The following is a 72,089-nucleotide window of genomic DNA, read 5'->3' as shown; positions in this document are numbered from 1 at the left end:
CAATCATTCATCAAGACTATATAAAAAATTGTGCAAAACTGCATTAATTGCAAAGTTAAGGGTGGGGTTTTTTTTCTCTTTTTTCTTATAGATTTAAAATGGAATTTTTAATGGAAAATATAGGCTTGTTTTTAATGATAGAGTTCAGGTTTTTCCTAATTATGTATGCCTCAAAAATACTCTATATAGCATTAAAAATAAAGAAATAAAAGTAACTTTTACATCAGAATAAAAAGTAGGTGTCTTCAGAGAAGCATTCCTTCACATCCATCATCAGGATCTCATACTTTTCCTCACAGGCTATGCTGACAGTTCAGGCTTCAGACATCTGTTTAACTGCTAAGGTGGGTAGGATTTCCTGACTCATTACGCATTGTTTCATTCATTAAAACGTCCACGTGAACCTCACCACTTCTCCTTTGAAGGAAAGTGCCCATCAGGATGTATACTTTTTATCACCTAGAGCAGACTGCAGAACTTGGCTCCCTGCACTGCATCGTGCAGCTTTACCTTTTACTTATTTTCCAGCCTGAGATGCCTAACTTTACAGAAAGATTGAGCTGTTGGCATGAATTGCACCCATCCTAGCGAAGCAGCACAAGCTTCTCAAACTAAAATAGAACTAGAGTGGACTGAAGAGGCTGAACAAGGCATTCATCTACCCTTCGCTCTGAAGTAGAGACACCCAAATAATAACAGTGAAATCCGGGGGAATATCAACTATCTTGTGGAGAATGAGAAAGAAAGTGTCTGGAAAACCAGCCTGCAGATTGAACTCTCTTCCTGCTTCAGAACCATCCTCGGGTGCTTCAGTTCAACAGCTATAGACAGCGCTGAAGCACTCAGAGCAGTAGGGCAGGAAGCTGGGCACAGGCAATAGTGCAGGAAAAATGTTTTCATGATTATATATGTAATAATCCAAGCTCGATTTGCATAGTTTGATTTTGCTATTCAGTAAAGTTGGGTCCCTGAGGCACTTTGTAAGATCAGTTGGGGGGGGGGGCGCCGGGAAGTGGCGCGTGAGAGGCAATGGGGAGAGCTGGCCCTTGGCCAAGGAACCTGCCCAAAAGTGGAAATAAACTGTTCCTGTTTGGGGGGGGGAGGGGGGAGAAAAGAAAAAGAAAAAGAAAAAGAAAAAGAAAAAGAAAAAGAAAAAGAAAAAGAAAAAGAAAAAGAAAAAGAAAAAGAAAAAGAAAAAGAAAAAGAAAAAGAGAAAAGAAAAGAAAAGAAAAGAAAAGAAAAGAAAAGAAAAGAAAAGAAAAGAAAAGAAAAGAAAAGAAAAGAAAAGAAAAGAGGAAAAGAAAAGAAAAGAAAAGAAAAGAAAAGAAAAGAAAAGAAAAGAAAAGAAAAGAAAAGAAAAGAAAAAAGAAAAGAAAAGAAAAAAGAAAAGAAAAGAAAAGAAAAGAGAAAAGAAAAGAGAAAAGAAAAGAGAAAAGGAAAGGAAAGGAAAAGAAAAGAAAAGAAAAGAAAAGAAAAGAAAAGAAAAGAAAAGAAAAGAAAAGAGAAGAGAAGAAAAGAAAAGAAAAGAAAAGAAAAGAAAAGAAAAGAAAAGAAAAGAAAAGAAAAGAAAAGAAAAGAAAGCAGCTTTGGATGGGAAGACTGCTTCCACAGCCAGGAAGAATTATTTCAGTTGGCTAATATAACACGGCCAGTTGATCCTTTGCCTTTCATACTCCTACTTGCCTGCCTCCCTCCTCCTCGGGACTGTCTGAAGAAAGGGAAGGAGCAGACAGATGTTCCTGGCCCATGCTGGTGGGAGATCAGGGGCACATCCGAGCTTCTTGTCCCTCTTCAGAAGCACCCAGCTGGGAATCATGACTCACAGCTGGAGTCATGAGGGTCTTGCCATCAACCTGGGAAGATGATGAATTCTCAAAACATTTGCAACTGCAAAAGAAGGGAAAAGAAAAAAAAAAAGAGAGAGAAAATAAATTTAAATTAAGGAAAGGAAAATTTATTCATCCTCTCTGTCACTTCTGGTTTTTCATTGTCCTTGGAAAGACAGGCTGGTAAGGAGATGGTAAGGAGATGGTTACCTTGTCCCCTGAGCTCCTACAGCTCCCAGAAGTGGGCCAGCTTCCAGCCATTCCTTGTCCATGCCTACCTGAAAGTAACAGAAAAAAGCAGAGACAGAAGAAAATCCACTCAGTTGATGCTCAGCAGAGCGTAGCTCTTTCACCCAACAACTTCCACACAAGACCAGCATCCCATCCTGCAAACATGACCCCAAAAGCCTACACAGGGATGAGCAAGGAGGATCCTATGGGATCCTAGTGTTGCAATGGCCCAGGGTTACCGGAGTTTAGGTTAAGGAAGAGAGTAGGTGCTATGATGGCACCAGTCCCCGTTGGCCTGCTGGGTCCTGCTGCCTTCAGCAGCCCAAGAACTCAGGTCCACTTTACAATGATGAAGCAAAACCACTTAAGTGCAGATGCTGCTTATTCATCCAAACCATGCATACAGTGCAAGATGACGGTTGGACTTGGTGATCTTAGAGGTCTTTTCCAACCTTAAAGATTCTATGATTCTATAATGCCTAACAGTAGGTACTGGTGTTATTCAGCCTATCAATCATGGATTTGTCCTCGCAGTGAAATTGAAAGCTCAGAGCTTCCTGCTCCATAAGTGCCAGTACTTGCAGGTAAGAAAATTTGGTTTTTAGTTATGGTGCTATTAAAACTATAGGTCATTCATGAAGAGATGGCTTTCCAATTTATGGGGGACAATGCAAAGTAGAATGTCCGCAGCATCATGAGTAACCGGAAACCAGAAGGAAATATAATTAGCTACAAAACACCAATGGACTACAAACCAATAAACTCAAAGCTTTTCTCCAGCAGCAAGGACTGCACAGATTGGCTATATCAAGTATAATCTGAACCTACCACGGTATGAGAAAAAGAGATTGAAAGCAAAGAAATTATGATTGTAGGTTTCAGGAACTCTACAGGATTTGATGAAAAGTCTATATTGTGCAGTAGAACAATCAGTAATAAGAAAAATACGACAATTTGCAGTGTCATGTGGATCATAGAGAAGGAAGGGGAAAGTACAAAAGGGACTGGGCTGGAAAAGAGTTACCTGGAAAAGGAAGGAACTGATAAGCAAGAACAAGGACAAGAATGTTATCCCTCTGTGTCTAAAGAATACTTTTCATTCAATTCCTCACAGGTTAGTAAATGAATAGCACTATAGGTAAACTTACTACCTGACTGATGTAAATGACTATACAGCAGCTCCCTATTTTTCCTCCACGTCACCTCTCTAATCATGCCATGTGAAGCACCATCCCAGCCTGAACACATCACACCATTTCTCTTTGTCTCTCTCTCTCTGCAGCTCATATGTCCTTCATTCTCACTGTATTTAAAATCACGATTCCTTTTTTTGTAGGAACACTTTTACTCCGCATTAAGGCATCAAGCACCTCAACCTTTTCCTCATCTTTTGCCACTATGTTTCCCCTTGCATCTAATAAAGGATGGAGATTCTCTTTAGCCCTCCTTTTGTTGCTAATGTATTTATAGAAAATTTGTTTATTGTCTTTTACAGCAGTAGCCAGATTAAGTTCTAGCTGGGCTTCTAATTTTCTCCCTGCATAACCTCACGACATCCTTGCCATCCCCCTGAGTTGTCTGCCCTTTCTTCCAAATGCCATAAACTGTCTTTTATTTTTTTTACTGAGTTCCAGCCAAAAGTCTCTTTTCAGCCAGGCTGGTCTTCTTCCCTGCTGGCTTGTCTTTTGGCACATGGGGACAGCCTGCTCCTGCGCCTTTAAGATTTCCTTCTTGAAGAATGCCCAGCCTTCCTGGACTCCTTTGCCCGTCAGAACTGCCTCCCAGGGGACTCTGCCAACCAGGCTCCTAAGCCGGCCAAAGTCTGCCCTACAGAAGTCCAAGGTAGCAGTCCTGCTGACCCCTTTCTTTATCTCTCTGAGAATCAAAAACTATCATTTTGTGATCATTACATCCAAGATGGCCTCCAACCATCGCATCACCCGCAAGTCCTTTTCTGTTCGCAAACAACAGGTCCAGCAGGTGCCTTCCCTAGTTGGCTCCCTCACCAGCTGTGTCAAGAAGTTATCTTCACACACTTCAGGAACCTCCTGGTCTGCTTCCTCTCTGCTGTATTGTATTTCCAGCAGACATTTGGTAAGTTGAAGTCCCCCATGAGAACAAGGACTAGCAATTGTGAGACTTATAGAATATTTTGTCTGCCTCTTCATCCTGGCTGGATAGTCTATATCAGACTCCCACCATATCTGCCTTGTTGGCCTTCCCCCTGATTCTTACTCATAAATTCAACCCTATCATCACCATCATTAAGCACTAGACAATCAAAACACTTCCTAACATACAGGGCAACCCCATCACCTCTCCTTCCTTGCCTATCCCTTCTGAAGAGTTTACAGCCATCCGTTACAGCACTCCAGTTGTACAAGTCATCCCACCATGTTTCCGTGATGGCAACTATATCATAGTTCTCCTGCTGCACAATGGCTTCCAGGTCCTCTTGTTTGTTGACCACACTGTGTGCATTGGTGTAGATGCACTTCAGTTGGGCAATTGATCCCGCCACCTTTTTGGGCACCTCCCTGGTTTATAACACATCAATAACCCTTGTGTCTTTGCTGCCCCATGGATCTCCATCCCCTACCTCTAGTGAGACAGCAGACCAAAGGACCTCACTAGCACACCATCCCACAAACATTGGCATGCCACCTCCAGGCTTATCTCTATCAAGCCTGGTTTTATCCCTTTCCCCTTTCAAATCTAGTTTAAAGCTCTTTTGATGAGCCCTACTGACTCTTGTGCAAAGAGCCTTTTCCCTCTTTGAGACAGGTGTACCTCATCTGTCACCAGTAGGATTAGTGTCGTGTAGACTGACCCATGATCAAAAAACCCAAAATTCTGCTGGTGACACCAGGCCGGAGCCAGGTATTGATCTGATGTCCTACCTTAGAAACCCAAAACCCATCTGCAACCTCAAATTCCCAAAGCTGATGAGAAAAGTGTTACCTTCTTTGTTTGAAGGATTGAGATATTTTAGCTTAGTCGTTTATTTATTTTTATACATTTGAAGATGAGAGCTCTTCTTTGGATAACACTCAGTGCTGTAATTAATTACCTGCTTTGCTTTATGCAGAATTTTTCTTTTAATGGGTAGTAATAAGAAAGAATTGGAAGTAAGCTCAGAGATCTAACTCTGTGTCTTCTGGAAGTGATCTAACTGTTGGATCAGTGTGTCCCTGGCACATTTGTAGAACAAATTCATATGTCGGCTTCCACAAAGCATTGGTAGTGTCTAAGCTTGCCAGCTCTTCCGTTCTACTGCAAATGAAACAAAATTCAAACTTTAAATGCAGCCTCTGCAGCCTGTTCCAAGACTGAAATTTAAGCATGCAGATCAGAGGCCACCTCTCCAATGTTGCTTCTTGTTAATCAAAAGCTTGAATGGACTCCTTTTTTAGATGTGGATTGGATATTGCTGAAACCTTGCAAAAAAATATTCTTTTGAAAAAATCTTTTCAATGTGCCAGAGATGTTTTGAGAAGTATTGATCTCTTGTGGTTTCCATAATTTAAAACACCTTCTGGATCAGGTAGTCTCAACAGATTGGCACACCCACCTGGGCCAAAATTTCATGCTTTATGTATATATATATTGCATAAAGTGAAACAGTGAAAATGTTCACAACAGATTTTCTTAGCTGGGCCCACACTGATTGCTGCTGTGCCTTCAGAAACTTCACCAGAAATAGTCTTACCACTAGTTTTCTTTTAATCAAGCTCCTAATTTGCATCTTGTACAAGATTTCAGCTTATGAGTGATTTGAAAAGCCTACCCTGTCCCTAGAGGGTTGATACATGATATTTTACAGGGTATGATAAATAATATTTTTAAAACTCAAATAAACAAGGTCTCTGAGTGTTTTTTCCTGAAAAGTTTTACTACATTTATGACAATTTAAATATGCCTCTTGAGAGCCAAACCATAAAATAAATAAATAAAAGAATACAAAATAAAAGTAAAAGAATACAACAGGACCAGACAAGAGAACACTTGCATTCTGAACACAAAGACATTTCAAAAGAAGACAGAACCTGACATTTGCCCCATTTTTGGATGGCCAAAAATACATAAATAAATTACTAAATAGGCTTATTACAGACTCATTCCTCTTTTTTTGTATACCTACAGCAAAAAATGAATCATATTTTAATGCATGAAAAACAGGTGACAATATATTTGAATTCTGTATAAAATAATGAGCTGTATTTTCATTTGAGATGTGTCAAAATAAAATACCACTGGGAGAAAGTGTGTCTTACTGAATCCTTTATAATAGGCAACATAACTAGCAATGTGTGAAACCAGAGAAATTCAGAAGCGAACACTAAGAATTACCTTTAAAACGTGGCGAGAGTGGGTTATCTTTTAATTCTTTCCAGCTCTTCCTATTAGGATAGGTCAGGAAGAGGAGAACCCTCAAAAAGATTTTGGGATCCATTAGGGAAACAGTTGCTCTATGGCAGATATTGGTATTTTGGGTAATGTAATGCCCACCAGAGTCTACAAACCCAGCGTGGAGCTGCCTGGGGTTTGGGTAGAGCACAGGTAGGCATATCTTGAAACTCAGTCTGATACGACCAGCTGTGTTGTGTGGGGGTTTTTTACTTATTACAAACTCTACTGATTTTGCATGGGGAAAAAATGAGAGTTTCTTGCGCACCAACATGTAAACCAAGAATGAATGAAGCACAGCCATGGCTTACTTCTCTTCCCATGGCAGATGCATGACCACTGATTGCCCCACTGAAATGGGAAAAAAAAAAGAAAACAAAGTAAAAAAAAAGAAAGGCAATGGTTTGGTTTTTTCACAGTGAACAGAGTAAAGCAGAGGTGGATAGAAAAGTAAACCTCAGAAAGGAGCTGCATCTCTACCACCTTCCTGCAGGAGGCACGTCAGCAAATACACCCCATTCCTTAGGAGACCATCAATAAGAACTTCCTTCTCCACTTGATGCGAGTCTATATTTACAGCAAAAAATTCAGCCAATGTTTTGGATTTAGCCATGAGTATTCACACATCTGTAGCAAGCACGTTATCTTCAATTCACATCACACCTGTACTGTTGGTAATAACCGTACCTGCAAAGTATCTGAATATTTACAGTGTGCTCGTCCCTGCAATAGCTGTCAGATGAACTCACAGTAAGTCAACATTCATCCAAGCACAAAACAGGTTCACTCAGTGGGAGTGAGATTTATTTTATGCATTTTGCCCTTCCCATGCAAGCTATTTTAAAGGCTACCTGTATTCTAGCTCTGAGTCCTGACCTCCCACTTTAACCAGTTGCTTAACTTTAAGCACAGCAATGATCAAACTGACATCAGCAAAGAGATCAGAGGACAAATATGTTCCCTTCAGTGTACAGCATCCTTTCCTTTCCCATCTTGGCTCATTTTTCATCCCTGTTCCAGGCAGCCAGGTGTGCCCGTGCCTCACGGTAGGGTCTTGAGCAGACGCTCCTGAGCACCGCTGGGCTGCCGTGCCCCGGGTGCTGGCCTGCTGCCTTGCAGCTCTTCACGCACCATGCTTCGTCAGCGGCTCAGCACAACGTCGTAACTCATTAGCGACGTTCTTGCACTTCTCCATATAACGGTCTCTTTCTCCAAACTCAGATGGGTGACAGATGCTTTTTCTCCCCCACCCCATTTTGTCAGCAGGATAAAAATAAGTGATTTAAATGAGTCTCTCTTTAGTACCCGACTAGCTAGCCCTGCCTAATATTTGTAGTCTAAATAATCGCCATATGTGGCAGTGCAATACAAGTTTGTGGCCTTTTTTTTAAATAGAAGTTAATCCAGCTTTGAGCTGGATTATTTCCCAATGAGGCTTGGGGACAGACAGCTGTTTCTCTTCTTTTGCCTGGGAATATTGCCCTCAAAAATTCACCTCTACCGGTCAGCATCCCTGATGTACACAAGTTGTGCTCATTTTTGAACCCTTGGTCACATTCAAGGGCAGCATTGCACTAGTGTCTGCTTCTCACCAAAAAAAAAAAAAAAAAAAAAAAAAAAAAAAAAAAAAAAAAAAGTTATGACATTTGGAAATGTTTTGTTGACTATTTTGCCATGGAATAAGAAAGACTTCGAAGCTCCCATCTTCATTTGGAGAGTTAGGAAGGAAGAATATTTGCAAAGGAGACGTTTGACAGGAAAATCAGTATTAGCCCGTAGGGCAGTAGTGGAGCCAGATAAATCCTGTGCTGGCTCTTAAGGCTGAAACCTCCCAGAAACAGTTTTAAGGAAACAAGCCCTGAAGTGCTTATTTACCCTGTGCCACACGACAAGCAGTGGTGAAAAAAACCAACAGGAAAGAAGAAGAGAAAAAGACTAAATCAAATAGTATTCCCTACAAATAACTTGTGTTTTTCAACCTGCTTATCCTAAAAAAGAGATGACCTAGGTTACATATCCTTCCTTATTATTCCTTGGCCTGAGTACCCCAAAAACCTATACCCACAGCCAAGAAAGATACATAGAGCCCCTGTTTTGGCTGACAGTCACAGAAGGTGTTAAGCATCGTTCAGCAGAGTAGTAAGGGAATATTATTTCTAAACTAAGGTTAAAAACCATACCTGAGGATTGAAGGTAAAAGCAGTTGCTTGGCAAGATTTAAACATCTGTCTCTGCTGTTTTGTTGTCTCAAACAGATTATGTAAGCATGTCAACTCACACTTAAAATGTGTCTCAATTTGTGTTTGTTCTGCTTTTTTATTGCCACATTTGAAAATTAATAATTCAATGTTCTAATATTAGCTGTCATCTTAGCTGTGATAAAATTAATAATTCATCAAACTGATATCAAACAAATGGCACCTTTTTATGCTGGATGAGAAATATACTTTGCTACGTTTGCGGAGCTAAATTTGGTGAGATTCTCCACTTTATTTCAAATGAAATCATATTTTACCAATTAGTATATCATTTTATCATCTTCATTCACTTTAAAATTATCTGTAAAGAAGGCTTTTGCACAGCCGCATAGGTTTTATTTTTACCAACTTATTTTTTTCCAGATGAGCCACAAGACAAGAGCGGCGTTTTCTGAAAAGGCAAGAAACGTTCAATCATTTTTATGCCCTTTCCTTCTGATCATGCACTCCCAGCTTTTCCAGGGAAAGTATCCACCATACCTGCAGTGCTTTGGCCAAATTCCAGTTTGGGTAATTAGACTCAACCTGCCTAAACTCTTCCTGGAGTTTCATTTGGAGAAGGTATTCTCCTCTCCCTGCCCTGAGTCGTTGTGTAGTGTTGTGAGCGTTGTTAATCAGGTGCTGTGCTCCTCTCGGCAGGAGCTGGCTGGGCTCCAGCCGTAGGTGAAGCGATTGCCGAGCGCGGAGAGCAGCTTGTGCTAAATTTGCAAAGCGTTTGGAGATCCTTTGGGGTGAGAGGTGCTATGTAAATGTAAGGTCACCGCCGTTATCTGGGGTGCAAATGCATCCAGTGCCGTGCTTAGAAGCTTGGGGGGGGGGGGGGGGGATGAATAAAAAAAAAAAAGAAAAAAAAAAACAAGAAAAAAAAAAAAAAAAAAAAAAAGAAAAACAAGAAGATAAAAAAAAGGAAAAAAAAAGAAAAAAAAAGAGAAAAGTCTCTTGAAAATGTTTCACATATATCCTGACACACGTTTGAAATTCACTTTGCTAGAGCATGTATTTTCCCCAAAGGGTAGATTCATAGTTTAAAAGATGTTCAGGAAAACGTCCTCCAAAGAGGAAGCACATGGGGAGGATGGAGCGGGGACAGGTTGCAGCTGGCCCCGGGCAGGTGAGCGGAGCAACGTGTAGCGCAGATCCCACTCCCCTGCCATGCTGCCTGCCCCGGCGTGGGGCAGCCGTGGCCCTGTAGATGTGGGGACAAGGGGGACAGAGGAGAAACAAGTGCTCATACCACCACCCTGCAAAATGCAGTGCTAGATGTGTCCAGCTTCCTGGGTCTCCTTCAGAGATGAGCCCCTTCTCTGTCCTCGCTTCTGCTCTGCCCTGATACTATGCCTTCAAAACTGGCCCGAGCCTCTGCAGCTGAGCTGTAACATCCCAACAGGGCCAGACGATCCACTCGGCATTGGTCAGCCTAGCCGTGGGGCCACCAAGCACCACAAGACCATCCAGCAGCTCTTGATAGCCAGGCCATGGGCAGAAGGGCAGGTTTTACAGGACAGGCATGCATCCAAACAAGTGATACGGTGACCCATGGAAACTGCAGACAGTATTTTTCAGCTACAGGAATGCTGATGCCACACGCTGCCAGACTGCACCGGGAACTACTGCAAACCTGCTACAACGCTTGAGAACCAAGGCGTGATAACGCACGCCACCGCTGCATCCCACTCGCTGCAATTCAAAAACTCCTGAGCCCTCTGTTTAGAAGCTCCTACCATATCTTCCTGCAAGTCCACCTCCACATTCTTCCATCCTTTCTTCATATTCATATTACAATATTATATTACATATATCACATTACGTATTTGCTTCAGTCCCTGTACGACCTCCATAGCTGACCTGTTTCCATCCAATACCGTAACCAAACTCCCATGACCATCTTCTTCTGACTTCATTTTTCTTCCCTGTTTCTCTTGCTGCTACTTAGCTATCATATGAAAACCTGTCTGGGTGACGGGGGGATTGTGATCGGTGTCACTTAAGCACCCTTAAAGGTACAGTCTTTCTAATGGAAATTGAATCCGAAAGGTTGGATTCCATGGGGAAATTTCAAATTGACAAATTTTCTGAATGGATCTCTCCTAACCTTGCTGCATATAATATATGCATTTATTGAGCTTAATTTTTGGTTAGTATCAAAATGTATTGATCCGCAAGATAAATATTGACTTGACCTCGCTTTCTTTCAGTCTATATTTACTTCTTGAGTCAATAAGCCTAGAAACTGATCTGACAGGAGTCAATAATGGTTTAAAATTCTCAAAATAGCAGCTTTGCTCTAAGGTTGCAATTCTTTATTTTAAAGTTACTGCCTTAAATACATAAAATGCTCAGGAGAACTTAACACTTTACTGCACAAAGCCATTGGGGGAACACGCAAATGCCAGGAGACCTTGATGCGACTTCAGGCCAGCTGTGCCATTTCAGCACTGACCAAGCTATATTGTAAATATTTTAATAGTGACCTACTGCAGTCCATCTTTTGCCCCGTGCATCTAAAAAAAATTGAGCTTATCTCCGGAGGTTATGCCTGCATATCACTGATTGGATTTGTCAGGGCTAAATTGTCTTCAGCCTTGGGAAAAAGCAAAGCTTGCTACTGGGTAAAGGTTGTCATCATGAGAATGCCCTCCCTGCCTTAATTTCTCTGCTTAGTGAGGTTGTAATTAACCCAGCAAGATTTTTAATGTCAAATGTGATCATGTTCTTTCCCTTTCCTCCTGTGTGGTGGACAAGTCTCCATTGGACAGTAGAGTCTTCACCCCTGCTTTTCTCATGGTGACCTTACAGCAAAGGTCTTCACGATTCAGAAGGTCCGTTTCCGATTCTTCAGGTTCATTATGGAGAACTTTCATTAGGACATAGTTTAATCATAGTGTTGCTCTAATACCTGAGAAAATGCTGTAATGTGATGTAAAGAAAACACTGTCACTGACAAGTATTGCCCTGTCCCCTAAAGACTGGTCACCCTTTCATGAAATACAGGCAAACCAATGAAAATGAAAAGAAAAAAGACACTAAAGATTGCCCCAATATTGCTTTTTAAGATTAAATATTCATTTTCCCTCACCGCTAAAAGCAACCAAGAGATGTGTCAGATATTTTTAAATGTTGATGAAGGGGGAGAAAAAGAAAGTGATTTGTTTATTTTTTTAATTCTTTCCCCCCCCCCCCCAGGAAAGAGTTCAGAATTTGGTATGAGGAATTTTCTTTTAGGTTTTTGTTGTTTTGATGCTTTTTGGTTTGTTTTGAGTTTTGTTTGTGGTTGTTTTTTTGTTTGTTTTTTTTTACTTTTTGATATAGGTAGCTTTTAGAGAAGATGATGTGCAAGGCCATAGGTTTGTATTAAAATAGTCTTATGCTGATACTTCATTTACCTGCGTGTTTTAAAAGTGGGTGAAGCATGCAGCGAAGAATGTAATATACTTAAGAACACACAGGTACAATTAAATGGGAAGAAAAACAATTACTTTTCATTCTTGCTGTGTTATTATTACACAGGAAGGACTGCCAATGGCCGGAAAACAGTTTTCCAAACTGAAGGGGGAAAAAGCAAGATGAAGAACTCCCACATTCCCATTTCCACGGTTGCAAATAGCCATGTGAAAGTGGGCAAAGCAAAATTCCTAAAGCTAGAGAAAAACAGCCACTCCAGAATACTTAACAAGCCAGGAATCATTGCACGAATAGCGTGAGATATTGTTTCCAGTCCTCGGCTACAGGGAACTCGAATGAAGGTTTCTCTCGATCATCCATCCCGAAGCCGTTCCATCCTGCTCTTTGCTTTAATTAAACACAGAGATTCACAGCTCCGGTAAGTTCCCTCATCCTTGGGCAAAAGCTTCGGTCTTGGGCCGTGCAAATAGAGTCAGCCATGGAGTGAATCCAACTGGAAAGATGGAAAGGGGAAAGAAAGAGGTAGTGCAAGGCACAGCCGCCACCGAGAGTGGGGTAAGGAAGGGGCTGAGCTGCGTCTCCCCCTTCCCGTGAGCCTGTCCTCGCTGCTGCTGCGGTTGGGCAATCCTCTTGCAAAAGAGGAATGATCTTTTGCAGTTTCTAGCTAAGATGAGGATAAGATGAGGAGTCCTTTCCTAGAACTGGGGAAGAAAAAAAAAAAAACAAATTCATTCCTGGTCTGAACGGGCGAATTTCTATGAAAAGAACTCCTGATTTCAGGAATCTGTAGTCTCCTGATGCAAAAATTGCTTTGCTGAAAACTTTCCAGCCAGCCTCTGTGATTTTAATTAAATAGCAAAGACCGTGTGTCGAAATGGACAGTCTCCGTCCTCATTTACTTGTGGGTGTTGAAAAATAACCTAAGAAAAAAAAAAAGTTTACTCTTTACTCAGCAACTTGAACAGATTTCAACTCATTTTGTAGTTGGGAGGAATGCTCACAAAGACAGAGATTTTCTTGACTGAGATCATCAGAGCCCAGAGCTGAAGCAATTGTGCAACTGAGAAATGTATTCAGGCTTATTTCACAAGAATTATTTAGTCTTTAAACTATTAATTCACACCTATGAGGGGGAAAAAAAAGGGGGGGTGCTGGTGTGAGTGTCAGAGAAACTCTCTATCTCCCCTGATATCTTCAAGATGATTATCTGAACAGAGGTCTGATTTTCTCCCAGCAGCCAAAGGCAGGAGAGTGCTCGTCTGAGGTCCTTTAATTCAATAGGCCCTCGGATTGTGCCTTTGCATCCGCATAGCCTGATACTTGCAGGAGGCAGAGACTGATTTTCATTTTCTGTGCTCTAACTTTCTAATAAACAATAAGCAGATCACAGCCTCCCTCTTTTGTGTGAGTGAAAATAACCATTTTTTTATTATTATTTTTTAAAATATTACAAAAAGGGACAATATGCTAAAAATATGCAGCGAACAAATATCATCTGTACAGACTGGAAGAGAACCTTCATAAATTAACCTTATTAGTGCATTACTGTAAGCGAATGCCAAAAAAGCTCCTAATTTGCATTAAGATAGATTTTTCAGGTTGGCTGCATGATTTAATTAAAGAAAAGATTAAGAATCATTAAACAAGCTGCTCTACCTTGCAATAACAGAATTCATATCTGATTCAGGTTAACGAAAACACAGATGGTGATTCAGTAACTGTTGAGTTGCTGTAACAGAATGAAAATGATCCCATTAGTTCTCTGGAAATGTGAGGGAATTTGAAAATTAGCATGCAGATACATTGTATGGTGCTAGACAGCTTGGTCTGCTTGGATCATCACTGATTACTCTTTGTTTGGGTTGGCAACACTGAACTTAATAAATGAAAAAATGTTCCAGTATACCACAGTTGGAAACTGTTCAAGGTTGAAATAGGTGTGCAGACTTTCAAGAAGAGAGAGTTAAGTAAACAAATGTCAATCAATTTGGGGCTGGCAACGTTTTTTTTCTTCCAGAATGTCTGTTCTTGAGAAGCAAGTGTCATCAAAATTGAAATCCTTTGCTTGATACATATGTTCATGTGGTATTTATTATTACAAAGGTATTTTAAATGCATATCATTCATTTACAAAGGAACCTCTACAGTGTTTCGATACTAAAAGTGGGGAAGAGCTCCTAGGAAAATGGATCAGGTTACGTACCTTATTGACAAAGAAATCAAACTTGCTGAAAAAAAAGGTTATGACAGAAGGAGCTGTAAAATATAGGTAAAACCCCTTCTAAATATTTCAGTGAATTCAGTAAGGCACAGAAATGATCATTGCCACCCCATCTGGGAAAGCAGAGCCTGGGCAAGTGCAGCAGCGATTTGGTTCAGCATATGAAATTTCCAAGGCACTCTCACAGAGATAACTGCGTTATACGGATTCTAATACCTGAATCACAGCAACCTTACAATCTCCAAGCAGGAGATTTTGATGATGGATCTTGCTGAGAACAGTGCACATACTAAGATCAACACCAAGTTTTCCAACGTATATAGTGACTCATTTTGTTGCATTAACAGTTAGACAGCAGAACAGGGGGGCGTCTTCTCGTTCTAAGAGGTTATTTTTCCTTTTCTTTTTGACTTCTTAATTTTATTGCAAGTGACTTCAAGGCCAAAAGGTTGTGCATAGGGTGTTACAACAAAAAGGAGGTTGTAACACTCAGACTTTTAGGTTAAAATGTTCTTTGCTTATCACGTGTTAAGATCTTTCAGAAATGATGTAATGCACCAGGGACTGTGGTGCTACATTTGCAAACCACCTTTTTTTTAATCATTAATTGACATCATATAATAATGTCCAGCTCACTACTCCCAAAGTGATGGTAATTAATCTTGTGGAAAAAAATGACATTTTTAGCTTTTAGCATAGAAAGGTCATAAACAGGTTGTCTTTGGTTTGACTGGATTTTAACCATCTGATCAAACTTTTTTTTTTTAACGTTACCTTGTTTTTTTTAACACTTACATATTTAAAGATCACATATAGCAGAGATAGCCTCAGCGACTTGGCAACATTTAAAAGCACACATTATTACAAACAAGTGTGTCTTAGTTACAAATGAAACCCTTGCTGTTCTTCCATGACTAGCACTTTTTTATGGCTTTAAAAACTGTTTGGTACATGATGAGTGATGGTACTGCAAAACATTGATTTTTTTTTTTTTTCCCCTCTTCTCTCATTTCTGAGCCATAGTATGTTCTCAAACAAGGTAAACCACAGGGAAAAAATATCATTAAATATTTTCTCAGTACTCCAGCCTGTCATATACTGGCTAAGCATCCTGGCTTTGTACTGATCACACTGCTCACAGTTTTCTTGTAATTGCTCTTTGAGCAAGAATGTAAAGGACTGTGAATTGTACGCAGAGTCTTCCCTGTGAAATTGTACAACCGAGGAAGACGTTAAGGGGTTATGTTGTGCATGCCAACGTAGAGTGTTAGTTGGAAAGGACTGGATTACTGACTAAAGAGAATAGATCAGGATATTAACTGCCAGCTATCAAATGATCACAGGATATTTTGGTAGTTGCTGCTGCAAATCTGAGCAGATCTTTTTAATATTCTGCATTGTTTCCATGAAAGCTACAAAGAGCAAAAGAGGATATTTGGTTTGATATTTGATTTATATTTGTACATTTTTGTTTGGATGAGAACTGTGAGAAACCAGTGGGTTTTGGTTCATGTGAGATCTGGCACATCGCTTTTTTGGTTTTGATTCCAGCGGGTTCACATCCCTCGAGTTTCACTTTGACTTTTGAGTGCGAACAAATCCAAAAAAGTCAAAACAAAACCCCGATGAATGAGCTAACTTTCACATGGTTTCCACCCAAAATTATAAACTTTGCCCCTTCACAAGTGGAAGGCTGTATTCAGAGATACACTTTCCAAATGCCATTAACTGGAGCTATTTTTAAGTCAAGGGAGGAAGATGACCCAAATTCTTCTGATTTCTCTAGGATGCGGGGCCCAAACATCGAACTGACCTCAGAAATCCTATTTACGAGAGAGGTAGTTCTGCGTGTAGGAAAAAATCAGAGCAAGGGCCTGAGTCCTCTCCTGGCATCTTTCTTGAGAAAACACGAATATGTCATTCCTACCTCCACCCTTAAATTCATTTGCGCTGGGCATTTCAGTGACGGGTTAAGCACAGCAGACTTTCTGGACATACCTCTGGCCAGAAGATGCCATTCCTCTAAAAGAAAGTTTTCTCACATTCTGTGGGGTCATCTAAAATGGAAGCTTCAACAAAGACATTTGGATGCTTGACAGGACCTTCTTGTAAACGATGTGTCCTTGGCCAGTTCAAGAATACCTCCCATGTGAATATATCACAGAAAATCATGCATACAGTTCTGGCCCTTGTTAAAAAAAAAAAAAAAAGAAGAAGAAGAAAAAAAAAGATAATGAAAAGCAGAGAAACCTCTGAACAGTCAGGAACAACTTTCACAAATATCCTCAAAGGAGAAGATTACATATTCCAAATTAAATACCTCAGAGACCCAGTTATTCCAGTAGGCCCCTTTTAAAAAAGTATTATTCGCCATTTTCAATTCATGCTTCTGCTAAATCTTATTTTATCATTGTGCTTTTCTCAGCTGATTGGACTCAGATAAGAGTTACATTTGTATCCCTTCTTTTTTTTTTTTTTTTTTCTTTTAAAATACTGGATTTATATATTTCCCAAAAAAATTATTTTTTACTTTTTACAATGAAAGTTTGTTACTCACATCACCTAACTTACCATTCTTTGGTGTGAATAATTAATGTTGCATTCACTTTTCTTATAAAGAAATAGAGGTAAAGACCACATTGTAAGCATCAGGGTCTGGGCAGCACACAGGAGTGCTTGGACACTTTCTCTCTCTTGCTCACTCTCCTTTTTATTTTTTACCCTTTCTTCTTCTTTCTCTCTTTTGGCAGAATTGTCTTAGTATCTTCAGGGTGTTTGGTACTCCCGCGCAAGAAATTACAGCATCTGGCAGCTCTACCCAGGTTATCACTGCACATCTAACATTGGGATATATAGCCGACATTTCACAGGATGTTGGAATGTGCTCCATTATCTCTGTAGAAGCACTTTGCAAGCTTGGATGGGATCCAGTTAAGGAGCCAAAAACAATACTGTGGAAAATACCTGGCCAGTCAAGTCTATAAAAACTGAGTTACAAACAGCATAAGCTAAAGCCAATAATTCTTACAAATATTCCATGAGCATCCCATAAGTTAAAAATTATGTAATTTAGAGTAATGAGGACATTTTAATGTTTTAGCGTGATAAACATCAAAAATATTAGTTATGTTTGTCTGAAAAATTGTCAGCTTTTAATACCTGAGTCAGCTTGATTGTCCACGTGTTTGGGATCTTGGATGCTGGCAAACAGCGTGCAACTTTACACTGCACACTGAAAAAATCTCGTGGGTGGACTATGGGACCCCCGAGAAGCGCCAGGCAGCACCGAGCAGGGCTACTGGATCAGACCTCATTTTGTGTTCCCATGACACATGAAGGAGGCAAAAGAGGCACATTTTCCACAAGTTTTTAAACATAACGCAGCTTCAAGCAAAAGTGGTGAGAAAATTTTGAAGATTTTTTTTTTTTTTTCAGGCATCTAATCTGTGCCACTGGTGGGAGCTGGGAAAGTAACACTGTTGAAATAAAACGGACCGTAGGCTCTTTACAAAACAGGATGAAATGTTTATATTTGGCTATTATGTTGATGGCCGAAAAAAAAAAAAAAAAAAAAAAAGCAGTAAGCTAAGATAAATAAACATATTAATTACATGTCAAACCACAGGACATCTCTTAGGACACTGTGATGGGAAGGCTCAAATACTAGAGCTAACTTTGCTTCACTTCAATGTATTTCTTGATGAGCTTTATTAACCTTTAGGGACAAATGAACCTCAGAAATAGTATTTGCTATTGCAGCCTTCTGTATTTCCTCCTCATGCTGGTGTTTATCCAGCAAAGAATCTAGGTGGTGGCAATACATGCAATCCTTGTGACTCCAATGCACCCCTGTGCTCAGGTGGGTACCAGAAACGGGCGTCCTTGTTTCTGAACTGCACTGGAAGCTATTTAGTTATGGAAGGACAAGCATTTCCCCCCTTTCCTACTCCTACTGTGAGAATTTTAAATTCACTCAGCTCATTCCCCATAATTTCTCTCAGTAGCCCAATAAAAAGGATCATTTTCTGTTTTTCAAAATCCAAATTCAGAGGGAAAATGCAGCCACATAAGAAGGGCAGAAATAACTTTCAGATTCTTTGTTCCAGTGTACAGAATACATCCTTTAATTAAAGCAACTCTCTGGTCAAGCTGACACTTCTTTTTTAATTGCAGCCTCCTGTCACCCTGTAATTTATTTTATTTTAATTCGTCGGGGTGTGTGAACGTTTCAGAGTGCCCCAAACGAAATCGGGGCTGTCAAAAGATGCGATGCTGCGTCATCACGTAGCTGATGGCCAGGAGCCAGCTCTGTCAACACTTGGCTTTGTACTGTCCGGGGGAGAGAAGCTGATTCTTCAGCAGTGTCTAATCAGTTTAAAACAAATCTGGAAGATGTTACTAGAAGACAAGATGAGATCCAGGCCACAGCAGCCTCTGCATACAAAGAAGTGAAGGATTTCGTTCAAGAACAAAATTAAAGAGGTGGAAACAACACTTGACAGTTTCAACATGATTATAACTGCCAATAAGAAGGAGTGCACTACTGGTTTAGGAAATGGGACTACTGGTACCTAGAGAAAATACCTTGTTATGTCCCTCCACTGTAGTGATAGAGATATCAGAGACTTAGATCTCCCAGTCAGCAATGGATAATTTCCTGTAAATTCATCAGATCCTGGTTAATTCTTGAAAGGAAATGAAAGACAAATAAGTTGGAGGATAAAGATGACAGGGAACAGAATAAATCTCAGGAGTTATATAAATTTTAAAAAAGGTCATAGAATCATACAATCATAGAATGGTTTGGGTTGGAAGGGACCTCACAGCCCATCCAGTGCCACCCCCTGCCATGGGCAGGGACACCCTCCACTAGCCCAGGTTGCCCAAAGCCCCATCCAACCTGGCCTTGACCACTGCCAGGGAGCCAGGGACAGCCACAGCTTCTCTGGGCACCCTGTGCCAGGGCCTCACCACTCTAACAGTAAAGAATTTCTTTCTAACATCTAATCTAAATCGACCCTCCTTCAGCTTGAACCCATTCCCCCTTGTCCTGTCACTGCACTCCCTCATAAACAGTCCCTCTCCAGCTTTCCTGTAGGCCCCTTCAGACGCTGGTAAGCCACAATTAGATCTCCTCAGAGCCTTCTCTTCTCCAGGCTGAACAACCCCAACTCTCTCAGCCTGTCCTCATAGCAGAGGTGCTCCATCCCTCTGATCAGCTTCATGGCCTCCTCTGGACTCGCTCCAACAGCTCCATGTCTCTGCTGTACTGGGGCCCCCAGAGCTGGACGCAGCACTGCAGGGGGGGTCTCACAAGAGCGGAGTAGAGGGGCAGGATCCCCTCCCTCGACCTGCTGGTCACACCTCTTTTGATGCAGCCCAGGACACGGTTGGCCTTCTGGGCTGCAAGCGCACACTGCCGGCTCATGTTGCAGGTAAATGCATACTTTCAATTTATGGAACGACTTCCATCTGAGTCCCTGAAAAGGTTTCAAAACCTAAATATTTTCATATCCAACATAGATATTGGAGAGCTCTACATTCACCTTTCCAATACCTCATCCAGGAAACCTCCTGAAAGTCCTGGATCACACAAGTATGTTCACAAATGAGGAACTCTGAAGATTTTTCTTGGGTTATTTTTTTGGAAAACTCCATTTCCTTCTGACACCATGAAGCAAAGGTACGACACAAAGGAATGAAGGTAGAAAGCCAAACTTTCTTTCCTGTCTGCGGGCACCTGACCTGGCCCACAGATCAATATCTAACATAGTATGATCAAGGCGCACACTTTCCCCTTGCAGGATTCAACTGCAAGAACAATGTGTCATCATGGTACCTAGAAATGGAATGGAAATAGTTAGAAAAGTGGTAGAGGAGCTCCTGGCCCTTCTCTCGCTGCTACTGAGAAGGGTCTGCAGAGGTAAGAGAAGGATGCCTCTCTGGGTGAGTCATGTGCTGGACTCAAAGTAGAAAACAGAAAGTAACCCCTAACATTAATTTAAAACAATCAGATAAGGAGTTTTATAAAACAGCTGTTACTGGGAAAGGGAGAAAAAACGAAAAAAAGAGAGACTTGTAGCTCCATAGGAAATTCTTCCACCAACCCTGAAGGAAGCCTTCAGTTGCTGTTATGGGTTACAAACTGGTGGGAAGGAGTCAGGGAGGAGCAGAAATGTGCTGCCTTTCACCCAGCTGCTTGGTGGGAACTGTGGGTTTCCACCATCTGCACCAGGACAGATAACCCCTCAGGAGGTCAGGCAGCAGCAACTCCAAGAGATGCCACATCATCCTTTTTAATTTTTTCCCCCTATCCAGCATGCAATAATTATGAGATTTCATTTATTTACTGCTTATGACAGGGAGGAACAACAACTCCCATTGAAAAAAAATAATAAATGCTTTCCTTATTGCAGAGTACCAGGATAAATTCCTCTTCCCAATCATCTCAGGAAAAAACCTACACCTTTTCCCCTCAGTTCAGACATTTTACAGTATTTTGTCCTTGCTGTTTGTCTTCCCTCAGAGATCTCTTCCCTTATTTCCTTCACTTTGATTACTACCCATGTTGCTGATGGCATGGACATTGGCTCCAATGCATTAAAGGGAGCAGACTATATCCCTTGGCCTGTAAGGCTGCATCTATTAAACTTCCCCAATTTTATTTGAGTAAAGCATGGTGAAACATTCTTTCACCTGTCGTGGGAATTAACCCAAGATCTGAGTCGAGACAAATTCCCCTACCTCCCTGTAAAACACTGTAATTCATCTTTTTCACTTTACATGAGGATTTTTCTCATGGTCTGTGAAGCAGGTCAGATTACCTTAGATACTTTGTCAGTAGCTGAATAGATAGGATATTATAAACTCTAATTTACAGCCTCCAGTAACATACTGTATATAAAATACTGTAAGATTACAGACCCACTTCAGTTAAACCCCTAAATGTCTGCATGCTTCAGCAGGTTTTGTCACAGACCCATTGCTTTTAAGTCCTGCAGGAACCCTGACCTGACATCTCCTGAGCAGTGTGGGCCAAAAAATTTGAGTTACCTCTGTTTACCCAGTGAGGTCTCGGGTCACACATGGCTATTTTGGATTCTTGAATTCTCCTCCTTTTATTGCCTGACCCCACACAATGTGCTGAAGTCCCTCCACCAACCTCTACAGCTACTGGATCCAAACCTGTTCAGATCAGCAGCTCTAAATATTGGTGTTCTAGCACCATGGTGCATTTTTCAATTAGCACAGGGCACTGCAGCATGCTTTAATAATGGCTTTCAGCTTCTTGTCTTTGTTGATTCCTCCTTTCAAGTCAGTAATATCATTCCCTTTCTTCTCTCTTACTCTTCTCTCGCTTCATTGTCTCATCAAAGGCAATGGACAGGACATGACCATTTGGAATATCTGAAAGCTTCTGTGCACTCTCACTTTCTCCACTCTCTTCATCCACAGAAAGATTTTACTTTCTCCACGACAATATCTTGGCAGGGCTGGCATCCTCTTTGTCTGCTTTTGAACCCTGCCTGACCTGGGAGGTGCAGGATCTGGCACATCAGGTGCACAATACCCTCTAGCAGTGCTCTGAGCACTTTGTTTCAAGCCAGGCATCAAGTCAGCTGCAGACCCCAGAAGGTGCTGGAGGGCTGCAATGGCAGTTGGGGACCTGGCCAAAGCGACAGATCTTCCCTGGGAAGTGCACGGGAGATCTCAGCGCTGCTCCCAGCGGAAGATTTCCATAATAAAACCTAACACCACAACTGACACTAATTATAAATCTTGTTACTAAACTAAATTACAGACCTAGCTGGGGAAGCAAGGAGAAAGCAGACAGACACTGTGGCAGGAAAACCTTTGCCTGGTTCGTTCTTCTCACCCCGACTCAAAACTCTCCTGGCTGGAGCCACGAGGCCATGTCAACTGCATTGCGTACCTTGGGAAGAAGCAGAGGGGATGCTACGAGCTGCATCTCTCAGTTTGGACTATCATATCTTCCTCATCTTTGGGAGGTGATCCTAAATAGACGCTAGATTCTCTGTGATGAGGAGCACAGGCTGATTTATACCACAGTTTCCAACACAGAAACTAGTCAGGAGATAAAGACCCGAGGCTGCAGCATCTTCCACCAGCACAAAGCATAGAACTGTGCAAGAAACCTTTTCATAATCGTGAGGAAATGGAGAGAGAAAAAAGCAACCCAAATTCTTAAACATATTCAGACTCAGCTGGAATTCGGACCAAGAGATGGACTGGTTCTTACTTATCCCCGAGGCACATTCACCCCTCTCTATAATTAAGCTCTTGGGTTGTTTTGTTAGTGTTGAGAAGCAGGCTTTGCCAAAAGTCATCTGGCTTTCTCCCTTAAAACAGTGACAGGTTTTTTTCCCCCCTCCTTGCTAAAGAAACCTTTCAATTTCATTGCTTATGTGCTTTAGGTATAATTATTTTTTTTTACCTTTCACAGTGTTATTTCCTACCCATAAAATTATACAAAAATGGTCATCAGTGAGCCTGCTGAAAAGACCAGCCACCATACATTGCAGAGAATAACCTTAATATTTATAAAAAAAATAAAGACCATACTTCTTTTAAAGATCTTGCTCTAAACAAACTGAATTATTCATGCATAGAATTGTACAGCATTAGAACACCTGTTTTCAATCATGCATAATGTAAAATCACTCATTACCTCACAAGAGCCTCTACATCTCCAGCAATCAAATGGCATTGAAACAGCAAAACAGGTGCTTGGCAGGTGGATCCAAACAGATGTTTTGGGCTTGCTTGTCTTTTCTTGTACAGGTGTGGTGATCTTGTTTTCAACGGCATAATTGCTATTTGAATAGGTGATATTTAATTCTTACGTGGTTTAATATTTATTTTTGCTTCTTCAATTCCTTTTTCCACTTTGCGAACTGCACAGGCTCGAAGCAGCCTATGATGAGACGTGTGAAAGCTCCCAGCTGAACGGCGAGGCAGAGTAATGCAACAGAAAGTACGGTTCCTCTGACTCAGACCTTCATCCCACAAATCCTTGCCCATGAAACTTTGTCCCTTTTCTAGACAACTCCTGCAACACCACTGCAGAGCCCGCCGCGCTCTCAGCCAGGGGCTGGGCTGCCCTTCCTGAAGGATATTTTGAACGTTGGGTGTACAGAGATAGGATAAACCTTCATGGAAACAGTTCCAACCTGGGAATGGAGAAGATGTCTGCCTGTTTTTCCAGGATTCAGTGATGCCCAATTTAAAGGTGTCTGAAAACGCCAGCAGCCCTAGCACTCTGATGTTGTAAAGGAGCAAATACATAACAAACCTTGGCTCGGCTTCTGCCCAGACTCCTGTTCGCACTCTTACTTCAGTTTTCAGCAGCAAAGCGACAAATCATTAGAATCAGCTTTAAACTTGACACCCTGCCTAGCTTCTCAACAGACCGGCCAAGAACCCGCAAACCATGGCAGCAGTTTACTGCTCTGACAAGTCACTTGCACCCAGGCTTTGTTTGTTCCTCGTGGTCCGACATCCTGGGGACAGAGAAATAAATACGGGACGCAGTGACCCGCATCAGTGACTCACGCAGGTGGGTAAAGAGCAAAACAATTTTTCGTGGTTAGCATGTAGTGCTTGTAGGTTGTAAACAACCGACTTGTTTTATGCCAAGCTGTTGTGTATTATGGACCAGAGCGGTAAAGTTTTTGGACCACAACCTGTCTCCATGGGATTCACCCAGATCGCACAGACGGTGGTTCACTCGGCATTGACATGTGGTCCAGCTCAACACAGAGGAAAATTAGTCTCTGGAGTGAATTCAGTCCACAATCAAAGGGAAAGTTTTCTCCCCAAATAGGTGAAGACTAACCAGTAATATTTTGATACAGTTTGATTCAGGATGCCAGTGGACTTCTCTCTTGAGACAAGGAAATTCATCATTATTTATTTATTGTGTATCATAGTCCACTATTTAAAAAGGGCAACATGGTAAGGTAAGAGAAACTAGGTTGTATAAATTACAGTACCCAGATATCATAAAGATAAGAGAGATATTAAGAAGACAACAAACTGTATACCATGTAGTCTGTTTGGCTAGGTAACAAAATGACATCTCCTTTACACCTGTCATGAAGGCTGTCAAACATCTCATGATGTTCAGCTACTCAGTAATATATAGGGGAACATTATTACAAAGGATTTTTTTTTTCTTTTTGTTAATTTGGATGCATAAATAAACAGAGAGATCGTTAGTCAGAGCATCCATAGTTCCTTCCTCTCCTCCCACTCTACCTGGCTGTGGAGGAGAACAATGTGCAGCCTGACACTGCTAGTAGAGAGGTCCTCCCTCAGATAGACTGATATGCTGGGAGCATATATACATATAAAATATGTTTATATGTAAAATACTAAAGATACATATACAAAATACAGCAGTATTCATGCAATACAGGCAGCATCAGTTCTTATGCCAAGATACAGAAAATAATTTGTACCAGCATACTAATTCAATTATTCTGCCTCAGCATACCGTAATAATTAACTGTATTTTTTGGTGTCAGATATCTCATTTTTCTTTGAGTGTATGCATCTCTCATGATTTCCAAGCAAGAATGGTGAAAAAAACTGGGAAATTAAGGGATTTATTCTGGATTTACCTCAATGAAACAGGTGCTCTGATGTCAGGGTAATAGGAATAGTTAATGAATCTGTCCTGAACCAACCATGACAGAATTTAGATGACACAATTTCCTTAACAAGTAGGATACCAAGACTGATAACTACACACAAATTTGTACGTATATATCTCTATATAGCTCACACTTATGCAGACAAGAAGTATATCTAGCATTAATTTATGTGCTTATTCATGTGTAGCAATTAACACATGTAGAAATCTGAGAAAAAAATTCTACCAGTACATGATGTCTTACCTATCCAAACTGAGCACATGCCTCAAAACAGAAACTCTTCCAGAAATGGCAGGTGCCCGCAGTGGCCTCTGCGTACCCTCCTTCACACGGGTCCTTCAGCCCTCTCCTGGGCTCCTTCTGTGGTGAGCACATGGACGGAGGCTCCGTTCCCAGCTGAAAAGCTGAGTGAAGGCTTAAGCTCCAGAAAACCTTCCTTCAGCACATTTCCTTAGAGACTGTGAAATTCTTGTCTTTCTGGGTCAGATATGTGTGATTTCTAATGTAACAGAATTTACTTTAAATGGAAGAACAGCATAGAGAAACAAAGGGTGAATCAATGGATCCAAGATGAAATTAAAGCTCAGTAAACTCTTCCCAAATTCCATTTGGGAATAATTTTTGAACATTTTTTTTTTAGCAGAAAACATAAACTCTTACATTTGACAGTACAGGTCCATCTCATCAGCTCCGGCACAGCCTCAGCATCTACAGATGTTCCCCAGTGCTCCTCCTTTGACCTCCCATCCAGCCCCAGGTGCTGGAGCTCATTCTCATCCCAGGATGAGGATGGGTTGGGTTTTTTTTGAACATTTCCACAAAGGACTGTTTGATCTGGAGTGCTGCCTTCAGGAAACAGAGCTGCTCTCGTCCTCCTCATAAGAACTTTTGACCACTTTTCGCTGCAGGATCTTTTCCCACATCCTTGTCTCCATGACCAGGCTTCAAAGGACACCACGCTGCTCTTCCCTTTGACACCCCTCGCCAGCCACGCCGCTTGGCTTCTGATGGGTCTGTGCAGTTTTTCTCAGCAATATCTTTCAGTTCGTGCCTCGTATTTAGTTCGTCTCTCAGCTGATCGCAGAGGCAGCATGGATTGGTCTCTCCAGGATGCTTCTGATCAATTTTCTTTTCACATGAAGCATGAATTATTAACAACCACCAGGCACTCCAAACCAACTCAGTCCCCAAGTTTCCCCACAGTTTACAAAAAAATCTAAATAAATTAATAGCTCCAGCATTTTCCTCAAAAGATCGGTAAGTGCAGGCTGTGTAAAATCAAGGTGGGAGAGGAACTCCTGAGATAAAGAACTTCTAACGAAAAACATCTTTTTCATTTATGGGCCAGTCGCAGCTATTTTGTGCCTAAGGCCAAATAAGTCATTTAATATCTCTGCAACTCTGTTTATTCACCAGTAAAATGGTGATATTGCTCTTCTCAGAGAGATGTTACAAGAGGTTTATGAAGTATGTGGAGAAATTAAAAGGTTTTTGCCCAGGTGCAATGCGCTGTTCACATCCCACTTACCTGAATTGTGTGTCCAGCAGTCCCTTTGCTCAGCGGTGCCTCTGGAGCATGACAGGCTGCAGACTCATCCCTAAGGTGTGAGCAAAAAAGAGTAGGTTACAGATATTTTTGGTTTGGTTTGGTGGGTTTTGGTTGTTTTGTTTTGTTTTTTTTTTTTGGGGGGGGGGGTTGGGTGGTTTTTTTTGGTTTGTTTTTTTTTTTTTTTTTTTTTTTTTCCCCAGTAGCAGACAATCTTCAAACACAAAGAATCAGTTTAGGTTGGCAAGAAAGGATGGAGCCACTGTTAGAAGATCCTCAAGCTGGAGTTTCATAGGATTTTTTTTTTTTTTTCCTTGTAACTTTAGGTATTGGGTGCTGTGGGGAGCTCAGATGGCACCTGAGAGAGGCTTAACACAACTTCTCTGCATGTACCATTAGACTTGGAAATGGGGATAGATGGGACTTATCCTCCAAAATCCCCATCGCACAAGGGCGCTAGCAGTTGGCATCTTTACTACTATCCTGCTCTGTGCTCCCAGACTCCCCAGCTTTGTGGTGGGATAGATCAAACCCTGTGGCTGGGTTTCACACCTTGCAGCACAATTACTATCACCCAAACCTTGCGTACAACCCGTGCAAGGAAATCTTCCAATCAGCCTAAACAAGCTTCGGTACTACATATATTGCTGAAATATACACTTTACTTCTTCCGGAGCAAAACTGCAAATCATTCAGAAGAAAGATATAGCATTACAAAATTTGGGCAAGTTGTTTGCAACATCGTGGGATCGGTTCTCCCCATGTACATGGGTTTTGCACCCTCTAAATGCTGAGAAGTGACTCCTACATCAGCGTGGGGAGACCCAAGTGCCCTGTGGGGATCAAAACCCGGCAGTGGAAATAGTTATACCAACTCTTTAGGTGTGCGTAGATATGTTTGCACGCGCACGTGTGCATATATATACACACACACATTTATATTAAAAATATCTATATAAAAATATATATTTACATACAAGGGAATGAAGCATTAAATACCGCAGCTGGTGCAAACCCTGCAGCCCAAACTCCCTTGATTTTCACCGCGCGGCAGCGGGGCTGAGGCTGCCGGTGGCTCGCGGTGCAGGGCTGCCCCCGCAGCTCCGCTTTCAGCCCGACAGCTGCGGATCCCAGGTGGTCTGACATTTGAGATAGGGGCTGCGGGTGAGATTGAAGGTGTTTTAGGGGAGAAGGAGGCTGCGAATAACACCGAGCCCTCATCCAGATGGAATCGTTCACAAAACAACCTGAGATACTCTCTTACTGTCCATATGTCTCCCAGGTCTCCAAAGGCCATACTCCATTGATTTATTAGAAATCTGCTTTTCTCAGCATTGGTTCTTTCCAAAACAGAGTATAATGTGGGATTTACTATCATCTGAAATGCTCCTTTTTAAAAATCAGTTCTTCGCATAAGCCAGTCTTCAGAAATGCTTCAATAAACACCAGATTAGAAAGTAAATATTTCGGGAGGGGACCCCCCCCCCCTCTTCATGTAACCTTTGAACAAGTTTCTTCCTGCCACAATGAATGATAAAACATGTTATAGGGCATTTATATGATAAATAAATGGCTGAAGGCATGGCACCAGTAGAATAAAACCCACCAAATATAACTATGCTAACAGTCTGCCTTACGCTTCTTTCTTTCTTTGCATATAAGCCTGGAAGAATTATTTTATTGTTTTAGCACTGCAAACAGTTGTTATTAGTGTATCTTATTTATAGTCAGTTCTTTGAGGCACTATAGTAATATAGAAAAATATCAGTTATTTCATCACACTGGTGAATTTAATGAACCTGAAGGTGTGTGTTATTTTAGCACTTGCTGTAGCTCCTGTGAAAACCCAATGGTGCTAAAATCTGTAAACCTGTCACTGCTTAAGTAATAACCTTGTTAAAAGCATCTTCATTTAACTTATTTCAGCTTTTGCAGAATGCAGGTTTTATTTTATCAGTGTAGGGAATAGGTGTTTCCAACCAAACCACTTATTGTAAATATAGTTAATTGTAGTTCATTAATTTATTCTCAGTGTTATTGCTTTTATTTTAACACTTAGTTTAAATTAAGCATTGTCTAGAATTGAGTTCCCATTTTCGATTTTTTTAAACAAACTCTTAATTTATATAAAATATCTTTAGTTAGAACAGTAAATTTTATTCTGCAATATGGAAAATGCTCTTTGCATTCATTAATATCCCTTTATGCTGCAAGAAATGAGCTTTCTTCCTTAACAGTAGACAGGAAAACAAAATGAGATTTTTTTTTTTTTTTAATCTTACCACTGTGAAATTGGGCTTCTTTCTTTCATTTAAAAATATAGAGAAAATGAAATATTGATGGCATGTGTTCCAAATTATCAATTGATCTCTGCAAATGTACATCTACAATTATTGAAATTCTGACAATAAAAAAAAGGGGAACTCCCTACTATTTAGCACTGTTCAGCAAAAGAGAAGTGTAATTTTACGCCATCACTTTTTTATAGCACCAATGATACTTCCTACATTATTACACCGTGGAGTTGTTTGTTTGTGACAAATGATAAAAGTATCGGGTTCCTAGTAAATTTTTATAAGGTGGGCAATTAGCCATCCATTAATACTTTTTTTCTTCGAGACCTCCTATGCTACGCGGTGCTGTGTAGCAGACGCAACGCATTCAGGGATAAAGCCCTCAGAAACTGATGCTGAATGCCGATACGGGCCCCGGCTCCTGAAGGCAGAGAGAATGCAGTGGGAACCCGAATGTGTTGGCTGTTTTGAAATAATTATCAGAATTAGCTATCCAGGATGCTTCCATTAGATTGTCATTTCACTGGGAGTTTATTTTTTTTTTTCCCCCCATAATTTAGCTCTCCTTTTCAATGTGTTTCTGTTTCAGTGTTTATTGATCCGTGTTTCAGTGTAGGGCCGTGACTAATACAAATCAGAGCACCATCATCAAAGAGGGTGCAACATCCCCGGTTTACACTAGGCGCAAAGCTGACCTTGGCTATTTAATCGCTCCTATCCTCAGAAGTTTCTGGCCCAAATCAGTCTTCATTTTAGTTTGCAAACAAGTCAAAAATGTTATTAAACTTCATCCCTTACCGCCGGTTCTGGCACCAAAAACCCTCAGGGGGATGGCAGAGCACTGCTTCATGCATGGTGTTAGTAAATCTGGTCAGGTCCTACACAGCAAACAAGAGTAATGCTGTAGGAGTTACTCCTTACCTGGATGTTAGGGACCAAGAATGGATGAGGACAGTCAGTGGGCAACTTCTGAGAAGGGAATGAGGAATAGAAGTGGGATTGCACCAGGTACGAACACCCCCCCAGCACCTTTATCAGCATCTCAAAGCCAAGATGGGAGCACCCAGATCCGCTCTGGTGCTGGGGAAAAGCAGCAAAGCAAACCAAGGCGGTGAGGAGGAGGAGGGAGAAAGACAGACTGCCTACGTGCTGTGTCTACAGCAGGGTTGCTTCAGATAAAAACAGGTCTTGTCACAGACCAAAAGCGTGTGAACGTGCCCCTAGAGCTACGGCCAGAGAAGGAGGAGGAGGGAAGCCAAGCTGCCAGCTCCTGTGCCTGACCGTAGGATCAGGATTTAGAGAAGAAGTTAGGATGCTTCAAATCCCGACAGCTGCAGCATGTCTTCAGGATCTGAGAAACCGGACTCAGCAACTGAAAAGGAATCCAGTTGTTTAAGCTTAGACTGGGATTGTGTTTATATTTCTTTTGTTTGTAACCTTTCGTTTCCAGCCTTGCAACTAAAAGCCTGACCTTACATCTTGCTTAATAAACCTTTTGCGAAAGCTTTATTTTATCATTCGGCCTGCCACGTGCTGTAGGGAAGATGGATGGGAGGGAACGGGCGAAGCTGCGGTGCAGAGGCACAGAGGCACGTCCCACGGGTGCGGGGTGGGCAGCCGGGGTGCGCGTCCTGCCCTGCCGCTGAGCGACGGGAGCTGTGGGGAAGTGCTCTTCAACACAGCCATAAGCACTCTTGTTAAGTTTTAGGCAGTCAAGAAAGATCCTGTGGCCTAAAGCATCGCACAGTTACTCCTTATAGTGCATTCGGTTGAAAGAATACCGATAGCTGAAAGTGTGCGTAAAGTATCTAACTGATAATGATTGACTGCAATTCAGATATAAAAATAAATCCTCTGGAAATGCAGGCGTTATTTTGGAGCAGTAGGTGAGCCTGGAGCCCTGGGAGCTTCACGGCTGCGGAGCCGCGGGTCCATGAGCCCAGTTTGGCGGGGGTCAGCATCACCTTGCCTCTGGAGCTCCTGCTCAACTCTGCTTCGTCCTTCCCTATCTGCATTTGTGAAACCGGATTATGAGTTCCTGTCCTGGATTTAGCTGGATGTGTTGTTAAAAGAAACCTTGAGACTTCTCTGCCCCAACTCAAGAAAAACTTCCATCACCAAACATCTGGCTTCCAGAAGCCCTGCTATTTCTCCTGATGCTGTACGCTACTGCAATCCATGTAGAAAAAAAAAAAAAAAAGACAAATCCAACATATACAACATACACTCTGCGTTGATGGCAGAGCACTGACTACAGCCGGGGGAGGAAGGATGGAGGAAAGCAATACCCGCATCACCTTCCGTTTGAACCCCGCACAACAGGGCAGGCAAAGCAGCAAAGCTGGGGAAGGGAATTTGCCTTTCTGAAAACCAGTGTAAAACGGCCCCGGAATTGGTTTCATACACGTTTATACTGTATTGACCTAGGCTGGTTTATAGCTAAAGCTATAGCTATTCATCCACAGTATTGAGAGACAAAATAACTCCAGGTAGGGTTTCACATTAACGATCTTTTCTTTTTATAACCTAGTGCCAGCACACTGTAGTTCTGTATCTATTGCTAGTACCAAACTGGAGGTAAGTCAATATTATGTTTATGGCTGTAGTGCAAAAAAATGTAAGATTAAATTTAAAATTATTGAGCAAAAAATCTGAATTTAATAAGATTTTTCATTAAGCCAGCATACATTTATCCCTCACGTTGATACGACAGCAACATCAATTTGACCCACATAACTTTTTTGTTTCTTAAGTTATACTATTACAGACCAATTACACATTCTTTAAAGAAATGTTATTAATTATTGAAACGTTAAAAAGCTGAAGTCATTTTTTTGTGTGTGCACTTAGCATAGCTTTTAAGACAGATTATAGAGAGAGAATCTTTTGGTAGATAGTCTTAAAATATTCACCAGTGCTAGAACAATTTAATGAAATTCACATTTATTTCAAGGATTTTTTTAATTAAATCTATTGGTTGTTGGTATCCGTAAACCCTTAAGAATAAACACCTGCAGTGTTTTATTATGTAAAAAGGTAGTTTAATTGCATCATATTTATCACAGACAAATCAAGCCCTATTCAGAAGATAATAATGACACAGTAATTGGACCAGTAATTGGTTCAGGATGATTCAATATTGTACTAATAATCATAAATACTACTGTCTCCTGCTTTGGTACAAGGCTGACACTATATTATACATTGGATTTTCTGCAATAAATATTCGTGAACTGGGTTCAGTAGTGCCTAGGTCTTTAGTTCAACTACGTTAGTAAATAACAGGTATCAAATAATGCATCCTACATGAGCCATCATTACTAGCGGGTGACGCAGGGAATATTGTGCTTTTTTCTGCATCGAGAAATGACTGGCAGAGGCATCCTTACAGCAACGGATCTTTTGGCTCCTTGCATTAAGCATTGCCGTTTGCCTCAGTGACGGTTCTGCTCCAAGTGAACGCGGTCACACTCGGAGCCAGTTGTAAAGTAGACCCATTTGGTTTAAATCTTGCTTTCTTTGGCTTTTCACTTATTTGTTGCTATTTGTTTGTATTCCTGACAATGGGAGAAAGAGGCCCGACTTGCAAAAAATGCTGAGCAGCTAGCCCCAGAGGAGAAATAGGAGGATGGATAAGGTGACCCGAAACGGGTCACCCCAAGCTCCACGGTGAGTCAGGGAATACACCTAGTGTGGTTTGTGCCTGGTGGGTTCTGGCCCCCTGGGAATGGCCACTGATGAGCCTCCGTGGGCCACCGGACCCCAACAAACCCCTGGCATTTCCTGGGCTTATGCTCCCTGCAGAAATCAGTCCTTCTATTTCTTTCTTTGCATCTTTTTCAGGCATTTCTAGTATTTTCTCTGTTTGACTGGTCCAGAGAAGCGCCATCCAAAATGAGGTGTTCACCTTGCTCGCCATCTCCTGCCCAGCACCACGGGGGTCTTACTGCAGTACTTCAGGTCACACTTTCTATTTCAAATCTGAGCGGTTTTCTCTTGTGAAACCCACTTTTTTTTTTTTTTTTTCTCCTCATGAAAATATCTCTTGAAAGTAATCATGATAAAAAGACTTTTATTGGTTCCTTATTCTTACTGAATGTGACATGTCAGCAATTAGTTCTGAGCTTCCCAAATACAGATAGCACTAAATAAAAGTACTTAGATTTATGCTTAGGCAGGTAAAAATAGACGCCAAATTTCAGAGACACTACAACTTCACTGTATTTCACCTGGAGTTTTCACCAGAGTTTTCCAGACTGTCCTGATGTGATTTGAGCATCTGCTTAGTTTTGTGCTATCATGACTTCCTTATCCTGTTAATAAAAGCCTTACTTACTTATCCTAATTGTGCAAAATAAATTGGCATACTGATACTCAACTGTAATCTATTTTTTTTTCTCTGTTTTTATTTGTATGTATAATGTACCAGTTTTAATTTCTTTCTTTCCTTGACTTGTGCAGGGAGGGAGGAAAAAAAAAAAAATCTAATCAAGCAAACGCAACAGCATTATGGCAAAGGGTAGATGGTAGGAGGTTGCAGTCCTGTAGCCAGTTGCTTGTTTATCGTGGGCTGATACAGTATAACATGGCGCACAAAACCACTCACATGCCATTTAATGATAACTGTGAAAATCGCGCCTGTCACCACCGCATTCAGCAGACACTTGGCGGACCCGCGGCACTGTTTCTTCGCCAGTGCTGTGGTCTTTCAGAGAGAGCCAAAAGGGAGTGGAGCCTCATTATCCCCAAAACAATGATCCTTATTCACTAGGCAGAGAAACTTGCTTTTCATCGGCGCATTATACAGCTCAGAGCTGGAATAGAGATAACATATCCCCTTTATCACCAGAACAAAAGCTCAAGGTCTATGCTCCTGGCTTGGAATAATGCCCTCAGCGGCCTAAACTGATGCGTTTGTAAGCGTTTACCTCTTTTCCTTTAATTGCTTTGCACTGGAGGGATGGTGCAGCGAGGCCCAGGTACCAACCGAAGATGGACGGCGTGATGCTGAGCCGCAGTCGCTCCTGCAGAGATACGGCAGCGATGCTCGGCTCCGCTCCCTTCTCAACGCACCATCCCGCTTGCTGACACTTCCCCTCCAAAACACAGTACCTGAAGGATGGAGGAAGGGAGGGAGATGAGGAATGCGGACAGCCAAAGAGACAACCCATATTGCAGAAGGTACTTAGGGAAACCTTTTAAGAGACTATAGCGGAGCAGCCATAGTGTAGGCACTAAGGCTGAAAGCAATCTGTGGAAATGAAATACCATGGCAGAACGGCACCGGGGGACCAGTGCACTCATAACGGAGTCAAAGTAATGGAGCCCAAACACACAGGTTACGCGCTTGTCCTGCAACGGTGGCAGCTACGGGAAGGCACGCAATACCGAACCATCCCTTTTGAATTTTTTTTTTTCCCTTGGTGCTCCATCCCCAAGCCATTTTTTTTTCACTTTGCCTGAGTCTTTCTTACCTTAGCCTTGCGCGGGGAGGAGGGAAAGGTGAGAAGACAGGAGAGCTATCGCTGTGCACAGCCAGGCAGGCAGGCAGCAGAGGTAGATGAACAGAATGTGTTGAAAGCATCATGATCCAGCGCCAGGAAATAACAGTTAGCATATCCCTGAATGACATTTACAGGAAACCTATGTTTCCTTTTCAGGGCCATAAGCTTCAACAAACTGGTGTGTTCAGTCAGCCCTTCCCCATGTACAGTATGGATGCCACAATTTTCTCAGCATATGCTCAGCTGCGTCCTTCTGATGGCATCCATGTTGGCGCCTTTCCATCTATAGGCATGGAGGGATGTCTTCATCTTCTGCAGGAGTCTGGGGCTACTGCCAAAGGCAGGGATCCAAGCACCGCAGGCAAGGAAAGTGGATCATTTTGGTTCCTGAATAAGGATTAGGCTTTGCAACACCTGAGCAGTGAAAATCCTGCGGAGCCTTCATGGCCGGAGCCAGGAAACGCCGCGGTTCTGCTGAATATTGCTGAGCGGAGTCCTATTTAACCAAGGTGAATGTTTGCTGCGGAGCAAATTAGAGAAAATTTAGGAAACAAATGGCAAATAGGCAGCCACGCGTAATGTCCGTATAAAGGCTTCAATGGTTTTGGCTCCGAAGCTTTCACAACGTGTAATAGATAACACTTTCATTATCTTAACTCACTCCCAGCTCTCACCTAAGGAAAAACCACGCAGCCCGTGCTGTCTTTCCAAGAATTGGTTTAGTTATGTGAAGCAGAGATCCCTTTGATCTTTTGTTATATGCTGCAGAGGAGCCCAGTTATACACCATCCTAATCAACAATACTAGTCAAATCCCTTTATTATTTACTTCTTTATTTTTAATCACAAATAGAAAAAAAAAAAAAAAATCCCTCTATTTTTCCCCTGGAGCTTATCTGTTTCTTGTCTTTTCACAGTGTGGGCCAAAATGTGCTCTTCTTACTTGAGAAAGAAGGATTTCACTGAAGTAAACAGGATACCCAGAATTAAGGCAGGATTTTGTCTACACACTCTTTTATCCAACGTACATTTATCGTATCTAGTACACTTAGGAGAGGAGAAGGGAATGTATTTAGATATTAAATGGCCTTGGAAATCATTCTCAACAAGGAATAAAACATTCCCTTTACATAAAATCACATTATAGAATAAGTGTTTAAGTTAATTTAAGGAGAAAATTTAGAAAACAAAAGCCAAGTCGCCGATGCATGGACATACGCAGACTGGCACCTCTCCTGCTTGAGGAAGAGAAGGTGAAATATTTCCTCTCCTCCTTTCTGATCAGCTTGTTTTACTGAAGTGAGAAGGTAGCCTCATCGATTAGCAGTGCATAAAAGCCAGGCGTACCAAAGCAGCAAGAGGTGATAGAGATGTGAATTAAAAGCAGTTTTACAGCTCTGCACCTGAACGGGAAAATCCTTTTTTTAGCTCAGCCGCATGAAAGAAGTTGTCACCCACTTTCGAGCCGTTTTTCTTCTCCTCCTCCTTCAAACACGTGCCTTTTTCCAAAGAAATGATTACAACACATGGCTAATTAACAACAAAGAATAATTGAGCTATGGCTATAACTATCTACCTTTAAATCAAAGGAAGAAGGCAACCAATACTAAAATTTAATCTGTCCTCTGGGGCTGGAGACAGCTTACAGGTTCAAGTCAGATAGCAAATGTAGCTAAATGGCAGTCAGAAAAGATCATGTGACTGGGGGCTAAAAACTAATTAATCTCCATAAAGCTGTAAGTGAGGTAGGTAAGATGACTTGAAATCTGATTACATTATTGCATTTAAGGAAGGAAAATGCAGCATGTATTTTTCATGTTGATTTTAACCACCTGAGCCCTTAATGACATTTTATACCTTGAAAGAAAACTCATATTTCATCTATATTTCAAAAGATCTACAAAGATGGTATTGTCATGTGCACAGAATGTACAAATGTGCCATGAATCACAGACAGTGCATTTCTAAACTTTTTTTCCACTCTAAGTCAGAAAAAGATTCCGTATAACTATGGGAAGCCGTAAAGCCAAACGTTTCACAAAAGCTGAAATAAATCTTAGGGAAAGAATAATTTTAATATATACTCCAATACGGGAGAAAAAAAAGACTCTGCATTCTAACTGACTGCTGCAGATGCATGTGTTTTGCGCCTCTGATTTGTAAACAACCTCCGATGCTAAATTTTGAATTAGTGGGAACACAGCATTGCTTCTGATTTCTATTATTTATACATGGCTACGAAGCAAGGAACAAGCAAACAAACAAATCCCCAAAATTCTCCAGGCACACTGGGTACCTCGGTTCAATTAATCTAGTCAAAATATGCACGGAATAGACCCACCTAAACTTCATATTTTTTTATTGTGGAGGACAGTTGTTAGAACAGGGAGGAAGAGAGAGGAAACAGAAAACTGCAACCACATACCAAGCTGAAACAAACCCTGAAGTTAATTTTTTAGGCTTCAGTCATGGCTACAGGCCGCTGCGAATAATCTCTGCTTCTTGTGTAGCAGCATCTATATAAATATTACAGAGTGGGAAACACCACAGATGCACGCACACACAGACACACAAAAAAATCCAACCAAAAAACCAGAGGCGTTATCGGAGTCAATTACGTCTTTCTGAGATGGGTTATCAGCAGCACCTGCTAACCACCGCTGCACCGCAGCCGCCTGCCTGCGCGAGGGGACCGAGACGGGGACAGCTTTATGTCATGAAAAAATGTACTTTTAAAATGTTCGTAATATACTTGATATATACTGCTATACAAGTATATAGCGGCAATAAATAAACAGCGTTTAAGTTAACAAGCGCACGTTTATAGGTATAATAATGGCATTTTGCACTTCTGCAACACCTTTGATCCCAGAATTTCTGAGTCCTTTGCGAGGATTAATTAATTAAGCTTCAATACGCCCCTGCACCAGATGTTATTAAAATACTTTTTATGGCTTACAAATTCTACGAAAGACGTGCTTGTATGTCATGTCTTATTGTGCCTCCTATCCTAAGCAATTATTTTACTCCTCACTTGGCTGTGTGGTGGATGGGAAACGATGTTGGGGTCCCCTGCTCACATGGGCTGGGAGATTCCCTTGCAGCTTTTACCCTCTTATTGCTGATCAGGAAATTTGGGGGTTCACGCCTGCGTACCCCTTCCCTTGAGCAGCTCCCCTGCTTTGCCTCTTTTACTCCTAAAGCCTCAGCCTTTCCTTCCCCGCCTCCTGCGTTGCTTTTCGCTATGACTGATCTTCCTGAAATGCTCGAGGATTTTGCAATTTGCTATTTAGAGTTCGGAAGACATTTTTCCCACATGGTGAAACTGTCATGTGGCTGTAAAGTGCCCCCCCCCACCCCCTTTTCCCTGCCTTTTCTCTCAGGAACCAAACCATTACTCTTTTTACATCTTTATTCCCGGTTTTGCCAGAATCCACCGTGAATTACTGTTCAAACCCTACTCGCGAGTGATTTAAGGTAGAGCAACTTGGCAGTAAAACTTGGAGGATGAGAGCGTGTGTTCGCAAAGTCTGGCACAGACGGATGCACCTCCTCGCGTGAACCCTTAGCCTCTGTGGGAAAAGACAGTTACGTGGGAATTAGCTCTCAAACCTAATCCTCTGCTTATCACGCTTATCTAGAGCTGGCTATGCTTCCTTCCCTGGACTGCGATTAGTAGAAAACTCCCACACGGAGCGAAGTTTGGTTCAAAGCTTATTAGACTTAAGAGAAGCCACACAGACACTTCAATTAAAGATTTTTGTTACTGTTGGGCAATTTCTAACACCTCTTTCTCTTTCCTCCTGCTTCCAGAAATGGACTCTCAGGCACCTAAGAAGAAGCTCTCGGTGCTGGTGTGTGAGGATGGTAATTCAAATCTCTCTTCTCTACCTAATTTATTATTTACTGAAACTGGTTGTGTTTGCTGACCGTGGGTCAAATTTGAGCAAAATTTGGCCAATGAGTTCAATTACTGGATCATATAACTGCGCACATAGGTAGACAACCTCACTTTGTGCGCATCACCTCCTAGAAAACACACCTGGGAATGTGCTCAGATAGTTTTAATGTGACACTAAATATAAACCAACAGACACCTTAGGCTGATCTTCTCTTGGCCTACCTATATTTTACCCTGAAAAGTAAAATATCTTCACTAAAGCTATCCACATCACCTTTTTTTTGTGCAGGGCTCTTAAGGACAGGGACTCAGAAAGCTAGTATGGATGGGTTGGAAACTCCCCGTAAGTGGCCGTGGACTGTGGCCACAGGTGGTTTGGTGACACACGTACACAACTATCCAGGACATTTTTATCGTGCCTCTGACAAAGTTGTAGCTTCTCACCGAGCAGATAACTTTTGACACTTCCTTACCGATATCATTTTTTCTCACGGTGGTCGGCACAGTCTCAGAGTTTACTTTATTTGAACTATGTTTTTGCTGCCATAAGAATGGCTCACCAGAAACCAATTTTAGGTTTCCTGTATTATCCTCCAGACGTTGAGCACGAACCACGTCACCGCTCGCACTTTTAACAGATGTGCTGTTGCTCGGTAGCTGCAGCGCTCCTTTAGACTCGGTATTTCCTCTGTCGCTGTGCTGGCTTCTTCAGGCTATAAAGAGCAACTGTCTGACCAGCGGACATACATAACTCAGCTTCAAAGCCTGGTTTTGTTATGTTTTTCTATAGCGCTGTGCCATAATGTTTTGTCACGCCGGGTCTCGTGCCAGCTACTTTTGGGAAATGCGCTGCTGACCAGCATCGAGCGGAGACCGTTCCTTAAAAAGGTATTTTGTGGATTTCTTTTCTGAGGAAATAAGTTTGTTCCTTTTACGGCGAAAGGAGAGGGAATCCCCAGGCCAGACTTCAGATTCCTGACATAATTCTCCACCTACTCGACTGCAGTTGTGCCCCAGCACAAGCACATTCCCACACAGCTCGAGGACGTTGCAGCTTCCGTGTGCCTACAGAGAGCGGCACCCCCGGAGCGTAGGAAAGGCAGAACCTACCACAAAAGTCTATTTTCCTTAGGTGAAGAGAATCCTTTAAAAATAAACTACGATCTTACCTTTTTCAGGTCACTTAGATAATGTAGCTGAGTCCAGCTGGGCTGAAAAATATTTGTACCATACGAATGTTGATACGACAGCTCAGCGTGCTTAAATATTTAATTACGCTAAGGTACCGTACAACCAAAATACCTTGACTTAATTTAGGTTGCATCTGGAAAGATGTCATTTAAGATGCCAAGAGGTAGCTTTCTAATTTTTTATTTCTCTCTTCTCAGCAATCTACAATTTCTACTCATAAGTTTTAAAGTATATAACAATTCAAGTTGTTTGTTTTTTGGTTTTTTTTTAAGATAGAAAGATAATATTGTAATCAAAGGGTTGGCTCTTGGACTGCACAGTCCTTGGGTTTTTTTATACTTGAGGCAAAACATTAGATACAAATCTATCTGAAAGCTCTTTAATAAGAAAGATGGCAAGTAAATTCTGGTTTAATATAAAAGCCAATTCAACTATTAATCATGATTACAGATAATTCCCAATGTGGCATGATATCATTTAATTTCCAAAAAAACAGAGGAAGTGACAGCACACATTTTTTTTGAAACCATGCCACGTAATAATATCATGCAAAGAAAGCCTTTATAACCTATTCTGTGCATAGGTCATAAATTACCAATCAGACACGTAGGTCGCATTTAATATTTTAAAGTCTCGTTTTATATATTCTTTTTCCTTGTTCATGCTTTGTCTTAACAAATACACTTGGCCATAATGAAAATAAACCTGCTGAAGTCTCTGTGGCCTGAGACAAGCTATAACACATTTCTGCACCACGGGGTGGGCTCCTGGGATACCTACTGAGAAAATGCATCCCCTCTGCGCATGCCCAGACTATTAAAATGAATTGACATGTTAATGCTGACAGGAAAAGAGCACAAGAGAGCTTGCTAAATTACTGCTCAGTCAGGCACTAGGAATTCCTGAGTGGCTAACTCCTGAGCAAAAACCTGCAGCAAGGAGACGAGGAGGGGGAAAAAGAGAGGAAGAAAGGAGAAAGGAGGGGGAAAAAGAAGAAGAAGAAGAAAAAAAAAGTGGGTGAAAAAAGAAACTTTATTGTCAAATGCAAAAAACCAAACAAACACTAAGGGGTTGTCATGTTAGTAATGCACCTACTCATAAATCATATGGATTTTAATCATACCTGCCACCTCAGCCTGCTTCTCCCCTGAGAAATTGTTTTCTTTTTGCTCCCTCCTTCACTCGCTTTCAATTATCTGGAAGCTGTTTCTCGTGTTTATTTATTTATCTAAAGTTCACATACAGTATGCATGCACAAATTTCCTCTGGGGGACTGAGACTAGGCAGATCATACAAGGATGCGGTGGAGCGTAGCAGCTAACAGCTCAGATGAATGTACTCAGTCTCAGAAAACCTGCTTTGGACCACGGTGACAAGAGAAGGGGAGGACAGAAAGTAATTAGTGTGTGTACAATGATGGATTATGGCTTAATATTCAGGCATTTCACCTTTTGACTGTTATAGGTGGGCCCACAAGATGACAAACAAAGTCCGCATTCTTGCCAATGAGAAGGAAAAAAAAAGAGGAAAAAAGAGAAAAAAAAAAACCCACGCCAAGGTTTTCACTCTTTTAACCGTGTTTTCTGTTTGGTGACTAAATTGCCATTAGAAGTTTTAGTTGTATTTCAGACCTTTTATAGTTTGGAAAACACCATATATATATATATATATATATGCATATACACATACACGAGAAACCTGAGGGACAGCTGCTTGGCAAATTTCTGACAAGCTGGCATAATATTGTTTTTACGTCTCACAGCTTCTATATGTAACTTTAATACTAAAGAGCAACTCAGTCTCTCAAATTTTAAGGAGCGAGTGAACTGCCAGTGACCTTTTCTCGGCTCTGGGAGGTGAACGTGTAGCACAGATCCATCATGACATGAAGATCTTATAGACAACTTTAAAAAAAAAAAGAAAAAAAAGCCACCATTTTCATAAGCCAGATTGAAGGTAAAATAGACGAGGAGAGTTCCATAAGGAGTTACGACTACAGGTTAAATAGAGTTTTAACTTCAAAAATTGGTTTAGAGCAGGTTTCACACTGAAGCTCTGCGTGTGTGTATTAGGCCTACAGCAGCTTTTTTAGGGACATTTGAATCTATATTTGCTATGCAGGGTATTGCTCAATTAAAGGAACATCTAGACAGCTCTCCCATTTGGAACACTTGTAGAAACTAAATGGATCACATGCAGTTTGACATTTTGCAAAATAAAAGAATAATTGGGGCACCGTATTGTTTTTGCCTTCTAAAGAGAATATTCAAACTCACCCTGTGAAGCTTAGCTGGAACCAGAATTTGGAATTTGGGTCCAGATTTCTTTCCCCCACTGCTTTCTCAGAAAACCAATGATGCTACAGTTAACTCTTTCACCACCACACACTTCCCATTGGACACTTGATGTACCTCTAGCCCGATATTTTCAAGTACTGGGAACTTATTTAGTCAAATTTATACAAGGTGAGATAATTATCTGGTATGGCAGATTCTTCAGTTCAAAATTTTCCTCTTAAGACCATGACCTGGGTATGAAAAAAGTCCTGTACTTCATGTTCTTTGAATAAAGACTTTCTGGAGGAGGTCAGCTGCCTGCCAAGGTGAGGTGGAGAGTGAGGGCGGGTTTCTCAGAACCCCCAGCCTCCTCTCCAAAAGCCAAGGAGGCCACAGACTCTCTCACTGTCTCTATTCCTTTGCAAACTCTGCCAAAACCAAACGGACCAAAACCTTGAGATCAAGGGGTTTCTGGTGTCCTGCGAGACTCCAGCCCTCTCATGTGAAGCAAGTGCTTGCCATCGAGCAGATCATTCAACAGATAAGGAGTCACTAACACTTATGTATCTGCCATCTTTTAAACATTTTAACAGACCCATTACATGTTGTCGCATAAGCTAAAGAAATTAACCATGAAGACGTACTTTTTCTCACATTCGCTACAGATGAGCCTGAAACAAAACCCCAGATGATCCTAACCTAAGTTCAAAATCCATCTTGAATTACTATTTTCCATAAAAATTGTTTCAAAAGAAATCCAAGGAGATGTCCTGTGTTCTGATTTTGGGGACACTGCCAGAGACTGCAGTGACATTGAGGGACCTTCAGTCCAACCCACCACAGACCTTTAGTCCAACTCAGGACAGCCCCCCTTGTATGCCTATACATGTGTGGAGTGTTCCTAGGCTCCACAGGGTCTACTAAAGACTCCCAAAACCAAACACAACGCATCCCAAAGACACAAAGCTCCATGAGCAATAGTGCCATGGTAGCATTATTACCTGACCTGGATCATACTCGTGCCCTGGCAAGGAGCCTATTTCCCTCTGTCTCTCCAAGTTATCTGAGCCAGAAGATATCACAGGTGGTTTCCTATGATCACAGCTTGTTGTGGGAAAACCCATGCGTGCTTTCTGCCTGCAGCTTCTTCCACCTGAAGATCAAAGCCCTAAATTGCATACAGTTCAGTCGTCTGAAATGCCAGCTTCCTTGGTATAAATGACATATTGCACATTTGGTATAACTTTCATTTCATTTCTTATTTTAATTTGCAATCTCGGATATCAAAGAAAGCCAAACTGACAAAAGCCAGCTTGTAAACCCATTCAAGTGGAGTTTTCAATGGGTTACATAAATCAACCCATAATTTACTTTATTTAAATCTCTGAGTATGTAAAAGGTTGCAGTTTGTCAAAGTAAGATAAAATGCATATATTAATGAGAATATAGAAGAGTAACATGAAGCAACATTAAACAGTACACAGCAGTAGGACATAAACACATTTGTGTCTCTGTTAGTTACCACAAGTCATTGTGAACCCTCCGGTCTAGCTGTTCACTGCAGGGGTGGAGAGTTGATCCAAAGGACTTACTTCGGCACAGCGATCACTTGCAAAATTAATTGGGACTTACTTACCTCTGCGTGAAAGGTGCTTCTCTGACCTGGTCATTATTTTTCTATATGTTCTTCTACCAGCTGGTGCTCCAAACTGGGAACATCAATTTTTTTTTTTTTTTCTTTTTTTTTTTTTCTTTTTTTTTTTTTTTACTATTTTATCCTCTGGGACCTGTAAGGGATTGTAAGTTATTCCTTCCTGATCAGTCATTCAAATCTTTGCAAAAGCAACATCTTTAGCAAATAGTCCAGGCAAATAGCCTGGCATTGCTAGCAATGAACTTCTACTGTATGGGACTTTTATGAGTGAAATGGATCTAGATACAATAAAAATACCTTACCCTCAGTTTCAAGTTACTCAGATGGCAGGAATTAGCGCCAAAGTTTTGACAGACCTTAAATTAAAACAAACAAACAGACAAAACAAACAAGCAAAAAAAAATCAAACAAAATCCCTAAGCTCTTTAGTTAGCTTCAGTTTCTCCCAGCCTTGCAGTAATGTGAGTTTTCCTTATGTGGTTGGGGGGGAAAATGAATAGTTACCATGGAAATTGCCACAAATCTTTTTATTTCAGCCTCCTCCAAGCTACAGAGCACATTTATGAAGACACACGTACAATCCACTCGTCATTAAAGCTAGCAATGAGAACTTAGGCAGCAATATAACTATGATGTTTTCCCAAGTTTTACAGCATATTTCACAATAATTTGCTCTGCTCTCGTTCTCATTACAAAGGCAATATTAGAATGATAATGACTTACATGCTCTGTCATACTGTACTACTCTGACCTTTTCAGTATGCTGTCTTTAGAAAGCTTGACAAGGCCACCTCTCCTGCATTAACATGGCAGAAAACTAGGACCAAGGAAGGAAGAAGTGGATGACAGCAATAGATACTCTGCCAAATTCTTCTAAGCTTTAAATAACCTTTCTCGAACTGATCTTTTTTTTTTTTTTTAAATTTTTTTTAAATTTATTTATTTATTTAAACAGATATCCTGTCTTGGCTCCAGCACTTTGTGTCCCTGGAATTGCACTGGTCATCCAGTGCAATGACTTATCCGCAGTAGGTGCATCGCAGAGGGAGAGGTCTACACCCACACGCGGCTGCTTGGGTATCAGTTTGGCCCTCTGAATTATTCATCAACTCAGGAACAAAGTCAGAATTTGGTTCCAGATGACCAGACATCTCTTTTCTCAGCATGTACAATTTATTTTTTTCTTAATGTGTATTGTAGGCACTAGGCCTGTCCCCTTAGACGTGTGCAGCATTTACTTTTGTCGGGTAGGAAATTTTCTTCAGCTGTACTCCCTGCTTCAAATTCCCCTGGGCATGACCAGGGGAGTGAAGGAAGCTCCATGTCGTGGGGCTGGTGCACAACCTGCTGCACGAGCATGGGGTCACAGGGGGACACACTCACACCAAGTGTGTTCCTCCCACTCCCTCATTTGCTGGAGCATAAAGGGTCAGAGAAAGGTCCAAAAGAGAGCCATTTCCAACTCTCCTTCCCCTTGTGTACATTCTTTTTAGTGGTACAAGGCCATGTCACTCCTTGAAATGAGTGCAAAAAGGGGCAGGAGCCTCTTAAACCATTGGAAACCTTGTGATGGAGGGAATGGTTGCAGGGATGTTAAGGTGTGCACCGTGGACAGGGCTCCTTGCCTCCTCGGTGGGTCACTCCCCATACCAGCCTTTTGATGTGCAGCACTGGAAACCACCAGAGGAGCAACCGGGCTGGCACTAATCTCCAGTTTTAGTGATTCAAAGGGAGCCCTCATCCTCCTTTTGCTTATCAGCGTTCAGCCTGACCTCCCTCAGACATTCCCCTGAGACTGCAGTGCTCCTCACCTTCCTACAGCTGAGATGGGCACTGAGAAGCTTCCACCCTTTCATATCTCTATCTCACATCTGCCCTCTCCAATATTACTTGCAGGTGTGCTGAGAAGACCCATACACATTTTAAGACTGTTCTTTTTTTTTTTCTTTTTCTTCCATTTCTCTGAAATAGGCTACCCCGTACGTTAGATCTGCAAGATTATGCTCCTCCTTTACACCGCTTTCCTGTGGGATCCCATCCCACTCCTAGGCATGTGCTTTGCAAAATACACTAATATGGGGACTGAAGAGTTAATGATCTCCAAGCCTACTGCTTCAGGATTATTTAGCACACCAGGTGCCTGCTGTGCTCTCACTGGCGAGAAGAGCATGGGAACAGAGATGAATCATGGCTGCAGCTGCACGAGAGAGGGGTCTGGAAGCTGGTGAGGGAGCTGGTGAGACAATCGTGTTCTCCCTGGGACCCTCTTCTCCTGTTTACACAAACACAGAGCACGTGCCGAGCAAACCCGAGTGGACCCTCAGCCATCCCAGCACCCACCTTCTGACCGCACAGACTAATATCGCTCAGCACCAAGGGTCTCATCTTCCTGGGGCACACCACGATCCTCACAGTACAACGGTCCTCAGATACGTGCAGATGCTTATCACCATCTTTTACACACTGCTTGTAAAGCTGCTCTGCTCAAGTACGAAGACTTTCTGTGGCCATGGGGAAGTATCATGTTTCACTATAGCTTTCAGTTCCTCTAATCTTCACAAAAGTCAGTCCCTCCAGCCACCTAAAAGCTCCTATTGCTCATCTTCACACTCCTCAAGTGCACCTTTCTCTTCCTTCAGGCTTGTTTGGTTTTGTTGATTTTTTTTTTCCTAAACAAATACATAAGGACCTAATTTGATACAATAAATAACTCCTTTTTGAATTTCCATTTTACACAAGAGTGCAAAAACAGGGGACAACCTGTCATGCACAGGAATGCAGGGCAGACCCTGTCTTCACATGGCACTAGGGAGAGCAAGCGGAAAAGGAACAGGTATGGTGATGGCAAGGAGCCAGGTGTCTGTCTTAGGTACCAACCTCAGGCACAAGGAGCTCAAGAGAGAAATGAACCATCCCTGAACTGCAGGGGCACTGAGTCTTCACATTATCTTTTAATCAGGATACGCTATTTCAGAGTCAGCAAAAAGCTATCCTCACATCCAATCCGGTATGGTTATATTTGTATAATTCCTAATGTAAATGACAAATAAATCTGTTGGGTTTCATTCAACTTGTCAAAGAAAATAGATTTTTATTAAAGAAAATATTAGAGGGGAACTGATATGGAAAACAGATTGTACCACTCGCAGGGAGGGAAGTTTTTGACCCATCTGATCACTTTTCCTGTTCTTGACTGTATCAGAGAAACACAGAACGATAATACCCCCATCCCCTCTAAAAAGTTTGTTCTGAATAAGATAAATGTGTTTTCTCTGGTACACCACCTCCCTTGTCCCACAGAGGGTAAATATGTTGCGTACAGCAAAGGCAATGCATATCTCCCTTGCAACAAGTGGTCTCGTAAAAGAGTATCTCTACCTACAGCTCCCGTACCCTGAAGGTAATAACAACGATTTCACACCGGTGCATCGGGTATGTGGGAGTGAAACTATAACACTTCACCTCCACTCTTTTCGGTTCCTTCCTTGACTTATGAAACAAACAAATATTAATAGTAAAAAAATAAAAATTAAAAAAACAAAAACCACTTACTCCACTCCAGAGGCTGAAAGAGCAGAAAAGAAGATAGCAGTGTGACGGCACAAGTCCCCTGGGACTACCAGTCCGTGTAAAGGACTACACGTACTCTTCAAAGTGCGGCTGAATGACGCTTGTAGACACTCTTCTTTTCCATATTTGATACCCCAGAAAGTTGTTGCTGCCTCCCCACTACCCCCACAATGGGTGCTGCTCTATCATCTGTTGGTTTTCCCATTCAGCAGGAATGAGGTCCTCCCTACAGCGCACTGGTCCAGCTGCTGCTGGGAATGAGGTAGGGATTGGTGGTACATCCTAAAATGGTCCCCAAGTGACTCTTACTACCAAGTATCCCATATCCAGCTACTTTCCCTTCGCTGTCCTCTGCTTCATGAGTTTCTTTTCACTTTCCTCAATGTTTACTGTACTTCGAATAGTTATGTGGCTACCATCCATAGGAGAACCATGGGAACTGGCAGGCAATGAATGACTGGCATGCAAAAGGAGTTTTTGGTTTTGGTTTTTTTTCCCCTTCTTCTTCTACTTCTCCTTCTTGAAAACAACCTTGGCAAGCCATCAGATGAAAAAAAATCTATTCTTCTGCCAGCTCCTGCCCAGTGCCAGTGTCAGGCTATTTAAAGTTCTCTGAGAAGTGATTTGGGGGAAGGTAGCATCAAAACAGCATATCAAGCTGCATCTTTTCCCTCTGTATCCAACAAAAAAAACCCCCAAAACCCAAACAAAAAAACCCAGAAGATGCTGAGCTCTCTTTTCTACTCACACTTGACTTAAGTTAAACATCTGAGCCCCTGACATAAATGTACACTGTAGGAATCCATAATAAGGTACCGCAGTCAAAACTGGTAACTGCATTTTCGATGCGAGAGCATAATCCTCATTGTTACTGGGGAGTCTGGATCTTGCCACAACAGAGGTTTTTTTGTATATTACATGCCTACCAACCAAGTCCTTTTCTTTTATAGCTCCCTATGGTAGGGAAAGGAAAGAGTGGATTTAAGTTTCCAGGGAGCTGTCGGCCTTTGTAATAAGGTACATGGCTCACTGCTAGTTCACAAAGGGGGTTAGCACTAGAACTGCGGTGAACTATTCATCCTGCCAGCGAGCTCAGGTGAACACGGCACTCGGAGCCAAACGGGAACGCTCAGTCCCATTCACCCGGTAGCTATATAATGTACCACAAGATGAAAACCGTTCATTGAGGCAGCGGGGAAATTCAGACTTTTAGCAAGCGCTGGAACCAGAGCTGCTGTGATGGATGGTAATATCCAGACCCCGGGAACTGTGTAGTGATGCCGGGCCGGGCACGGGGCAGGCGGGCTGCCACAGCAAGAGAGCACATCACTTTCAAGATCAGTGAGCAAGGCTGGGAGTCACGGGGGAACAGGCTGAGGTGCTCCTCCTCTCCTCCTTCCTGGGAAACTGCAAGCAAGAAGAGATGAATTTGATTTATTTCTCATTGTCAGCTACGGGGAAAGGAGCAAAACTAAGAGCAGAATACACAAACAAAACAAAAGGCTTAACTCTTGGAGGAAAAATGCTTACTCCCATGAGAGAAATGTGATACTCCCCAGCTTGCCCACTATCAGCACTCTAAGACCCACTCCCAGCTGCTCCGCATTCTTCGGTTTCATCACTCAAATCTGAATTACAGGAGAGCCTGAACGCTGGCCATGCTGCTCCTGCTGCTCTTCTGGTGCTGCCCGTCAAAGTGATGCTCAGCCACCACCAGAGCGATGCAACCCTGAGAGCTCAGCACCTACCGCAGCAGCAGCAGGCAGAGGCATGGACACCTGGTGGGGCTATCAACAGAAGTTCAAAACCCGGTGGTCCTAGAGCACACCAACCCAAAATTTAATTTCTTGCAAGGTGAAATTGTGTCCAAAAATGGACATATAGGAAGTTTTAGCATTTAATTCCCCCCTTGAGCCATGGGGTGTGGGTGGACCCATCAGCAGCACTCTGATCCACCCCACGAGCCCCGATGGAATGGGGAAGAGAATTTGGCCGGTTCACTGCAGCCCAACCTGCATGTTGAAGTTCCCCTGGTCACTCTTGCCACCTCCGCTTCATTTGACAGCTCTAAATGGATCATTAAAAATATAAAAACTTATACATGTTAGTAATTTACAGGAAATATAGCACCCTGCCCTGTATTTCTAAAATATTTGTCATTTGATGCAAACAAATAACTTGCCGGATGGGGAAAATGAAGCACAGTTACATTAAGAGGTTTGCGAGAGAAAAAGGACGAATCATTGGCTAGCCATAAAGGCAATTTGGTAGGAGGTGGTGATATTCCTGGTTTCCACTCAAACGCGCTCTACTCCAACCACACACTGCCCAAAGCCACCGCGTTGCTCAGAACTGTTAACGCAGACACAAGCTCACAGCGCAGGGGCAAGCACTGTTCCTACAAGCACAGCAAACTGCCAAAGCTCCCGCTGAACTTTCTCCCCACCTGCTGATCTTAAGGCTTTCCCCCAGGACTGCGAAAAGCATCCCCGCAGCTTCAGCATCACCTCTTGGGTGACTCGCCATGGCCACCTCTGTCTTGCCAGAGATCCCATGTTCGCTGAGAGGGGTGCCGATCGCCCCGGCTGCCGCTGCCTCTCATCACCACTTGACCTTCCTGCCTCTTTGCTATCGCGCTTGTCCGTCCGCTGCCAGCTCACACGCAGAGCTTAATGGAAAGGGTAGAGCAAGGAAATCAGACAGTGACCCGGAGCTGGCAGGGAGCGGGGGAGACGCGGTTCCGATTCCAGCTCCGAGCCTTGGCTGTGGAGTGGGATTTACATAATAATTAACTCCGGTATTCTTGGACAACTCACTTTCTGTGTAACAACTGCAGATGATTCCCCCGTACACCCTTAAAAATCTGTCTAGCTATCGAATCCAAAAATCAAACACCTGTGTGTCAGCACGAACAGCTGTACACTTGCCACTGCTCCTCTCTCTGCAGAAGATGCCACATGCCAGTTGCTTTACTTAGAGCGTGTGGGGAGGCCAATCCATTAGAGAGAGAACACAGCATAATTAAGAAGCAACATGCTTTCTTGTTCCTGCTGCCCTATTTTTTTTTTTTTTTATTATTTCCACCACACACACACACTTACTTTGTTTAAACAACTCCATCAACTTTATTATGCTGATCTTCAGGCTTGCAGGGCTAGTGAACTTGGGAGGCAGGGTCTGTTTTCCCAAGTTCTCACAGCACTCATCAGCTGGTGTGTTAAAGTAGAGAAGCTTCCAGTTGAACTACATTTTTGCCTTTTTTTTCCTTTCTTTTTTTTTTTCCCCTTCCCTGAGAAATATCCTCAATAAGAAAGATCTTCTTGGAATAAATAGCGGGAGACGCGAAGAGTGCAGAATCTAAACACACACATTCCTCACACTGTACGACGGCAACAAATGATTACATCCACCCCGAAACATCCACAGACAGTCATGTTTGTTTTCATTGCATTCCAGATATCAGTTGCAATCAGTCTATATATATTTCTTTCTCTCTCTTGCGTGTGTGTGTGTTTCTTTTATATACGGAACAAAAGAAACATTTTGCTAAACTGAGCTTTATCTTCAAAACCCGCTCTCTGTGCGATGCACACTGCGTATAAAAATGCAAGATAAAAAAAAAGGGATTTTAAAATCAAGCTAAATGTCTCGGGGTCCGTTTGGAGCCATAATGTAATTTTATCTTCATATGAATAATTTGCACTAGTATTCCTAATTTGGCAAGCAAAGAGCACAGCATAGCTTCACAAACCATAGTACCTTTGTGCTCTTAATCCTCCAGGGGCTACCTATACTTCTCTTTCTGTACATTGGATCACTGCTAGTGGAGGTCTGAAAAGCATCTCCAGCAATCTTTAATTCATGTGATTAAAAATTCAAAAGAAGCCCTTGTACCAGCTGTTAAACTATGTTAGTAAGCTGTAATTCAGAGTTCAAATCCCAGCAAATTGAAGGTTAGGTTAACAGGATCATTCAGTGGAACTGCATTATATCGTAGCAGCTAGAACAGTAGGTGGACTGTTTTATACATGCTCATTTGCAGAAGATAAACTAAGGATGAGCAAACTCATAGCACTGGAAACCTTGCCTTGGATTTATTTCCCCCCTCTCTTTCTGTGGCATGATTTTTTTTTTTTAGAGCCTGGCAGATGAAACCAACTGTGGGGTTTGTTTAATCTTTACACAGATAGAAGCAGAATAAAATCAGCATGAAGTGTTTTGTTTAAGATTATCTGGAATCTGAGAAATGTGTTTTTCATCTCTGAGACTAATTAGTTTAAATATAACAAAGGTGAAATGAGTTTGATGGTCTTAAGTCTACTGTTCATTCTCCTTCAGTAAATAGAGAGAAAATATATGAGAAAAGAAATCCACCTTATTTAGCACAGTTTGATATGATTATTCTTTACTTAGGCTGGTCCCAAGATAAACTTCTAGGAAGTCTGGAAGAATCAACCTTAAGTGCAAGTAAGGCTAAAAGTATTATGTACAATTACAATTACTATTTATTATTAGCGCTACAATAGTCATTAGTCTTCAGCTGAGAGTGAAACGCTATTGTGGAAAGCGCTGCATATAAAAGTGACAGTATTTGCTCTACAGTGCTTACAGCCTCTGCAGCTTTACAGAGCTTGCAGGGAGAAGGTGAGAAACAGGATGTAATATCATCTTTAGTTTGCAGATGGGGAATTATGGCACAAAGTGTCTTTCCCAAAACCACACAGGAAGCATGCAGAGCTAGAAGCTGAATCCTGAGCTCCTGAAGGCTTTAACCAAAATACCATCCTTCCTGTCTATTGAAAGACTCCCACTTATTATATAATAGTCTGTAAAGCAGACCTTTAACGAACCCTGACTCCGAAACTAGATGTGGTCCTATGCCTGTGATACCCACAAAATAAAATTTAGCCCATTTAAAATATCCTGATAAAGTATACACACTTTTTTTTTTTTTTTTTTCCCCCTGGTGACTTTGATAAAGTAGGTTTTGTGTAATAGGGAGAAAATGAAAAAGGAAAACAAGTTGGTGGTAGTAATGGCTTGCTCAGGACGGCAACAGAGATAGGGGAAAATGGTCTGTTGGGGTTACTGGTAAGGTGATATTTGGGGATAACGCTTCACAATTAAAGCAGTTATGTCTTTCAAATTCAGAATAAAAGATGTCAAATGAGAAAAAGTGCTGAGGATGAGTGTATCAGGGATTCCGGTAGAGAGAAACCTGAGCTGAAGGGAAGCTTGGTAGAAGAAAGGAGAGGAGTTTAGGGCTACAGCCCTCCCGCCAAAGCACAGTTTTTGCATAAATAGCAGAGGAATACAAACTAAAATTGAAAGAGGACTTTGGAATTTTACCTCCCTGCTGTTGGTAAGATACCAACTGGAGAACGCCCCAATGTATGTTGCATGCTATCCTTCCAGTGATGTACTCACAGGTTTGAAGACAGAAGACATCGTGTGTGCATCTTTTGGCCACGATGCCTGCAAACTTTCATCGAGGAGTTCCTTCTCATTTCCCAACTGAGACAGCATTTCTTCTGAAATAAGCAAAAGTCCTAGCCATTCTTCCCAATTAAGGGTTTTCAAATAAACTTTAAAAAAAAATAAATTAATATATTGTTTGTGACCAGCACATTTTTAACATGCTTGTGAGTGAAGTGTGGTTGGTTCCTACCATTAAAACCCTCCATTGACAAATCACTCCCACTGTGGGTCAGATGTCATGTCTATACACATGGCACTCCCATAACACTTCTAATGCTACATCAAATACAGTGTTTAAAAATAACTTTGTCTAACCAAGGACTGAGTAAAACTTGTGAAGGACTTGGCCTCGTAATTTAGAGTCGTCATCATCATCAACGGGCTCTCACTTGGATAGCACCTTTCATTCAAAGATCTCAGAACACTTAATTTAATTAAGCCTTTCAACAATGCCATAATGCAGCCAAATGTTATAATAACTGCTTGTAGAGGTTTGAATCTGAGACAGAGAGAGGTTAAATGAGTCTCCCAAGGTCCCAGAACGAATTAATAACATCGCCAAGAAGAGGCTGCAAAGCCAGACCCATAGCCCTCTCCCTTACCGCAAGTCACGCTCCTTCCCTCCTCTCCCACCCCGACACATGGACACGGGTGGGTTTCTGTGCCCGCTGGGCTGCGCTGGGGATGCCGCTGGACCTCACTCAGCTTCCCTGGGAGGCTGGAAGCAGTTTGTGTGAAAAACGTCAGCGATTTCTCAGCAGGGTTAGCTGCACCCTGTAAAGAACGGTGGTAATGGGAACATCCTCCCTCGAAAAACTAGACGAGAAAAGGTCTCGTGGTGCTGTCCTCCACACCACCACTTCCTCTGGGTTACCTTGGGAAGTGAGATTGTTTGCTCTTTTCCCATGGCTAAGATCTGCAAGGTCTTTTATGGTGCATTAGTGGTCTATTTTATAATCCGTGTCATCCAAAAGGCTAACGCCGAGAGAGCAGACAGTCACCTTAGCCCTGTGTGGGGAATTGCTTCAGCCCAGAGGGAGGAACATCTTGTCCTCGTACCGGCACAATTCTCTGTACTCTGACATTTTCTAGGAGGTCCCTTGCATTCAAATACTGACTCGTCCCGATTCCCTTAGCCTGGGAGATCTGAAGAGCATACAGGCTGCAGTGGTATGGCTCCAGGCCATACAGCACACACTAAGCGTTACCATATGTCACAGAGGCAGCTAGACAAAATCTTCCCTGAAATGCGAAGAGGAGCGCTGGATGCACGCAAAACTTCGCTAGTTTAAGACCAAACAGCAAAGGTTTTGTAAAACAAAACCGGTTTACTGCTGAGCATCAGCAGCTGCTTTCAAATTTACAAATACATTTACGTTCTACAGAACATAAATGAGACGCAATTGATTTCCTAGCTGGCTGCCAAGACCTGAGATGGGGATTTGGTTTTTTCCCAGGCATTGCTGCAGGATTTCAAGCGCCACGACCCGCAGGTGGAGCGATCGCTGGAGCAGCGGGGTCTGCAGCCCTCACCCCTCTGCCGAAGGAGAGCTGGATCTCGTCGAAGTGAATTGCCCCAGGCTCCGTGGGAAGGATTTGGTCTTTATTACACCCAGGATTTCCCTGGCATGGAGGAGCTCCAAGATTAAATATTTGGCCCTTTTGTTCTGGGGACTGGCACGAGGGAGGATGCACTGGGACCGACTGCAGGAGATACATCATGCTCAGGGCACGTGGGGGCTCGTCAGAAGGGCCACATCGCGTATTCTTCCAACTCTATAATCTCATGAACACAAATATTTAGCGTCCATCCCAGACCCAGATTTATAAAAGGCCATCTGTTAACTGCTTTCACTGGTTCCCAATTAAGCTATCTCCACGGCGGGATTGATGCCACTCACGACTGACATGATACCTTCAATTTGAGGATAAGATAGTTATTTGGACTAATTTCCTCGTGGAAAAGCCCTGTGTAATTGAATGGTGTTGAAAACAAGTGGGGCTGGGCAGAATTACAAACAGGGTCTGCCTTACTGACGGTACACATTTCACTAGTACCATCCGAATAAAGCGCAAGCTCCAGGAATCCTATGATGCTTAAAAACACGGACTTTTGCTTTTACAAACCAGCTCCTGGTCCTTGTTATTGAGAAGTTCAAAATGTGAGGGTTAAGGCTGAAAAATAAAAAGACAAAGAACAATTCCAATTGTATTTTTTTAAATCTAATTATTTTAGGCACGTTTTCGGAACTTTGGAAGCTGAGCGCGGCAGTGTGAATTACACACAAATTCCTACAGAATGGAAATTATGTGTGTTTAAACTACCTTGCAATGGCTTAAGCTTATCTATATTAACTAAGCACATTATAATAATATGTGACTGTTAATACATAAAACAACATTAAAAAAATAATAACTGTTTTCTCTGAAAGGTTAAATGGGCTCGATTCTTTACAAGTGCAAATGAGTGTCATTTTGTTGCATTAATTGCCATCATCTCGCTTGCCCACGTTTCTTGAAAATGCAAGTCCGGGCAGCTTTAGCACGCAAATTTAGCCTTAAATTCCTCTCCATGAAAGACCTTGGTCGTGACACGACCCACGCAGGTAGAGCAGAGCCTGCAGCCGGACCTTCGGTACAACACACCGCCTGGCTCAGCTTACAGGCTCGATGGAAGGCTCCGAGCTCTGCAGATATTTTCCTCCAGCAACTGTTCAAAGTCTTTACAGCACATAATGAAACTTGCATTTTAAATTTATTTTAATGAGCTGAAATCCACAGTCCTAATTGGTGTACACATAGCGTGTTTTTAGTTACGAGATAAACAATTTACTCCAGTATCAAGGAAACATCACTTAAGATTTTATTAGCCTCCCAAATATGTACGATAAACCCACCCCTCTGTTTGTTGCAACAGCTACGGTAAAATAAACTCCCAGCGCATGCTGCGGTGACCGAGCCGAGCTCTTTGTCTCAGCGCATGGAAATGCATCCCGCTCCCACCCACCGCCCACCGGCCCCGCCGCCGCTTCGCACCCAGCCATCGCGCAGAGCTTGGCGAAAATACCGTCTGTGCTCCTACAGGTGTTACATTTTTCGCTCCCCCCCCCCCCCCCCCCAGTGACCAGTAACAGTGCTATTGGACTAAAATAATATATCTAAAAACAATGTGCTGGCATCGCTGAGAACATACATATAAGGCCACTGAGGTCCACACAGCAAGGATTGCACAATAACCCATTAAAATAAACATTTGCAACCACAGATAGCTGGACTGAAATCCCTGCTCTGATACAAATAACATCTGGACAACTTTTGTATGCATCTTCCAGCATAAAACACCCTTGAGAAAAAATAGAAGGCAAGCTAAAAGACAAAGGACCACTAAAGATTTTATTATGCTATGGGTGTGGTGCCATAAATTTGAGGGGATTCAGGCAAGAGTTGCCAAGCTTGAATTTAAACAGCATGTTGTTTTTAAAAGTTGTAACATTAGTGACGAACAAGTCAGTATTCTTACATAATTAATCCAGTGTGAAATAGAGTGACTGGAAGACATCCAGTGGTTTAAAAATAACTCAATCATTTATAAGATCCACAGTACTATAGGATTTAACATTAAGGCACAGGAAGTGAAGGCATCTTGGTACGGAGCATGCTGTTTTAATTCCACAAAAGCTTTATGAATTCAGCTTAACCGAGCTCACTGTACAACAGCCCTGCGCCATGCAAAGCGAGGGAGCTTGCTCTCGAGTGGATCCTAGGTTTAATGACCGGGGTTTTGTGACCAGGACTTTTTTTTATTATTTTTATTTTTTTTCTCTCTACCATGTAGAATTGTCTCTAGGTGGAGATGCCGTTAAAGAGACAGAAATGGCTGGTTTTTTGCCAAAATGGTAATACTTAACTGGAAAGACTGGGAGAAAGACAAAGATATGCAGGGAAGCTAATGAGGGTCGTCAGAAGACATATAATCATGGTAGGAATTTGAATGGACTTTAACATCCAGTGTTATTTGTTAGTGGTGTTTCCAGCTGGCAACAGGCACGAGTAAGTGCGAAGTGGAGACACGGCGTGAGTGGGGCTCAACGTAATGATAAAGAAAAACAGCCGAACAAACCCCTCATTCACTGTGCTGACCTGAAGTCGCCACTTACGTTTGTAAATCGAGGGACCGATTCTGCAACTTATTCCGACACAAATCTCCAGGAAATCCACCTGTGGAAGTAAGACATGGTTACAGCCACTGTTCCTGCAAGCTGGAAGCAAGCAGCGGGCATAGATATATTTAAGCCCTCCCCTTCCAAAGCTTGGGGGGAAGGCCCAGGCCAAGCTGTCTCTGGCTATGGTTGTTTTCCAGTTCCCAGGTGCAACCGGTGCACCTTAAAGCACTAAATTTTGGTGCAGGCTCCCAGGCAGCATCCAGCTGTCCTGCCTGCGCTCAGCTCTCAACCAAGCGCCTGCCAGCGCTGCGGGGTGAGCTGCTGCTGCAAGGTGGATATCTGGGGCAGGGTTCGGTGAATTGGAGAACTCTACAAATCTAATTCAGAAGGCAAACTGACATGCAGAATGTTACATCCATGCCAAAGACGGGGGGATGTCTCCCTTGCGGCATGTTATCGCCCTTTTTCCCAGCTCTGCTTGGAGAAGCGCTCGACACCGTGTGTTCACTCCGAAATCACAGGAAACACCAAAGACTTGTTGGGATCAGGTAGCAAGTGAATTTTCATGTCTGAAGCGTCACAGGCCTGCCCAAAGCCCCTAGTCTGCACAAGGACATCGTGTTTCTTGCAGCACACAAATTGCTGGGTGTCCAGAAGCTAAACCCTTTATTTGAAGATAGTCTCCAGAAAGTTGCTGGTTCAGATGAAGTGAGATCTGAATTTGAACCACTTCTGACAAGCGATGGTGCTGACCCAGATTTCGGGTCCACTCTTCTCTGTCTCGTTACAGTGTGAACGGAGAACCCATATCACCTACAGCCATCGGCCCAGCACGGCCACCATGGCATCCTGGATACAGGGACTTCCAGGACTAGCTGGACATCTCGATGTCATGTCATCGCTCACTACATCATCCCACTCTGTGAAAGCCCACCAGCCCAAGAACTGGGTTTACCCCAAAGAATATGAGAATTACTGATAAAGGGAAATAAAAACCAAAGAGAATAGGTAGGAGGTGACTCTTCTTTAGCAGTGAGTTTCCTTTTCGCCTGGCTTGACATACAGGATGAGAGCAAATACATCAAAATTGTAATCTTGAGTGATCAAAATAAATCACATACAATTGATTTTGACTAATGTAAAACTAACTGAATACATTTCTGGAAACAGTACTTATGAATTAATAATAGTGATTAAGATGAATTAAACACACAGACTAAATTCTGCCCTACAACATGCTGACTTCCATGGAAACTGTGCGTGCATTTAGGGTCTGAGTCTAGCAAGTTAATTCTGAATTATTTTTATCTGTCGAATCAAAGTAGTATGTTAAAAAGAATTCATGTGACTAAATAACATGCTATACTTACCAATGTTTATTGAGCTTTGAATATTATTTTCTCAAATTAACAGCGTATTTGCCTAACAATGCAAAAAGTGGGTTTGTAAAAACCATTAATGCTGGACTGCAGCAAGTCTTGACTAAACATAGGTGCAAGAACCGTGACTCAAAACACTGTTTTTATTTCAGTGGTTAAGGACAAACTCCAAGAATAATTAACCCTATTTCACGTTTTGCACTTGTTCCCATTCACTGATAACGAGAAATTCAATCCACAAGTCCCCCCTCCACTCTGATAGTATTGTGTCCCAAGTTTGACCCAGAAACATTATGACAATTTTTTACCTTGAAACATCCGTTTATATTTTTATTATTTATTTCTCTTTCTATAAACCTGTCCTTTTCAGAAATCTATATATTTATATGCACACACCTATTTTTAAATGTGTAAGGTGTATTTTATTCCTATGTGTATATACATACATGTTTTCTCATATGTATTTGTCTATTTGTCTCTATAACAGATTAATTCTTTATGACAAACTTGTTCTTGGACTAGAAACTGCGTGAAATTCAGAGTAAGGGAAATGGAGTAAACTGAAATGTGGCATTTCCTATGAGGATTTACAGAGGTACATTTAAGAAAGAGAAAAGATTGATTCAGGCAAGTTCAAAACCATTAGGTGGATAAACAGTGTTTAAGATTGGGCGTAAGAACTGAAAGAAGGAATAACTATGGATGTGGAAGTAAATACAAAATGAGCTATGTTGCCATATGGATTTCTTAAATATAGCATGTGTCAGGTTAACCTTTCTTTGCCTGGTATCTGTTCAGATTAATTCAGATGAGAACATCTGCAAAGAAGGACTTGTAGGTGAGCAGAGAAGAGCAGAGCCTGTATTATCAGAGCAGATTAAAATAGCTAGGCACTCGCAGCCCAATAAAATGAAAGCTGAGATGTAATTTCTGTCTGTAAATAAACCAATTGGGTTAAAAGAAGTAGGAAGAAGATTTGCTATTAACACGAGTAGGAATGGATATAACCTGGCACTTAATGAGCTTCAGAAGAAGCTTGATGAAGGGACCTGACAGCATGAGCTCTCCAGCAGCTGTCCCGTGAGGCCATGGGAGGAGAAAGAAGAAAACAGCTCCAGAGGCCATTTAAGATGGAGCTTGATCAATTCACGTATGGGATTATGAGATGTGGCCATGAAACCCAGGGCTTGAAAGATCCCTGCCAGTCCCATGTTGCTAGCATAAAATATATTTTAAAATACAGGTCCATAAATTTCTAAACACTTAGAAAAAAAACAAAACAAGAAAGTTTACTAGGAGTGATGAAATCAAAATTTTCCTATCAAAATATTCCCCCCCCCCCCAAACATTTTGACTGCTATAAAATAAAATTTTTTTCAGTAGAAAACTCTCTCTTGCATTTGTTTCTAGCATCTCAAGGTGGAAGCAGGCAGGATGTCTGGAAGGGACCTAGACATTTATGCCTCACTGCCACTGGCTGACCTCCTCCAGAGAACCCAGGGCACGCTTGGGTTGGTCTTCATGCTTCTGGTGATTAAACAGCTCTTGGTCTCACTTCTTGCTAAATCCTAATGACATACGATGCGGTGTCTCTCTGCTAGATGTTCACAGGAAAATGAGCTGTTTTCTCATCCTTAGGTGCCTGCCAAAAGGCAGGTCCCAGTCCTCCTTTTTGCCACGGACTGGACAAGGACAGGGTCTGGCTCATGGCAAGGACATTCGGGGCAGACACTGGAATAGTTTCTTGGAGACACCGATGGCTCTTCTACATATCATCAGAAATAACCAGTTGGGCAAATATCTGCTGCTACATGCTCGTGGATGATCTTACCTTAGGCCAGCTGGGTGCACCAGATGCTCTAATTAGTAGACCATGTCAGAACTTTTCTGTTGAAATTGCTTTTCTAATAGAAAATATCCTTTCCATGAAAAGGTTGTCGGGAAAATGGTGGTTGGTTTGAAGACTTTTCTTTCCGTATTATTAAAATACAGCTTTTTGGTTAATTGGTTAAAAAGTTTTAATCAATTTAATTTTTTTATCAGCAGCTTGAAAAATCATTGCGAATTTCTAAAAATCTGATATTTTTGGAAATCCTTTCGTATGAAAAATGTTGTGGTTTTAAATTTTTGTCCAAGACTTGGATTAATTTCTTTTCTAAAAACAGAAAATATGTAATGAGAAGGGATTTCCACTTTCTAGCCAGCCATGGAATTTAGTGGTATTATTATAATTAGTTATTTTCATTCCTTTTATGTAGAACCATTCATAAATGCCCTAAATTGTAGGAAGGTCTAAACACAAATTAGTTTTTACAGAATAGGGCAATCAAAAGCAGAATCTTATTTTTTAAAAGAAAAAAAATAATGAAAACTTTCATTTGGAATCTGAACTGTATGCAAATAGAATTACTGGGCAGGCCAGAACATATTAAAAGTAAAACTTTATAGTGAAATAACCAACTTGAAAATAATGAAATGCATTTAAATGTTCCTAACTTTTGAAAGTTGCTATCAGGTAATATAAAGCAAGTAATATACTCAAAACTTGTCCCTTGCTCTTCAAGCTGCTGAAGGCTCTCCAGTACAATCACTAGATGGACACAAGCTGTATCTGACACAGGAGCTTGCTGCTAATTGGTAGAGAGAAATTAGAGAGAAACATCTGACAACCTGATAAAATAATCTTCAGTTTTCAAGAGTCTAATTTCGATTACTCTTTGGAAACATATAAGCAAAAAGAATTACAAAAGCTGTGACCTGGTCCTTGCAAGTAAACAGCACAAAGGAACTGCTTGGAAATTAAATTCTTAACAGTGACCTGGAGTTTAGATGCCAAGGTTTGAAATCCCTGTGTCAACATGTAAAAGAAATCCAGGAGAAAGTTCCCAAATGCAAAAGGCACAACACGTTCAGAACAAGAAGAGTCTGAAGGAAAGTGGCAACAGATGGAATTCAACAAACCCACGTGGTCTTTATGATATACCCATGTCGTGGGTATATCAGATATTTATCCAAGTACCCACCATGGTACTTATCAGTGATAACCCAGGCGTTGATATTGCATCTGTATTCCACTCGGAACATCTGTCCTACAGAGGTTTCAGATACAGTATACGAAGCTAAACATACTAGTTATAGAACTGCATAGGCTGATAGCTGGCATGAACATATAAATATATGCATTTACAATTTAAGTTTCTGCGATTCGGTGAGTCCGTAGGGTAGATGGACTTTGACAAAATATGCATGTTTTAAATGGAAAGAACAGCATTAAAGGGTTTTCTTAAGCTTGTAAAGGCAGGCTTTCTTTCCCATTACCTGTGTTGTTCTTATCAGAGAAAACTTCCCCTTCCCCTCCTTTGCCAAAATTTCTAGGCCACAAACATTATCTGCAGCATAATGAAATCCATCTGCTATCACCTGATGCATGGCAGCTCAGTTGGCAACCTATGTCTTGCATTAACATAAAGATGAAATATTTCTTTTCCTGATCAAAGCAGCATACATCTACCATATCTCTGAATTAACGCGGTTATTATGACTTAGAGGATGGACACTCTGGTGTTGATGCTGGTTTTGGTGTATAAATTATTCACTGGACCTGGTATATATGAGGAGCTGGTGCTACCAGGGTTTGTGCCCAGCAAAGAGGAGTTTGAAAAGCCTGTAGGACACCAAACATCTTTGGAGGACCAGCCAAATTTCTGCAGTCATAGGTGAAGGGGAAAAGTAAAAATGACGACAAACCCCAGGATACAGGGGAAAGATATTTGTCAGTTATTATTTAGCTTCCAACATTTGCAGCAGGAAGACATGCCACATGATTCAAGCTGTAGCATCCCCATACACATTTTAAAAGTTCTCCCCCTAACCTTTGTTGAAATCTGAATGAAGGGAAAAGATTCAATCCAATCATTTACAGATAATTAATGGGAAAAGTGATTATTTGCCTTTAGAGAGGATATACCCACTGAAAAATGATGACATTATGCTCTCTTTAAAGAGATGCTGTGGCTTTTATAGATGCTCTTGGTACAATTCATTTCTGTGAACTGCATGTGCGAAGGTTTTACCACTGTCATTACGGGTAAGTGCTATGGCTGGGTTGGGAACACCCGCCTTGGTGCTGCAGCACCTTTTGGGTTGCATGCCCTAAACACAGCTGAAGAACAGCTGAAGGTAAGCTGAAAATTTGGTGGTAAGAAGGAATGACAGGATTGCTTCTGCCTGGCTGAAAGCAAAAATCTGAGATCTCTGAGCACTGCAGGTACACAAAGGGAAATGAACTTGGCCTGTGAATTGTGCCCTGGGGTTTGTAGATAATCCAGCCACTGCAACTGCATCAAACATTTCAGCAATGTGGCAAACGCGCTTCTTGTGCCTGTGCAATCCAACATTCTGTTTCTCGGACGCAATGCAAATAGCCTGTGTTTGTGTATTATCTAACTCCAAGCTACAAAATTACATATTTGGCTCATACTTAAAAATTGCCCAGGAGAGCCATGCTACTCTTTCTAAAAGTTATAACATTTTCTTAAACATAATTGCATTATTATCCTTTAACTTACGCGTATTTAATAATCAGAATAGGGGGTTTTTTACTTCCAATGCTGACATTTTCTACACTCTCTAGTTTTCACTAATACTAAATTCTAGACTAGCTCAACACAGCTGAGATGAAATATTTCATGTGATATCAGATTTTTGGCAGCCATTGGATTTGTGTACCCATCAAAACTGCATCTTCTGAGAAGAGAAAGAATTAAGAAAAAGTCATTTACCCAGTTAATTCTGTAACTATCGATTTCAGTGTAAACCCCTTCCTCTTTATAGGATTAATTTTGTTCTTCCCATGCCCCACAGAAAAAGCTTGTGCCCAGAGAAAAGCTGCTATGAAAGGGATACAAATTAATCTACTTAGATAATTGTAATTCCAGTCAGACACTGGCACCATGTAGTTCATGTTTTATCATAAGGGACCAATTTCTAAGATTTAGCCATCAGTCTAAAGAGTCCAACACAGAATTTCACCCCCAATGCTGCAGAGAAGGCAGAGTTGCCTCTAGTCAAGGAGAGCGTACCTGGGACTTTACTCAAGACCTTTGAAAAGTGGGAGGTTTTGCACTGCGACAATAACAGCATCTGTATCGGCCTGGCGGTGTTAGTGTTCAGCATACATTTAACTGTAAAACGAGGACTTCTCGCCCCTTCGGCCCATCAGCAGTGGGTTTGAAGGGCTAACCAAGACAGCGGCCATTCAATCCTGAACGCTGCATTACAAACGCCTGCCCTATATTTGAGAAGTAACGTCAAATGAAAACCTCACCAGTTTCATGTATTTTGTAGAGGAATCACAGCAGAAGGATTTCCCCCTTCTCTTTTTTCTAATCAAAGACTGATTAATTAATTCTCATTATCTCCATCTCTGTCACAAAGATAGCACGGTGACACTGTCAGAAAGCTGCTGTAATTTGCCTCAGGCATGGCTGTAATTTGGTGGTGGTTGAAGTGATCGCTCGCTATTTCAGTAGGTCCCATCACTCCCATGCCCACAGGAAAATGCTCACAGATGAGAGCTGTGTGCACCAGTATTATGGAAATAGGTGGTAAAACCAGTACAAGCCGCAGTCTGTGCAACTTTCAAAGGAGCAGAGCTCAAGAGAATAAATCACGGCCTCAGATACTTCCACAATAGCACCAAAGGCAGCCTCAGACCAAGTCAGGACAGAAAGCAGCCTGAAAAACAAACAAAAAAAAGAGCCCTATTCCACAGCAAAATGTATTCAGGGAAAACTTCTATGCGGCAGCTGTTATCGGGGCAGAGGGAAGAGTGAATAAAAATCCCTCTTCTAGCAGACTTGCAGAGCAGCAGCCTGCTAAAAGTGACCACATCAGGAAACAGTCCTCACCACAGCTTCATCAGGGTGAGCTGAGACACCACCGCGAATGTGGGAGACCAGTAGGACCGATCGTTACTGGCAGTGCACAGTACAAACTGAAAGCATCCATAGACAATTGAAACCACATTGCATGAATCCCCCTCAAATCACAAGGTTATCCAGCTTTCAACTCAGTGAGCTACATAAACCAGACGAGGTACAGCGAACAATGGCTCATGCGGGTGTCCCAGTTTCCACCACCAATGTTAGCCACATTGGTGGTGACTCAATTTGTTTCCATCATATGCTCTTTAGAGTCGCCTCTGGCAGCTTTAATTTTCATGCTTCTTTTCCAAATGAACATTATCCAACTGCAGCCAGATGAGTTGGCACCCAGCAAAAAACATACGAGGCTCCATTTTCAGATCATACCTAATGATTCCATGTTTGAGGGTTGCTCCTCTCCCTCTTGATGCTTCTGGCTCAGTTTCAGAGTTCAGCTCATAGCATGGCATCTTCCTGTACCGCTGTTCTGTAAAGCAAAAAGAGTCAGCGATAGCTGTATATGAAATTAAAAAAAAAAAAAAAAAAAGTAGCTAAAAATGGATGTTTATCCTATGTATACGTGTACCTGCCTTTTACATAAAGCTGTACTACATCATCTTTAGTGCAGAAGCAGCAATGTACTCAGAAGAAATAACATAAATATACGTCTGACCTCAGTGAGAAGATCTTCTTTCTCAGTGTATCATACCGTAACTTGAAGTTTGCTCTCCCAGCATTATTTGTTTAATAGAAATATTTTCTGTACCACCTGGTTCTGGCAGAAAGTCAGAATTTGCATTTATATGAGGTAGTTTATCAAATATAACATACAGAAGTCTGTTAAGTACACATTGCATTTTGTTTGTGAGAAAATCTGTTTGTATTTAATGTAGTTTTTAAATTAACCTTAATGAAAGCTTCTGAAAATTGTTGTTCTAAGCATTTGAAATATGCAACAAGAACTAGTGGAAGACATAAACATGTTTTCCATTATATGTTATCAGATAGTCCAAAATTACTACAAAAAGAATGTGGGACTATGTTAAATTAGAAAGATAAGCAAGCATTTAGTTAAAAGGCAAAGGTCTTTAGAACAGAAAAGCATCTGACAGTTAACCCCAACATCTTACGATCTCCTACCAAGAGTAGTATAGCACTCGCAGAATACAGTAGGGTGTTTTAACCACATCCATGATTAAGAGGGAGGAAAAAAAGGCATGTTTCACAGAAATCCCAGGGTGGATATTTGTTCAGTCCAGTATTTAGAGAGCAGTAGTGTACCCACAGCCATTTTTGAAGATCTTACTAAACCAGTATCAAATACGATTTGCCCACAGTTTTATCTTTTGAAAGCAACCAGCCTAAATATATGACCTTTACAAATGGCCTCATAAGAGAAAATTTATACATAATCCCTTCAATTATCAACACAGTATTTTCTGTTGTCCTCTGCTGTTTGCCGATTTAATTTTGTCTTTTAGCACAAGACAGGCTGTTTTCTGGCGATAGTTACATTGGTGACTTCATGAAGAATATAACATAGGGAGCACAAAAACATGGGCATTATGACCCTCTTTCCATCTTTTCCACATATGTCTAATTAATTTTATTATAAAGAATAAAAGGATAGTGTGGAAAAATTGCCAAACAAGGACAGGCATCAACAGGACATTTAACATATCATGTGAGAAGTGAGACTAGAGGAAAGCGGTACCTAAGTAGCTCGCTGATGAGTTGTTGTAACAATAATCATTCAAATAACAGCAATAAAAGCATCACTGGTAATGATCAAGTAAGGGAAGGAAAATCTGACTAATGACTTTGTCTTACTATTCTGGTAACCCTTTGCATAAAGAAAACTCAGTAAATCAGGTTTTAATCAGGGTGATATTTTTCTGGAAACTCTTTCTTCCCAACACATTCTGGCACTTAACCAGTGCTTGAATAACATTCCCACAGCAAGTCTCGAGTCAAACTTCTTTTTCATAAGCAACTGCTCTGGAAAACAGGAAAATCAAAGAACCCCATTCTCAGAACGCCATTAACTTTTCTGAGATATACCCAGTTAACTGGTTATACAGTCACAGTTTTTAAGATGAAAAATTATAAGTTCTAGATGCTGGAATTAGGTAAGAATCTGTCCAACGTAAGAGCCTACCCACAAGTGCCAGGTCTCGCAGAGGTGCAGCTCTGAAGGTGACCAGGATTTACAGACCCCCTGCACAGACCAAATTTCAAACCAAGGTGAACAAGTCTGCATCCAGCTGTGCAGACCACCTCCACTGAGCGTCTGAGGCTTCTCTTTGACTCCTTTTAACTTATATTCTCTCATTAGCACACTGGAAAATTGGGTTATTTTCGGGTTTATTTTGGAGCATGATATAGGCAGGGCAACCTAGCTGTCATCTAGGTCGTGGAATCCTGGAAAGCCTGTTTTGGATCACGTCCTCAGTATCTTGTTTAAAGGGAATGATTTCCTACAACTGAGTTACAGATCGCTGTGCTCATAGGGTGGTCACAGAATGCCGGCTCTGCTTTGCATTAAAAATGGAATTTTTAATAGCTGGGGAGGAAAAAAAAAAAAGAGCGAATTGAAAACTTGCAATACAAAAATTTTGCAGTAGAGTAGAGACCAATCCTAAATACTTCGTAGGCTCGTTGCCTGTGATGTCCAAGGCTCCTGGGGTCCTTTTCAGCTATATCAGACTAACAGTTAGTTAGAAAGAGAAAGTTTGGGGGAGCCAGCCAGCCTCCCAAAGACCTTCACCCTCTGGCTTTCCTGAGATGTCTTGGAGATCGTTAACCAGACACCTACAGCCGAGAGAAGCCATGTGAGCTCTTTGATCCCCTTACGCTACAATTTGCAACTTTAATGTAAAGAGCACAGAAACCCTAAAAGCTCCTACGTTTTATGCTTTTGGCTTCATAACTGGGAGCCTGCAAGGTTTCAGAGTTTGAGTTAGTTTTCTGTGTTTGCAGGCTCCAGACCGTAGATGGGATGGGGGATGCCGAGTTCTGGGGCGTCGAGAGGAACAGAGCCGTTGTAGGAATGCCGAGAAGCCAGCCTGGGTGAGGGGAAGACCTCAGAACAATAGCAAAGAGCTTGAGGACATCTTCCATGAATAAGAAAGTTCTTGGCATAGATAACAGCCACACTTAGAAAAGTTTTCTGAGCCTTTCCTAAATAGCTAAAGGAGATTCTTTTTAGGCTTTTACTTTGAGAGCTGAAATGAACAGAATTTGCATATTCTTTGGACACTATAGGGAGAGAGACGGAACTACGCTTTTGTGGATAGGCCAAAAAATAATTAAGGTAATTATATATTGTAAAGGAATATGTTATGCTATTCCTCAAGGAAGACTTTTTGGCCAGATAGAACGGATGACAAATATTTATTTTTTTCTTTATGCACTGATAGTCCCAGTAGGCAGTATTAGAAACACTTGTCAATATTTATATATAGTATTTAGGGTGCCATTTTTATTATGTTTAGTGCAGAAGTTATTTGCATGTTAATATAATACACATTTATTTTGAGAAGATACTAAAACCTGCCTAATGGCAGACTGTGGAAAATAGGATGAGCAGAGGTTTGGGGCAACTTTGGAGAGATCTGGGATTGCATCGCTAAAGCCAAACTATGTAAATTTAGTATAATGGGAAAAATATACCTGGAAAAAAATATGCTAGAGCTGCAGGGTTATGGCCCATGACACAGAAGGGATACAGAGATCTTTGAGCAGGAAACTATTTGGCAGCCTTTCTGCCTTAGCTGCCTGAGAGCAGTGAGGAGCTAATTTAGTCAGTGGGTAGGAGAGGCAGCGCTCAGTTAAGAGTTGAGAAACCGAAGGCGGTCCCAGCGAACTATCGAGAAATGTAGTTTGAAAGTTATTATGTAACACTATGGTCAAAACTGAAGATAAGAGGCTGACGCATCACAGCGTTAGCAAACAGTCAGTGTTAATATGTTTGCATAGATAAGGAAGATTTGGCGTGGTATACGGGCATAAAAATGAGGAGCCAACATGAGCTGAAACTGAGCTCAGAGCACCATTGCCAAGAGATGTAATTCTTGTCTTCATCTCCTTTGAATATCAAGGTTTATTTAGTTTACAAACATATGGGTTTTCAAAGCTATTACAACTGTGACATCGATTTAGAAGCTACAGACATGCAAGAGGTTAAGATTAGAGCTGGCCAGAAATTTTCTTACAAAACAGAATTTTGCATTTTAGCCAGGATTAGTTAAGACAACTGAGTCTTACAACATCATCCTGCCAGGTGAAAAAAAATGACTCGCTTGACAAGCACAGTACTGCTGGGATGAGTACTTTTTAACTGTGTATTTACATAAACATTTGTGGAGTGTTATTATTATTAAGAAAAGATGTGATAGGGAGACTTGTGCCTTTCAATTGCTCAGGCAAGGGGAGGGCGCTGTGGAAGCCACTGCCTTCCTTGGATTTATCAAAGTGGTGAAGCAGCTCTTGCTTCTCTGTACAACGGGGTAGCTTAAGCCTTCACATCATGCCCTATAGCCAGTATAACCTGTGCTTTTTTCAAAAGTTAATCGAAACTGAAGCACAAAAGTTTTATATCTGAACTTAATTAAAATTAATATCTAAAAACAAAAAAATCAGTATCAAACAAAATCTTGTTTTGTCAGAAAATTCCCTGCTGGCTATGAAACTAATGCCCAAATACAATCATCATCATCACCCTCAACAACCATGTCTGTAGACCCTTTTGCACAATAAAACCCCTGCCACAAAAAAGTGAAAAGTCACACCGATAAGCAGTGTAATCCTTTGCCCAATCACCACACGCTCAATCAAAGAATTTTGAACTTCAGCTGAATTCACTTAGATGCTGCGGATTATATGGGCAGAAACCTAGATTACAAATCAAAGAGCACTGAATAGCACATGTATATGTTCCCGTTATGAAAGCTGCTTAATGATTAAAGTCATCTATGCTTTTTTTTAAAAAAAAAAAAAAAAGCAAAACTGATGTTGAGAACTGAAAGTATGTCTCTGGATTGACAGGTCATAGGTTAAATCCAGATGAGGGTCACTCAAGCCTGGTGTTAGTCTAAATGAGTACAGCATTAATGCTGAAAAATCCTCGCAATGAGCTCACCACCTGTCTGCTGCAGAAATCCTCCCAGCGTAGGTTCGGTTTAAACTTGATGTTTACTTGTGTTTACAATACTTACATGCTGCTAACTAGGGAGAATGAAGTAGGTAATCTGGCTTTTGATTTCAGCCACTATTGCTACCCTTAAATTACTTTTGTCTGTTGCTTTTCAAAAAGGCAGCATTTTACATTGCAAGTGCAACAGGATGCTTGTCCTTTGTAAATATGACAGAGAGCAGTTTCAAAATAACATGACTTTAAATGGTGAACACTGTCAGGAAAACAGAGCACAAGCTTTCTTCTGTTGTTGTGGTTTTGCTTTTTTTTAAAAAAAAATTTCTTATTTACAAGATGTTCATATTGCATTTTTACAAGAGAGGTCTGAGAAAGATAAAGGAGAATTTGTGGAAACTATAAATTGGCAATCATAGCAGTGTTGACAATACTAACATTTAGGTCCTGATCTCAAATAGAAAAAAGTCTCATTGATTCAGAACTCAGCTTTGTATAACATCAAAGGGTTAAACTAACCAACACTTAGAGGAAAGAGGAATAGATCATTTACTACACATATTCTATTATTTGCTTAAAACTTGTAGGGTTGATGGGAGCTTGTTATCATTCACTAAAAGATAAAATTTGCTGCAGAAGGTACGCACTTTGCAAGTGTATAACAGCTAATCTCAGCCCACTAATAGATTTAACCTTGTATATTCATAGATATTTAAAAGTGTTATGGTTTGAAGGTCAACTCCACTGTCTTACAGTGAAAGGAAAGCAAAGAAAGGAATAAAAATTAGAAAGAATTAATTCTTCAAAAAGTTTTTACAAATCAAAACCCTGCAGTTTCACACTGAGAACAAAAGAAGCATATTAAACACCAAAGTTTATCAAGACAAATTAGGTCCCAGTTTCAAATTTTCTTTAATCTTTTGCATCTGAACGTTTTTTTGCCTCATGCTGTTTTCCCTAGTTAAATGTTAAAATGAATTCTAGCCAATACCATTGACTTCCTCCCTTAAAAATATTGAGACACATAATAAAAAATTAATTACTTCCCCTAATTTCCGTGTGATTCTTTAAAAAGATGTAAAATTCATTTAAAGTAAGTGGTGACTTTGTCTTTGAAGATCACGACAATTAACATGGATCAAAGCTTAGGTTCTGTAACGATGATAGCTTATTAGCATAATGAAATTAACTTAGAGACAAGAATCTTTAATAGGTACAACAAAACCGCTTTAATAATACTTGAAGAAAATTATGTATTTGCTAGAAGTACAACAGTTTCAGACTTTCTATCCAATTAATAAGTTGTTAATTAACTCCTTTTCCAAACAATGTGCACTTTAAGTTAACATCTGCCCATTGGATAACACTTTCCTATGGTGGTTTGGGTTGGGTTTTTTTTTTTTTTTTTTAATATACTGTAGAATTGCAACACTGTTTTACTGGGAATTCCTTGTAGGACTATTCTTCTACTAGGGAAACAGGACCCAAATATAGTAATATGATTTCTATATCCAACCAATTAAAACCAGAGAAGGTTTATTTCAAAGATGGGGAGGAGGAATGGCTAATTCCTCAATTACGGCTGCATTGTTTGTGGTAGTGCGTAGTTTCAGATTTCTTTGCATTTTCAATGGAAATTATTTTCTACAGTTTATATGCCGCTGCAACATGGCTCTCTGCTGACTAGCACCATATATGGCCTTGACTTGGGAGCAATTTTCATTTTTTTTTCTAAATATCTATTTATAGGTCCATGCTGTAAGATTTTACAGTCTTATTTATAAGATTGTAAATCAATAACTATTGTTTTTGAAGATATGGAGTGGGAAGGTTGTTCACAAAAAATTAAAATAGAACCTTATGGATAAAAATAGTATTTTAATAGTCTTTGCTTTGTAGTGCAGAATCATAAGGGCTTTCAGCACTTTAATTTTTAATTAAAAATGACACATTTTTGTTTTAGGGGCTTCTGCCTGCATAGCAGTTTGAGGATCAAAAATTTCACAGAGCATTTTGCGTTTTGCAAGTGGATTTGGAGAATACACGTGACCGTGCACTGCACTGATAGGTCTCCAAGCCTCAGCACAGACTGCTTAGGCCAGTGATGGAACAATTAAATAGGTCTTATTTGAAACAAATGAGTTGTTGTATTCTATTGGGTCAAGGATTCATGTTTTAATAAATCCCTAATTACAGTAACTTTTCATTTAATCTGGCAAATTCTAAGCAAGTTAAGAATTTATGAGAGTTGGAATCTGCAATAAAAAATATGCCTGTCTGCCATTCTGCTCAGGGCCACACAGGTTGAACTCATTTTGAGGAGCATGGAAGCCAGGAACATGTCTCCCAAACAGGGCACTGTGACATCATTACATCTATGTATTTGTAAAATAACATTATATAAGTACATATAAAATAATATGACATATTAAATTATATATAAAGTTGCCTGTAATTATTAAATTATTATTAATAATAGTATGGAAATTATTATTTCCTTTTATTTTCAGAAATAAAGAATGAACACCAGAAAGAGGGGAAAAAAAAAAAAAAAAAGGCATATGCATGAGAGCATTTTTGAGTTGGTTTGGGTTTTGGTTTGGGGTGGGTTTTTTTTTGCCTTGGCAAAATTTTCTACCACAAACCTGTGAGTATACAAACCTTTTTGTGCAACGTCCCGGCCAAACTCTTCCAGCCACTTCTAGCTAAGGTCAGGACTTCTATTTCTGATCAAGTGTGGCTCTGGCCAGACTCCTCTCGGCTCGCGGTATGTGGCTGTCAGAGTAGAAACACCTCTGAAAAGATAAAAAATGAGTCCTTGTCCATGCCTTCACATGACATTTTTAGCACTAGAATTCTCTGGTTCAGCACCACCTTGAGCACATCTCTCCCAGCCACAGCCAAACCTTGTCTCCTCTGGAACAACATCCGTATGAGTAATAACTAGTTAATTCTCAGCACACGCACATAGCACAGGCGTTGCCATCCAGCGAAACACCATTCTCTTTGGGATGGAAACAGGGCGCAAATAACGACTCAC

The 72,089-nt window shown here is 41.3% G+C and overlaps 2 long non-coding RNA genes across 3 annotated transcripts; both read right to left on the bottom strand.

Moving 5' to 3' along the window:
* Nucleotides 1-13,770: 13,770 nt before the first annotated feature.
* Nucleotides 13,771-18,999, bottom strand: LOC142602282 (uncharacterized). Its single transcript, XR_012835947.1, has 3 exons — nucleotides 18,930-18,999; nucleotides 16,344-16,533; nucleotides 13,771-13,853 (listed from the first exon to the last, which is right to left on the bottom strand). It is a non-coding gene; the product is annotated as an uncharacterized LOC142602282 (long non-coding RNA).
* A 12,316-nt stretch (nucleotides 19,000-31,315) lies between these two features.
* Nucleotides 31,316-71,845, bottom strand: LOC142602398 (uncharacterized). 2 transcript variants are annotated; one of them, XR_012836197.1, is made up of 6 exons: nucleotides 71,711-71,845; nucleotides 64,288-64,387; nucleotides 52,384-52,541; nucleotides 46,939-48,363; nucleotides 34,336-34,885; nucleotides 31,316-33,973 (listed from the first exon to the last, which is right to left on the bottom strand). It is a non-coding gene; the product is annotated as an uncharacterized LOC142602398 (long non-coding RNA). The 2 variants fall into 2 exon arrangements; XR_012836198.1 differs by lacking the exons at nucleotides 31,316-33,973; nucleotides 34,336-34,885 and having other exon boundaries at nucleotides 44,292-48,363.
* Between the last annotated feature and the right edge of the window lie 244 nt (nucleotides 71,846-72,089).

Source organism: Balearica regulorum, chromosome 6 (assembly GCF_011004875.1).
Source record: "Balearica regulorum gibbericeps isolate bBalReg1 chromosome 6, bBalReg1.pri, whole genome shotgun sequence".
Classification (NCBI taxonomy): Eukaryota; Metazoa; Chordata; class Aves; order Gruiformes; family Gruidae; genus Balearica; species Balearica regulorum.
This window is presented reverse-complemented; position numbering and strand designations above follow the sequence as displayed.